The sequence below is a fragment of the Lathyrus oleraceus genome, chromosome 4 (genome assembly GCF_024323335.1).
Source record: "Lathyrus oleraceus cultivar Zhongwan6 chromosome 4, CAAS_Psat_ZW6_1.0, whole genome shotgun sequence".
In the NCBI taxonomy this organism is placed as follows: Eukaryota; Viridiplantae; Streptophyta; class Magnoliopsida; order Fabales; family Fabaceae; genus Lathyrus; species Lathyrus oleraceus.
The window spans coordinates 401,355,286-401,427,374 of record NC_066582.1 but is presented as its reverse complement, the minus strand read 5'-3'; the positions used below and the strand labels follow the sequence as shown (position 1 = coordinate 401,427,374).

General features: G+C 37.9%; 1 protein-coding gene across 2 annotated transcripts; it reads left to right on the top strand.

The window, feature by feature from the left end:
• Nucleotides 1–28,260: 28,260 nt before the first annotated feature.
• On the top strand, nt 28,261–39,765 carry LOC127075672 (GPI mannosyltransferase 1). 2 transcript variants are annotated; one of them, XM_051017122.1, is made up of 5 exons: nt 28,261–28,709; nt 29,984–30,166; nt 36,580–36,629; nt 38,703–39,116; nt 39,208–39,765. In XM_051017122.1, the coding sequence occupies exons 1-5, from the start codon at nt 28,439–28,441 to the stop codon at nt 39,520–39,522; spliced, it is 1,233 nt and encodes a 410-aa protein (XP_050873079.1). In that variant the 5' UTR covers nt 28,261–28,438; the 3' UTR covers nt 39,523–39,765. The 2 variants fall into 2 exon arrangements, with proteins under 2 accessions (XP_050873079.1, XP_050873078.1); XM_051017121.1 differs by lacking the exon at nt 36,580–36,629 and having other exon boundaries at nt 28,262–28,709; nt 38,584–39,116.
• The last annotated feature ends 32,324 nt before the right edge of the window (nt 39,766–72,089 follow it).

Here is a 72,089-nt window from a genome sequence, read left to right as displayed (position 1 = left end):
ATAATAAAGTTGGAATTGGAACGATTGTTGGAATCGGTAAAGAGTCCCATTTATAAAAAGGGTTTTTCACGTGAAAGGAGAGAAGCGACTAAAAAGTGGAAAAAGGGCAAAAAGGAAGAGCAAGAGAAAAAGGATTGAAGAAGGGAAAAGCTTGAAGTTAAAGGATTTGCCGGATTAACTCAGGTAAGGGGGGTTTATCGTTGTTTAATGGGTATTATGGGTTAACATGTAATGGGTAGTAATAAGCCATTGAATTGACCCTAATCAGGATGATGAATGCTGCAAATTGTGATGAATAAGTTACGTTAAAACCGTGAATGAATCTATATTTGGGTGAGTCGTAATTTTATGGACGTGTATCTTTTTACGGAATCGAAATCGGAGGTCCGGAAGTCCTCCAACGGCGAAAAATGCGGGTGATTCTGCATTCTGTTCGTTGTTAGCGCAGGAACAGCTTTCTGTCTTGCGTTAACCGGTTAACCCAGGGCGTTAACCGGTTAACACTGTTATGATAATTAAAAAATAATAATTTCTGTCTTGTGTTAACCGGTTAACCCAGGGCGTTAACCGGTTAACACTATTAAAATTTGCCAGGAAGCGCATTCTGTTTTGCGTTAACCGATTAACCCAGGGCGTTAACCGGTTAACACTGTTTGAAAAGTGAAAAATTGATATTTAAATATTGTGTACGTTTTGGGAATGGAATTATGTGTATGGGCATGAGGCATACGTGTATGGGCAGAAGTTTGATTTTTCTGAGCTGTTGTTGTGCAGTTTTGGTCGTTTCAGCTGAGTGATGTAATTTAGCTGATGTATGATATAGTAGGGATCATTTCCCGTTGTTTTGAGCAGTATAGGTATTAGTAGAGTGTGCTAATACTGTGATTTATTATTTGGCATGACATGATATGATTCTGTGATAAATATGCTGATGATGTATGATGGTATGCATAATGCTGTGAATATATCTATTATGTATGCAATTGTGGATGGACTGTTTATGGCTTAGAGTGTGAGCATATGTCCATTGTGGATTGTTGTTGAAGTTTGCATGCTAGGTGTTTTAGCGTGCATAACATAGCCTTTATGGTGGTAGCTAATTCCCATGGTGAGGAATTAGTGAGGGAGTCACTAGGTCTCAAATGAGTGGGACTAGTGAGCTTGGTAGCCGTATCTGGGTTTGATCGGTGAGGTTGAACTATGTGTTCACGAATAGTCGGTACCGCATGCATGGAGTCTCATTTCATAATGTATGTATGGCGTATAATATGAATGGATGTATTCCAATATTATACGTGTGTTTTGTGTTTGTGTTGAGTATGATTATGAGTTGATGTTGCCGTTGCTGAATGTGTGATATGATTAGGGTGATGAATGTGTTAATTTACTTAGCATTACATGATATTTTATAATGCTTATTATATCGATTGAGGAACTCACCCTTACAACTATGTTTCAGGTAACGAGCAGTGATTGAGTAGAAGCCAGTGCTTGGAGTCTAGTGTAGTTCCTTAGTGGGTCATGCTCTGGTATATGTAACATCGGGACGGGATGTTTTACCTTGTTTTCATTTTTGGTTGTTGAACAATTTTACATGTAATGTGTTACATGGTTTGCATGTTGTTAGATTTCTATCCGCTGCGAATTGTGCAATGTTTTATTTTGATTAATAAATGAGCATGACAAGTTATTTTGGTGAATGGTGTGAAGTGTCAAGTGTGACACCCTGAAATTGCATATCTACTCTGATTCATATTTTGTTGTTTTAATTAATTATTGGGGTATTTTAGAAGGGTGTTACATTAGTGGTATCAGAGCATAGTCGGTCGAGTCGAGTCGTAATTATTTTGTTTCCCTGTATGTGATAGGTGTTGTGTAACCCTATCAGTACTTATTGTTTAGCTTGTTGGATTAACTCAGAATAGAGATGGTTGGAAGAGGTAGAGACGATGCTGCGATTGATGAGGCTCTGGGTATGCTAGCTGGAGTACTTGGAGGGAATCCGAATGTTGTGGGATTGGGAGCTGCTCGTCAACTGAGCGAGTTCCAGAAGAACAATCCTCCAATGTTCAAGGGAGCATACGATCCAGATGGTGCTCAGAAGTGGTTGAAGGAGATCGAGAGGATCTTCCGAGTGACTGAGTGTGCCGATAACCAGAAGGTCAGGTTCAGTACGCATATGATGTCAGAGGAAGTAGATGATTGGTGGGTTGCTGCCCGCACTGAGTTGGAAGCTGCTGGGAGTGCCGAGATCACTTGGGCGGTGTTCAGAGAGAGATTCCTGAGGAAGTACTTTCCAGAGGATGTCAGAGGAAAGAAAGAGATAGAGTTCTTAGAATTGAAGCAGGGCAACCGGTCTGTTACTGATTATGCTGCTAAGTTCACAGAGCTGTCGAAGTATTGCACTCCCTATGATGAGGCTACTGGGGAATTTTCAAAATGTGTGAAGTTTGAGAACGGGTTACGTCCCGAGATCAAGCAGGCTATTGGGTATCAGCGGATTAGAGTGTTTTCTGACTTGGTTGACTGTTGCAGGATTTTTGAACAGGATATCAAGGCCAGAGCGGAGAGCTATCAGCAGAGGGTTGATAGGAAAGGCAAGAATCATAATGATCGTGGGAAGCCGTATGCAGCTGGCAAAGGTTTCCAGAGACAGAGTGGGATGAAGAGACCTAGTGGGGGAGACTCCAGTGCCCCTGCTAAGTGTTACAGATGTGGTCAGGCTGGACATCGTATCCATGAGTGTACCAGTACTGAGAAGAAGTGTTTCAAGTGTGGCAAAGGTGGTCACTTGGCTGCAGAGTGCCGGTTGAAGACTATGACTTGTTTCAACTGTGGAGAGGTGGGTCATATCAGTCCACAGTGTCCTAAGCCGAAGAAAGAGAACCAGTCGGGAGGCAAGGTCTTTGCTTTATCGGGTTCTGAGACTTCTGCAGATGATCGTTTGATCCGAGGTACGTGTTATATTAATGGCTTTCCTCTTGTAGCTATTATTGACACAGGTGCGACTCATTCCTTTATATCTTTGGATTGTGTGAGAGAATTCTTTACTTGAATAAATTTTGAATGATAGCAAATTGTGTGATCATCACCCAAATGTTGGTTGTGCATTACATCACTTGATACACTTGTGTTTTTATTGTGTTTCTATCCCATTCTATTGTTGCATAACTTTACATAAAAGACCTACATTGACACATCTCTCAAAATAACACATAAAATCCATTTTATGTCAGTATGCATCAACACATAAGCCTTTGCATCGATACATACTGCATGTGGTATATCACAAAACTTCTTTTGTTCAGTATGCATCGATGCATACGAGTCATGCATCAATACATGAAAGGCAAAAGGCTCCATGTATCGATCCATACGATCCCTGCATCGATACATGATCAATTGAAACAGACTGTGTATCAATGCATACGCATTAGGCATCGATACATGACAAATTGAAACAGCCTATGTATCAATACATACGCATTAGGCATCGATACATGCTAGTGAAAAAGAAGCATGCATCAATACATACGAATTATGCATCGATACATGATTAATTCATTTCACCAAATACTCACTTATATTACAGTATGCATCGATGCATACTCTCATGTATCAATGCATAAAGCTGTTTTTGTTTTATAACAGTTCCTGTGGTTGCATATATAAGACAGGTTATGACAGCAGCAAAAGGGACGAATTCATTGAGGGAAAACAATTGAACACAAGATCAAAAGCAGTGTTGGAGCAATTGTTTGAGAGCAATTAGAAACCTGAAAGAGACTTCATCTTCTTCATCTTCTCAATCACTTTTCTTCAAGAACATTTACACATAACCATTCTTGTTCTTTGGATTAAAGAAGCATCGAGATAACGTTTAGTGGTACGATCAAGGATCTAGCTGTGGTTTGCAGTGGAACGATCGAGGATCTAGTTGAGTTGAAGATTGAAGGGGGTTTCTAGGAAAAACCTACTGGTTTGTCCTTCAAGAACTGGAGTGTTCTTGAGGGTTTGGGAGTCACGTTTGCAGAACATATTCAGCCGCAGCGTTGCGTTTGGAGATCGGGGGATTTCGCAAGCAGGTCGTGGAACCGGTGAATTGTTTGCAATTTCGTGCAGGAAAATCTTGATCGTGCTCAGATCAAGTGAAGGTTCATACAAGAAGAGGTTCTTAGAGTTTAGAATTCTGTCTTTGTATCATAACCTTGTATCAACGGATTCGGAAAAAATTGATAATCAAAGTTCTCAATTTCATTTGAAATTGAGAGGGAGACGTACCCACACGCGAGGACGACGTGGGGAACTTCCTTACCAAATCTCTGCGTATCGTATTCTTACCTTACTCCTCTTTACGTTTTAAAACTGTTTTCGCAATTTCAGTTAGTGTGTGGTGATTGTTCCTGTTGCAAGACAACAGTGGCAAGAAAACTTTCAATCAAACTCCATTGCTGTTTATCATCGATCACATACACACCAACTGTTTGACAAAACGGTTAGCTAGACTTTATTCATTGGAAATAGACTTTAATGATAAGTGCATTCAATTAGTTAAAATTCTGGTGTGAATTGTTTCTGTCATTCTCATTAAAATCCAGCAATTAAACTTGTGTGTCCGGCTTTCTAGTAGCGGTTCAGAATAGACGGAAGTCGATTCGGGACTGATTTTTCCGCCAACTTTGAAAACTCTGATAAAAATTCAAATCCGTTAAATTTCAAAGAGGTGATCTATTCACCCCCCCTCTCGATCACTAGCCACACCGTCTAACAAGTGGTATCAGAGCGCCGGTTCGCTGGTGCTCTGTGGCTGCCTGTAACAGTATGGATTCTGAACCAAAGGGGGCGTATAATAGAGCGCCTATTTTCAACGGTGAAAATTACGGCTACTGGAAAGACTGCATGCGAGTTCATATAAATTCTGTGAATAGGCTAGTATGGGCTGCCATTGAAAATGGTCCGTTTCAAATTACTATGACAAATGCGGCTGGCGCCATAGTTCCTAAACCAGAAGCTGATTGGAATGAGAAAGATGAAAAAAAGTGGTCGTGTGATTGGAAAGCTCGAAATATACTAATTTCAGCACTTGGTGTTGATGAGTATTATCGAGTATCCCATTGCACGACAGCTAAAGAAATGTGGGATGCCTTAGAAGTTGCCCATGAGGGTACGACTGAAGTAAAACAGTCCCGCATTAACACACTTAATCAAGAGTTTGAGCTCTTTCGCATGAAACAAGGAGAATCTATCTCCGACATGCAAAAGAGATTCACTCATCTAACTAACCGATTGAATGCTCTTGGAAAACCTATTTCCAATGAAATTGCTACTAATAAAATTCTCAGGTGTCTTAGCAGGGAGTGGCAACCTAAAGTAACAGCAATCAAGGAAGCCAACGATCTAACAAGACTTACGATTACAACTTTGTTTGGAAAGCTGGAAGAACATCAGCAAGCATTGGAAAGTCTTGAAAAATATGAGAATAAAAGTAAGAAGGAAAAGGAGAAGAAAAGAGACAAAGAGGGAGAGAAGAAGCCAATAGCTCTTGTGGCCTCTAGCTCTAAGTCCTCAAGAAAAGAGCAAAGTGACAATGATTCTAGTAGTGACAAAGATTCGGATGATGAGGAAATAAGACATTTTGTGAGGAGATATAATAGATTCATTCGAAAGAACGGAGTCAAGCATTCCGACAAAAATCTCATGAAGTTTCGAAGACAATCTACAGATTCAAAACAGGAAGAGAATAAGAAGAGTAGAGGAAGAGGATCTTGTTTTAATTGTAGTAAATCTGGACATTATAAAACAGATTGTCCTATGAAGTATAAGGATCAAGGAAAAGCTCCACCAAAAGGGTACAGCAAACAAAGAAGAGCTTACATTGCATGGGAAAGTGATAGTGATTCATCAAGCACACAAAGTTCAAGTGATAGTGATGAAACCGCAAATCTGTGCCTTACGGCTCACACCAAAAATCTGTCCTACCACAAGAAGAAAATCAATGATAAAAAGGTAAAACAAGCCTATTATAATAATTTCTCTTCTATGACTTTTGCTGAACTGAAAATAGCTTTTGAAAATCTGCATAACGAAGCTGTAGATGCTTTTAAAAGATTATCTTCCGATAAACAAATTTTTTCATTTCTGGAAGGTAAAGTATACAAAGCTGAAAATGCTTTAGAATCATTAAAAGCTAGTATTGCAGAAAATTCAAAATATATTGACATTGATGGATGTAGTAAAGTTAGGTATTGTGACGCTTGTCATATTTGGCAAAAAGAAGTAAACACTCTCAAGGTCAAATTAGAGAAAGCGTTACAACCTAAGGCTACTTATGCCGTTGACTCTAGGTTGTTTAAGAAGTCATTAAATCCTCCATATGCAAAATACTCTTTTATTCCAAAGGATTTAATGAACAAGAATAAACAAACGCATCATCATGGTTTATGTCATTATTGTTGTCGTGCTGGCCATACCATTGAGAAATGCAAGTTTAGGAGATTTCTTGTTCCTAAAGGTATTTATCAATGGAAGCCAAAAGGCAACCATGTTAGCACTTACCCACTCGGACCCAATGAAAATTGGGTACCAACTTCTCTCTTTTGATACTGTAGGATGAGTGCCTTGTGTAACACCTCAAAATTTGCCCTCCTCTCTTGGGACTAGCATAACATATTACATTGCATTTGTAGGTCATTAGACATTGCATATTGCATATCATGTGGATACATTGTGCAAGTCATCCCTCAAAAGTCTTGGTCAGAAGATAAAGGACTAATGTGCAAGCTAGGGTTTCATTGATTGAATGGACTGATCATTAACTATCTGAGGATGTGGTGATTCAAATTAGGGTTGCATGGTTCTCAAGGAGATTGGTCGTCATCTTGATTGAAATGATTCGTCATCATCATCATCATGGTTTGTCATCATCAAGTGCTGAAGCATATTCCTTGAGATTAGGGTTTTGACCACTAGTCAACCCTGATCAATTGCATTGGGCCAATCAGGGCATAGCAAGGAGATGGGGTCTACAATGGATATGGGGGTCATTTCATGATTGTATTGAGCTTATGGAGGCTAGGGTTTCATCCTTGAGCCATTTCATCAGAAGATTGGGGCTCAGATTGATCAGTGCATGGCCAGATTCATCTATCAGTTGAAAAGTCAACGGTGGTCAACTGTGCTTGATTTTATGGATTTGGAGGTGGGATTGAGTTGGATACACTTCATTCATGTTGGAACAAGTGTTATTTGACATGTCAAAGCTCAAGAATGAAGAAAATAAAGTCAGAACAAAAATTGCCAAAAATAGAAAGTGACTTGTAATGGAAGTTTCCAAAAAGGGAAAGTTTTTCACCACAAAATTACATGTCCAAGAAAGCTTAAAATGAAAATTTGTTCAACATGCAAGTTGTAGATCTTGCTCTCACCTTTCCAAAAAGTCCAAGAACTTGAAATTCCCATGTATGGTTGGCAAGTTATGGTCCATTCAATTTCAAAAATGACCCATAATCAAAGTGGCATAACTTCCACATGGAGTGTCCAAAATGAGTGATCTTTTTATGAGCAAACTCCATTTAACATGTACTTTCATGGTGCATAATTGGAATTTATCAAAAATGGTCAATGCAAAAGGTCAATTTTCAAGTGTACAGTTAAAGATCCAAGGGCAAAATGGTCCAAGTTGAGAAATAATGGGAATTTTGGTATGGGGATTTTTGCAACACCTCACATATGCCAAATAGAAGTGGTTTCAACTGTCATAAACTTTCAAAGTACAATATTTGACTAAGTCATTTTGGAATTGCACTTGAAATTGCATATTTTGGCATAGCATGTTGAAAATGAAAATTACAAAGCCAATTGCCATGAGACAAGTGCCAACACATCACAACTGGTATTTGGAGAGTGTGTGAGCTGTCATACAGCTGTCACAGAGCCCTATGTGAAATACCAATTTTGCCCTTGCCTTAAGAAAATTGCATTAAGCTAATCACTTTCATTTTTGGTTAATGGATGATTAAGAATGTGATTAAGTGGAAGTATAAGAGCTTAATCATAACTGAATGTTATTACAATCACATTCACCAAGATCTGTAACAGAATTTCACCAAAAACCTCTCAAATTCTCCAAAAAGCTTCATCACTTTTTCTCATCAATCTTCATCAATTCTCAATCATTTTGCGAAATTCCTTTTGCTTCGTGCTCTAATCATCTTCCTCTTGAACTATTTTAAAGAATTGGAGCAAGAAAGTGGCCAAATCGTGACTGTTCATCTTTAGCTCATCCATGGTGAATTGAAATTTCTCGCACTTGGATCAACGTTGGACCAAGTTAAGCATTGCATTCACTTTCCTATAGCTTCTCCTTCATCTGTTTTAAGGAATCACGCGCCAAAGCTCCAAGAACATCCACTGCTTCGTCCAAGGTACCAAAACTCGACCTCAATGTTTGTTTCAATTGTTACATGCGTTCTGTAGTGCCTTCCATGTAGATGCTCGTGATGTAGGTAGTTTTTGATTTAGTGAACTATAGGTCGAGATATGTTGATTTTAAGATTTGAATGCAAAACCTAAATCGCTCGATCCGTGAGCTACAGTTAGAATTAGGATGAATTGGTTACATATTTGGAATCCTCATGCTTAGACCTTTCCAGTGGATATACCTTTGTTAATTTCTGTGAAGATTCGATGTTCTTGAGTTTTATGAATTTTCTGGAAAATCTGGTTGAAGAACACGATGAACTCCATCGTTTAATCCATTGCCTTGGCTTTTCATTTGAAATTGGTGTCTCCCTCCAGCGCCAGCGAATCAGAGCGTTCCACCGTTTCTTTTCCAAACGCTGTCGTTTTGGCCAGTGGCATTAATATTACAAAAATGCCACTGGCGCCTATTTAATTATATATAATTGCATTTCTTTTTTCATTTTCATTTTCATTTGCTACATGATATTAGAAAATAGATATATCACTCATAATTCATCCAAATTTTGTGAGATTTTTTGTGCCATGCTCATGAGAATGTGTAGAATTTAATGGATATTTTTGGAATTTTTTTGCATGAGTAGAAAAATAAAATGCTTAGGGATTGTAGAATGTGTCACATTTTTGTACGCTTTGCCAAATTCATCATGAAATGCTCATACTTCCAAAGAAATGATTGAAAATTTGTGTGCTTATTCTGGACATGTTGGTGGTGATTTTCATGTAGAGTTTATGATTTTTGGATACTTGGTGATGGAGATATGATTTTTTGAAGTAAGGTGTGACAATTTGTGTCACACCAAGCTAAGTCAACTTTCTGATTTTATTTGCATGACCTAGGATTGTTGAATTGCTCCAATTTTTTGCATGAATGATCAGTGATGTGTCAAGATAACATGTGATTTTTGCTGGAATTTTTGATGGAGTTTTCAATTTGATTGATGATTTTCTTCACTGTATGCTCATTTGGTGACATTGTGTGATACATGTTGGCATATCTTCTGTGAAATTCTCATATGGTTTTGGATGAATGTGAAATTTGGTATACTGGTTATAGACACATTGTAGGACATCATGCTTTTGGTCCCATTCATTTCTTAATTGTTTTCACTGTTTTATGAATTTTTGAAGTGAATGCTTGTGTTGATGCTATGAATTGGCTTGAATAATTGTGTCTGGATTTCTTGATTTTCATTGACCTACTTTCTTTTGTCCAATTGGGCTGAAAATTGACATGCTACTTGTTGATTGTGTCCTGTTTAGGTGTGAATTATTTGAGGATTTTTGGAATTGTTTTGGTATGCCTTTGATTGAAGTCATTCTGTTTGGACTTTTGGTGTTGTATTTGACCTAGTTTGTGGTATATTGTGCATGAATTGATATTGGTGAATGATATGAGCATGAGACCAATTGCATTTGCTTTCTATTTGTTTGAATGTGATTTTGGATTGGTTTTGCTTGCTGTTTAGATTTTTTTTATCCCTTTGGACCCTAGGCTTGGCCTAGTGGTCTAGTTTCTCACATTTGGTGTGGATTTTCAGGATGAAATGCACAATGCTTAAGGAGATTGCTTCAAGGCAATTTGAATTGAGTTTGGTTGGTGTTTATGAACTAACATGACTTTGTTTTGTAGGGATTGATGCTTGAGCTTAGGCTTATAGCTTGCACTTGTGTGCATTGACTTGTGTTGCTTGTACAGATTAACTGATTAACTATTTGCTGTTTATTGTTGGTTTGTCTGAGTACTGATGATACTTGATTGATTTCAGGTACATTTAGTCGCTTACAGTTCTTTAAGAACTTGCTTGCTGTTGCTTGGTTTTTTAACCAGTGGAGGTAGAATCTCTATACTTCATGTAGTCTGGAAGACCTGGCCTGTTACCTGGCCAGGCAACTGTCTGAAGTCCTCCTTAAGAGGCGATGTTTGTGGTTATTTACATTTGTGCCAAGCAGGTGAAGACCTCTATGAGGCAATTGGTGGATCATAGGGATATGCAATCTATCCCCCACTATTCTGTGAGTCGTCCCTCTGCTCACACGGCTGTGTGTTGATGCATTGGGACACAAACCCAAGATCTTGTGCTGTTGCACGATCGAGTCAGAGTCTTGAGCGTAGAAGGGTCCCTCCATTCTGGACCCACGCTCCTTTGTCTGAAGCTCTCCCTGGTCAGGGATAGGAGCTGTGAAGTCTAATCTTCACTCACCTTTCATCTGCTTCACCTTAGCCCCGCAATGGCAAGGTTAAGAGCGAATACTACCCATGTACAGATGACTTGCTTCGGCAGTCAAACCCATTGTTTGAGCCCACTTGACTGGTTATAGTGTGTGCTTGGTGAATATTTGTTTGCTCTGTTTGCTTGTATGCTTGTATGCTTGCTTTCTTCCTGGATAGGATTAGCTTGCAGTTGTGCAAGTAGGTAGAAACCTCAACGTAGGGCAATGATGCATGACAACACTAGGCTCGAGTACAACTCCCTGGTAGTGTGTCTTCCCTTGGTTTCTGGCTAGATTTTCTTTCCCTTTCAGGGGAACTACATCGCCCTGATCCTCGTTCCAGACGAGGTATGTAGGCAGGAGACCGTGCGAGGTCTCTCCGGGCACTTTTTTTTTCTTTTTGTGTGTGTTTACTTGTTATCTGATCGTGTGTTTTGGTTCGGATGCCGACGTAAGTCCAGTGATTGGCGGTCGGGCTCCACGTTTGCCTTCTTGTGTATGTTTTGGTTCGGATGCTGATGTAAGTCCAGTGATTGGCATTCAGGCTCCATGTTTGCCTGTTTGGGTGCGTGTGTTGTTTGGCGTGCGTGAGCCGAACTACGGCAGCTCTGATTCTCGTTCCAGACGAGATACGTAGGCATAGGATGCGACGTCCTATCGAGCTCTCTTCCCCTTAACCCCACCTGTGTTGTCTTCGATGTGTGTGTGTGTGATGTTTTAGCAACCTTTTCTTTTCTTAGAACGTGGATCCCGTCGAGTACGATGGACGTGAGGGGTGCTAATACCTTCCCCTTGCGTAACCGACTCCCTTACCCATTCTCTTTGGTCGCGAGACCATGCTTTTTCCAGGTTTCTCTGAGCGTTTCCTTTCCCTATCTTGGGATAAATAACGCGCAGTGGCGGCTCTGTGTTGTGTTTTTATTTCAGCCCGCCGGTTGTTTTTCGCGGATGCGACACCTTGCTTCCGTAGATAGAAGATGGTTTCTTGACAGCGGCTGCTCAAGGCACATGACCGGTGACATATCGCTTTTCATAGACTTCAAAGCAAAGAAGAAGGGATATGTTACTTATGGAGACAATAACAAAGGAGCTATACTCGGTAAAGGTAGTGTAGGTAATCCCTCTACCACTACTATTTCTGATGTTCATTTAGTAGAGGGGCTTAAACACAACTTGTTAAGCATAAGTCAATTGTGTGACAAGGGTTATAAACTTTCTTTCACAAAAACTTGCTGCATAATTGAACATGCTGAACAGAACATTGTGTTTAAAGGAGTAAGAGTAAATAATATAATAAGCGTTTACTTACTGTTGAAGAATCTGTCCATGTATCTGTTGATGAGTCTTATCCGAAAAGTGTCGGAAAAGGTATTTCTTTTGATGATGCAGGTGTATCTACAGAAGACATACTCAAGGAAGCTGCTTCGGAAACTGATCAGTCCAGAACAGCTGCCCATGAGAAGGAGGAAGATACTAGTCATGAAGAAGATGAGGAAGAAAGGACAGCTGAAGTGAATGACCTTCCACCAGCTTGGAAATCTTCAAAAGACCATCCTATCGACAACATCTTGGGAGATATTTCAAAGGGAGTAATGACTCGTTCTAAGGGTTATGCAGGGTGAATTTGAGATGAGTCTCATGGGGGAGCTGAATCACTTCCTAGGAATGCAGATAAAGCAACTTGATGAGGGTGCAACAGTATGTCAAACAAAATACTGCAGAGAACTACTCAAGCGCTTTGGAATGAATGACTCAAAATCAATTAACACCCCTATGCCTACCAACGGAAATCTGGATAAGGATAAGCATGTTTCTTCTTATTTTTATTATGCCTCACCTTGGTTGATGAGATTTGTTTTAGATTACACTTATTCCTCACAAGGTTACACCAACAGAGGTAATATCACTCCTATCTATATCTCATTTAGAATTATATGATTGTGTATGTTAGAACAAAAGTTTTTTTTTAACATTAAAAATTCTGATTTGTGAATCATACTTGGGCATAATCATCATGACATACTTGAACATTAAATGCTTATAACCTTCTGTTTACTTCTGCTGTTATTGCCCTTATTTGTCATTCTTTGTGAGTGATTCTTTACTTTGTAAGCTTCATTCTGTGTGATTGTTAGCTTATTTATCAATTTTTTGCCATGACCTGCTTCACCATGCTACCGTGATAAACCTGTTTCTCTCTCTTTTTGATGTTGACAAAGGGGGAGAAAATGCAGATATGCACAAACTCAGGGGGAGTATCACACATCCTGCCAAGAATTTGCCATCATCAAAAAGGGGGAGTTTGTGAGAGAATTCTTTACTTGAATTAATTTTGAATGATAGCAAATTGTGTGATCATCACCCAAATGTTGGTTGTGCATTACATCACTTGATACACTTGTGTTTTTATTGTGTTTCTATCCCATTCTATTGTTGCATAACTTTACATAAAAGACCTACATTGACACATCTCTCAAAATAACACATAAAATCCATTTTATGTCAGTATGCATCAACACATAAGCCTTTGCATCGATACATACTGCATGTGGTATATCACAAAACTTCTTTTGTTCAGTATGCATCGATGCATACGAGTCATGCATCAATACATGAAAGGCAAAAGGCTCCATGTATCGATCCATACGATCCCTGCATCGATACATGATCAATTGAAACAGACTGTGTATCAATGCATACGCATTAGGCATCGATACATGACAAATTGAAACAACCTGTGTATCAATACATACGCATTAGGCATCGATACATGCTAGTGAAAAAGAAGCATGCATCAATACATACGAATTGTGCATCGATACATGATTAATTCATTTCACCAAATACTCACTTATATTACAGTATGCATCGATGCATACTCTCATGTATCAATGCATAAAGCTGTTTTTGTTTTATAACAGTTCCTGTGGTTGCATATATAAGACAGGTTATGACAGCAGCAAAAGGGACGAATTCATTGAGGGAAAACAATTGAACACAAGATCAAAAGCAGTGTTGGAGCAATTGTTTGAGAGCAATTAGAAACCTGAAAGAGACTTCATCTTCTTCATCTTCTCAATCACTTTTCTTCAAGAACATTTACACATAACCATTCTTGTTCTTTGGATTAAAGAAGCATCGAGATAACGTTTAGTGGTACGATCAAGGATCTAGCTGTGGTTTGCAGTGGAACGATCGAGGATCTAGCTGAGTTGAAGATTGAAGGGGGTTTCTAGGAAAAACCTACTGGTTTGTCCTTCAAGAACTGGAGTGTTCTTGAGGGTTTGGGAGTCACGTTTGCAGAACATATTCAGCCGCAGCGTTGCGTTTGGAGATCGGGGGATTTCGCAAGCAGGTCGTGGAACCGGTGAATTGTTTGCAATTTCGTGCAGGAAAATCTTGATCGTGCTCAGATCAAGTGAAGGTTCATACAAGAAGAGGTTCTTAGAGTTTAGAATTTTGTCTTTGTATCATAACCTTGTATCAACGGATTCGGCAAAAATTGATAATCAAAGTTCTCAATTTCATTTGAAATTGAGAGGGAGACGTACCCACACGCGAGGACGACGTGGGGAACTTCCTTACCAAATCTCTGCGTATCGTATTCTTACCTTACTCCTCTTTACGTTTTAAAACTGTTTTCGCAATTTCAGTTAGTGTGTGGTGATTGTTCCTGTTGCAAGACAGCAGTGGCAAGAAAACTTTCAATCAAACTCCATTGCTGTTTATCATCGATCACATACACACCAACTGTTTGACAAAACGGTTAGCTAGACTTTATTCATTGGAAATAGACTTTAATGATAAGTGCATTCAATTAGTTAAAATTCTGGTGTGAATTGTTTCTGTCATTCTCATTAAAATCCAGCAATTAAACTTGTGTGTCCGGCTTTCTAGTAGCGGTTCAGAATAGACGGAAGTCGATTCGGGACTGATTTTTCCGCCAACTTTGAAAACTCTGATAAAATTTCAAATCCGTTAAATTTCAAAGAGGTGATCTATTCACCCCCCCTCTCGATCACTAGCCACACCGTCTAACAGATTGTGCTGTGAAACTTAAATTAGAGATATCTGAGATGCATGGGAGTATGGTGATTGATACTCTTGCGAAGGGTTCAGTGACTACTACTTCAGTTTGTTTAAATTGCCCTTTGAGTATTTTTGGTAGAGACTTTGGGATGGACCTCGTGTGTCTTCCACTAGTGCAGATTGATGTTATCCTGGGTATGAACTGGTTGGTGTTTAACCGAGTTTATATCAACTGTTTTTATAAGACTGTAATCTTTCCTGAGATTGAGGAAGGAAAGAGTTTGTTTCTATCAGCAAGGCAGGTGAATGAGGCAGTAGCAGATGGGGCAGAGTTGTTTATGCTGTTAGCGACTTTGGAGGCAAGAGATAAACTGGTGATTTGCGATCTAGCCGTGGTGTGTGATTTTCCTGATGTGTTTCCTGAAGAAGTGAATGAATTACCGCCAGAGCGTGAAGTTGAGTTCTTGATTGATTTGGTACCTGGTACTAGGCCGATATCGATGGCTCCGTACCGTATGTCTGCTGTTGAGTTAACTGAATTGAAGAGTCAGCTGGAAGATCTGTTGGATAAGAAATTTATTCGTCCGAGTGTGTCACCGTGGGGCGCACCAGTGTTATTGGTTAAGAAGAAAGAAGGTACTATGAGGTTGTGTGTGGACTACAGGCAACTGAATAAAGTGACGATCAAGAATCGGTATCCTTTGCCGAGGATTGATGATTTGATGGATCAGTTGGTTGGTGCGAGTGTGTTCAGCAAAATAGATTTGAGATCAGGGTATCATCAGATACGTGTGAAAACTGAGGATATTCAGAAGACTGCTTTCAGAACAAGGTATGGACATTATGAGTATTCTGTAATGCCTTTTGGTGTGACTAATGCGCCTGGGGTATTTATGGAGTATATGAATAGGAATTTCCATCTGTACCTAGACAAGTTTGTTGTGGTGTTTATTGACGATATTTTGGTGTATTCGAAATCTGAAGAAGAGCATGCTGAACATTTGAGAGTGGTTTTAGGAGTTCTACGAGAAAAGAAGTTATTTGCTAAACTGTCCAAGTGTGAATTTTGGTTAGAAGAGGTTAGTTTTCTTGGTCATGTGGTTTCAAGAGGTGGTGTTGCTGTTGATCCTTCTAAGATAGAAGCGGTATCTAAGTGGGAAGCTCCGAAGTCAGTTTCTGAGATAAGGAGTTTTCTTGGACTTGCAGGTTATTATAGGAAATTCATTGAGGGATTTTCTAAGTTGGCGTTACCGTTGACGATGTTGACTAGAAAGGGGCAAGCGTTTGTTTGGGACTCAAAATGTGAAGAAGGTTTCCAAGAGTTAAAGAGAAGGTTAACTACTGCTCCTATTCTGATATTACCAAGTCCGTCGGAACCATTTGAGGTTTACTGTGATGCTTCATTGTTGGGTTTGGGTGGTGTTTTGATGCAGAATAAGCAGGTTGTAGCTTATGCTTCGAGACAACTGAAGGTTCATGAGAGGAACTATCCGACACACGATTTAGAGTTGGCAGCTGTGGTATTTGTTCTGAAGTTATGGAGGCATTACTTGTACGGGTCAAGATTTGAGGTTTTCAGTGACCATAAAAGTTTAAAGTATTTGTTTGATCAGAAAGAGCTGAATATGAGACAGAGGAGATGGTTAGAGTTTCTGAAGGATTATGACTTTGGTTTGAATTACCATCTGGGTAAAGCAAACGTAGTGGTTGATGCATTGAGTCAGAAATCATTGCATATGTCTATGTTAATGGTTAAGGAATTGGATTTAATTGAGCAGTTTAGAGACTTGAGTTTGGTGTGTGAGAGTACTCACAATAGTGTTAAATTGGGAATGTTGAAGTTAACGAGTGGTATTCTGGATGAGATTAGAGAGGGTCAGAAATCCGATGTGCTTTTGGTTGATAAGTTGACTCTAGTGAATCAAGGTCAAGGTGGTGAATTCAGAGTTGATGAGAATGGTGTTTTGAAATTTGGTAATCGGGTGTGTATTCCGGATGTTACCGAACTTAAGAAGAGTATTCTTGAGGAAGGACATCGTAGTGGCCTGAGTATTCATCCTGGGGCTACGAAGATGTACCATGATTTGAAAAAGTTATTTTGGTGGCCGGGAATGAAAAGAGAAATTGCGAGTTTTGTTTATTCTTGTTTGACTTGTCAGAAGTCAAAGATTGAGCATCAGAAGCCGTCTGGGCTAATGCAACCGTTGGCTATTCCAGAGTGGAAGTGGGATAGTATCAGTATGGATTTTGTTTCTGGTTTACCGAGGACAATTAAGAATTTTGAAGCTATTTGGGTGATTGTTGACAGATTGACAAAATCGGCTCATTTCATTCCGATCAGAATGGATTATCCGTTAGAGAGATTAGCTGAGTTGTATATTGAGAAAATTGTAAGTTTGCATGGTATTCCGTCGAGTATTGTTTCGGACAGAGATCCTAGATTTACATCGAAGTTCTGGGAAGGTTTGCAGAGGGCTTTGGGAACTAAGCTGAGATTGAGTTCTGCATATCATCCGCAGACTGATGGTCAGACTGAGAGGACGATTCAGTCACTGGAGGATCTTTTGAGGGCTTGTGTTTTGGAAAAGGGAGGTGCTTGGGATTGTTATTTACCTTTGATTGAGTTTACCTACAACAATAGTTTTCATTCGAGCATTGGTATGGCACCGTTTGAAGCTTTATATGGTAGGAGATGTCGGACACCTTTATGTTGGTATGAGTCCGGTGAGAGTGTTGTGGTTGGACCGGAGATTGTTCAACAAACTACGGAAAAGATTAAGATGATTCAGGAGAAGATGAGGATTGCTCATAGTCGTCAGAAGAGTTATCACGACAAGAGGAGGAAGTCACTTGAGTTTCAAGAGGGAGATCATGTGTTTCTTCGTGTTACTCCGATAACTGGGGTTGGTCGAGCTTTGAAGTCGAAGAAGTTGACACCTCGATTTATTGGTCCTTATCAGATTTTGGAGAGGATAGGGGAGTTAGCCTATCGTATCACTTTACCGCCGTCACTTGCGAATTTGCATGAGGTTTTTCATGTGTCTCAGTTGAGGAGGTACATTCCTGATCCGTCGCATGTGGTCCAAGTAGATGTTGTATAGGTGAGAGATAACCTGACTGTTGAAACATCACCTATGAGGATCGAGGATCGAGAGTTGAAACAGTTGCGGGGTAAAGAGATTGCTTTGGTAAAGGTAGCGTGGGGAGGACCAGCAGGTGGCAATGTGACTTGGGAACTTGAGAGTCAGATGAAGGAGTCTTATCCAGAGTTATTCGCTTGAGGTATGTTTTCGAGGACGAAAACTCTTTTAGTGGGGGAGAGTTGTAACACCCCGATAAAATATGATAATTATTTAATTTAAGTTTAATAGTATATTATGATGATAATATGAATGAGAGGGTATTATTTTTCAAAATAAAAGATAAACCCTTCATATATATTATTATTAGTATATTTATTAATTTAATTAAATAATTGGAATATTATTGGATTATTATTATTGGAATAATAAAGTTGGAATTGGAACGATTGTTGGAATCGGTAAAGAGTCCCATTTATAAAAAGGGTTTTTCACGTGAAAGGAGAGAAGCGACTAAAAAGTGGAAAAAGGGCAAAGAGGAAGAGCAAGAGAAAAAGGGTTGAAGAAGGGAAAAGCTTGAAGTTAAAGGATTTGCCGGATTAACTCAGGTAAGGGGGGTTTATCGTCGTTTAATGGGTATTATGGGTTAACATGTAATGGGTAGTAATAAGCCATTGAATTGACCCTAATCAGGATGATGAATGCTGCAAATTGTGATGAATAAGTTACGTTAAAACCGTGAATGAATCTATATTTGGGTGAGTCGTAATTTTATGGACGTGTATCTTTTTACGGAATCGAAATCGAAGGTCCGGAAGTCCTCCAACGGCGAAAAATGCGGGTGATTCTGCATTCTGTTCGTTGTTAGCGCAGGAACAACTTTCTGTCTTGCGTTAACCGGTTAACCCAGGGCGTTAACCGGTTAACACTGTTATGATAATTAAAAAAAATTAATTTCTGTCTTGCGTTAACCGGTTAACCCAGGGCGTTAACCGGTTAACACTGTTAAAATTTTCCAGGAAGCGCATTCTGTTTTGCGTTAACCGATTAACCCAGGGCGTTAACCGGTTAACACTGTTTGAAAAGTGAAAATTTGATATTTAAATATTGTGTACGTTTTGGGAATGGAATTATGTGTATGGGCATGAGGCATACGTGTATGGGCAGAAGTTTGATTTTTCTGAGCTGTTGTTGTGCAGTTTTGGTCGTTTCAGCTGAGTGATGTAATTTAGCTGATGTATGATATAGTAGGGATCATTTCCCGTTGTTTTGAGCAGTATAGGTATTATTAGAGTGTGCTAATACTTTGATTTATTATTTGGCATGACATGATATGATTCTGTGATAAATATGCTGATGATGTATGATGGTATGCATAATGCTGTGAATATATCTATTATGTATGCAATTGTGGATGGACTATTTATGGCTTAGAGTGTGAGCATATGTCCATTGTGGATTGTTGTTGATGTTTGCATGCTAGGTGTTTTAGCATGCATAGCATAGCCTTTATGGTGGTAGCTAATTCCCATGGTGAGGAATTAGTGAGGGAGTCACTAGGTCTCAAATGAGTGGGACTAGTGAGCTTGGTAGCCGTATCTGGGTTTGATCGGTGAGGTTGAACTATGTGTTCACGAATAGTCGGTACCGCATGCATGGAGTCTCATTTCATAATGTATGTATGGCGTATAATATGAATGGATGTATTCCAATATTATACGTGTGTTTTGTGTTTGTGTTGAGTGTGATTATGAGTTGATGTTGCCGTTGCTGAATGTGTGATATGATTAGGGTGATGAATGTGTTAATTTACTTAGCATTACATGATATTTTATAATGCTTATTATATCGATTGAGGAACTCACCCTTACAACTATGTTTCAGGTAACGAGCAGTGATTGAGTAGAAGCTAGTGCTTGGAGTCTAGTGTAGTTCCTTAGTGGGTCATGCTCTGGTATATGTAACATCGGGACGGGATGTTTTACCTTGTTTTCATTTTTGGTTGTTGAACAATTTTACATGTAATGTGTTACATGGTTTGCATGTTGTTAGATTTCTATCCGCTGCGAATTGTGCAATGTTTTATTTTGATTAATAAATGAGCATGACAAGTTATTTTGGTGAATGATGTGAAGTGTCAAGTGTGACACCCTGAAATTGCATATCTACTCTGATTCATATTTTGTTGTTTTAATTAATTATTGGGGTATTTTAGAAGGGTGTTACATATGTCTTTCACAAGCATACGACATCTTCAACTCTAAAGCTCTCTTATTCACCCAAGTGGTGTAAGCTTCCAAGGCTACATAATTGTGTGGACCAAGCTCGAATCTTCCTTTCCTATGCACATTATGCCAAACATGTATCATCTTCTGCTTCAAATGTTGGGGATCCTTACCCTCTTGATAGAAAAGACCTTCTAACTGAGTGTTATTAGGTTTGTCTCTCAAGGGTAACCCAAGTTGATGACGAGCCAAAGCAGGGTCGTAGTTGATTCCTCCTTATGTACCAATGAGAGGCACATTAGAGAATTCACCATAACAATCAATAATGTCCAATCTACTCATCATAGAATCATACCAAACAATATCATCATTAGTGAGAGACATAAGTCTTTGAGACCACCATAAACATTGTTTATTCTCCATAAAAGCAGGCGTTTGAGACAAGTGCGAAATAAACCACTTATACAGAAGAGGAACACAACACACAATAGTTCCACCACCTTTAGAATTCCTAAAATGCAAAGAGAAGTACATATCACCTAACAGAGTAGGCACATGATTCCCAATCAAGAAGATTCTAATGGCGTTAACATCAATAAAACCGTCAATGTAAGGGAACAAAGCCAAACCATAGATGAGCAACACAAAGATGACTTCAAAAGCATCCACACAACCGGATTGAGCAAATGCATTAGCTTTCCCAATGAAAAACTTAGAAGTCATCCCAAACATTCCTCCTTTCTTCATCCAATGAGCCTCAATCTCAGACTTCTTCAAATGAAGAGCTTTGGCTATAAGATAAGATCGGGGAATCTCCTCCAACCCACTAAAAGGTAGCTTGTCAGAAACAGGTATTCCCAAGAGATGGGCATACTCCTCTAACGTAGGCACAAGTTGATAATCGGGAAAAGTGAAGCAACGGTAGATAGGGTCATAAAACTGAACCAAAACACTCAGAAGTCCTTCAACCACATCAGTAGACAATACATGTAGAAGCTTCCCATGACGTTGCTTGAAGTCCAAGGGATCTAATAAAAAAGATGATAGCTTTCTTAGCTCTTTCAAATCAGGACATCTGAAATTGTACTTCTTAGTGTTCTTTCATCCACAATCCATGGTCTAAAAATATTTGCAAATAAAACCTCAGTTCCTTGAAGTTACTTTTCTTGTGATGAATGTTATGATGTGCATGAATGCATGAATGCAACAATCACAAATAAGGGATCACACACAAGGCAACCAAACAAAGGTCAAGGGATGAATCAAGTCATTGTCAATATCAATCATCCATTTTGGTGGATTATGGTTTTCACCTTATCAACACCCAAGTTCCATTGATATTGATAAGACTTGATTTGATCAACCAAAAATCAAGGGTTTGTTGTGAGTCACGAGCATGGAGTCAGGTTAAGAACCATCCCAAAGGAGTGTACTAAGGATAAAACCTGTAGATCATGTTCTAAAAAGTTCCCAGAGTCTTAATTCCATCCATCGGATATTATAGGTTAGGATGACTGACTCATCAACCCATAATATTCTCAAGAGAAACTCGTCTGAGTGTAGTATCGTGTAACAACTGTTATCAAGTCTACACTTGAATAGTCTCCTCACTACGTCCTAAATAGGCCAAGTTGGGTTAAATGTTTTATGATCCTCAGCTTCTCGGACCCTAAATCAGAGAAAGTAATGCCTAACCACAAATAACTTGTGTGACATCAATAACTCCAAAAGGGTCTCCACTAAGCAGATGGGTCTCAAGCCAACTTGTTAAGGACTACTGCACACAATTCGAACATGACTATACCATCCTCCTATCTTAATTGCACTAAAGTTCGGGTTAGAACTTATCTCACCACTCAAAGATCACCAATCACAACAAGCATATCATATCACATAAACAAATATACAATCATCGAATATACAAATATATACACATAAAAAAGTAGGCTAAACCCACTGAGGACTACTCCCCAGCAGAGTCGCCACTTAATGTATGTAGCGGTAAATTCATGACCATTAAGCTATGAATAAACTTAACATTAATAAAACCGGAGTCGCCACTGCGCTTTTATTGTTTCCAAAGGAAAAAGAAAAAGTACGAACAAAACCCAAAGATAAGAAGTTTTCAAATCAAAACTAATAAAATGCCAGAGATTACAGGTAAGGGGGTTGGTTACACATAGAGAAGGTGTTAGCATCCAAAGTGTCCTAGGTACTCCTAGGGAGCCCTTCTTTATGTGTGTATGTATTTTTGGTATAAAATGATGTTTGCAATAAATATAGTGTGTGTATGAGAAAAGAATTCATTAATTATATTTTTGTGTTTGACAAGACCTTTGGACTTGTGCCTACGTACCAACATAAAAATGAGGGATCAAAACCTTGCAGTTCATGGTATCAATTTCAAAGTGAGTTGATTGTTTTTAATAAAAAATTTAAATTTTAAAAAGGCACAAAGGGCCTAAAAGAGTTTGGACGAGTGTTAATTCTTTTTGTCTTTTGAAATTTTAAGTCAATATGGTTAAGTTCATTTACAAGTTTGATTGAAAAAAGAGTGTAAAAATGCAATGGCATAAGGCCAAGGTTTCTAATTTGCAATAAAGAGTCTAAGTTAGAAATCACAAGCAGAGAAGATTTTGAAAAGGGGGAGAGATTTGCAATTTAAGAAATGGCAGAAGATGAAGAGACTAATCCTAAGCATAAAATTTAAAAGTTAAGAGTTGAAAAGATCTGACCAATATGATGCAATCCAAAAGACAAGAATGTCATATAGAAATCCACTTTTCCTTTGGACTTTAGAATCAAGCAATATCAATAAACAAATATCAAGATTAAAAGCAAGGCATCAAATAAAGATAGCCACATCTAAGCTAGCAATTTCACAGTCTTCTTCTTGATCTTCCCATGTATCAGATAATATACTCCTTGAATGGCTCAGAATAAGGCATTAGACACAGTTTTAAAGCAACATTTGCATCAAGACCATGTAGCATATGAACTCAAGAGGATCTTAATATTTACATCAGATGAAAGCTCAATTCACAATAACTTGGTTTCAAAGATGTTGGCATTGGCCAAGTCCTTTTGCATAGGGAATGTTGCCTAATTCTAAGTCCAAGGCTCATATCAAATCCAACAGTCCACACAAACATTTTTAGGGGGTTTTGTTGTTTATTATGTATTTTAATGTCCTAAGACCACAAACACAAGCAAGGTACACAAACAAATATATACAATCACAATATATGGCTCAAGTGAGCAAAGTAAAAATGGCATAAACATAAACAAGTTAAATGATATGTAAAATGGCAAATGAAATGATAAATGACTTGAATCTAAAGTACATAAAGTAAATAACTTGAAATTAAGAGAAATAATAATAAACGTTAGTCAAATTGTTAGTTGTTTATATGTTAGTGAAATTTTGCTTTTCAATTGTTTAAGTCATTCTTTGGAGAACACTCAACCCTCTATTCACAAGCATGGATCCTTGAACCAAGACATCTTCCAAAGGAAGGAAAAAAGCCAAGTTTCCACACAATACCATGAAACAGGGGATACTTACAATCTCACTTACTAGAATGCTATGCCTTTTGGGTCAAAAGTTAGCACCATGTTAAGCAATCGTAATTGGACTTATGTAGAAGTCACAACTATCTGAGGCGGGGCAATATAAATTTTAGTGTTAATGCATGTTAGAGATATGGTATAATTAACCATACTCCTAAAACATACCACACACAAAAAGAAAATGACCAAATGATGAACCTAATCTCATCCATATTTGTATTGGTTCATCTAACATGAAGTTATTGATGAACCAATTAGCCTTAGGATATTGAGACTTCATTGGTCAATGAGAGAAATGAGATAGAATGAGATCGAAGATGAAGAGGGAAAGGAAATGAGACAAACACAAATTGGTCATGGGAGGAATTTTATCAAATTAAAATCATTCATTTATTTTGGAAGATGAAATGTACATTTCATCAATCCCCTAAATCCAATGATTTTAATCCAACAAAAGTCAAATCAACCTTGACCAAGGCCCAAACACATAGTCAAACTTCACAAGTCAATCAAAATGGCTCAACATAATTTCTAGACTATTAATCAATTAAAAATCAAATTAAAATGTATTTAAATTAAATTATGTTTGACCAAAAACCTAAAACTTATTCAAAACACCAAATAAATGACCAATAAATTTATCATAGGTCAAAGGACCTTGGACAAAAATTTTCACAATTTTTGAAAATTCAGAAGTATTTTTAAATAATTTAAAATATGCACAAAAACAATTAATTCATGAAAAATATCAAAATTAATCGAACAAAATATTTTAATTCAAAAAATGAATGAGGAAAATATTTGAATTTTTTTGGTGAAAGTCCCATATTTTTTGGATTAAAAATGAAATTAATATGAATTAGTTAAAAATAAGCAATTAAATTAAATATTTAGAAATTCAAAAAAAGGAGAGCCATCTGATCTCCCTCATTAATTGAGGTGGCATATCAGATGGATGGAAACGCGCGTTCCACATGCGCTTCAGTCAACTATGCCACACACGTGGTAACCAAAAGCAATGCACGAGATTAGAACAATTCAGTTGGATCTTATGGCTGTGATGCATGACAACACATCACCGGGGCTAGGGCTACGGTCTTCTTCTTCGGTGGACCTCACCGGATTGGTCCACCGTCAACCATCACTAAAATGAAAAATCAAGACATGAATTTAAAGAAAGAATGTTCAGGAGCTCGAATCTGGTCTCAATTTTGTCCAATTCCAAGTATATAAAAAGATACAGGAATTTGAATTTTGAGGATCATGAATTGAGTTGCTTCGATTTGACCTCAAAGCAACTCAATTTTCTTGTCTACATTGATAGGACTTCAGACAACCAAAAATCAACAAGAGTGGTGGAGAATTGAGGGAGAATCGAAGAGATGAAAATTCTTAAAAATCACCTTCAATGGAGCTTCAGATTGGCACGATCTTCCTTTCAATTATGCTTGGCCTTGCTTCAGATGCTTGATGGAAGTGAAATGGGTCAAGGAGAGGGATGGACTCTTGGAGTTTCAATCTCAAAATAGATGGAGAATTGAAACTCGATTTTCAAAGAAAATCCTCAAGTTTATCCTTCAATGGTGAGAGTTTATGGTTGCAGGTTCAAAGCTTGGGCATGAGGTCCTTAATTTTGAGCAATGAGGGTCTTATTTATAGGCCATGAGATTGATTTTCACACACTTCCAATTTTGGAAATTTTTGAAATTCTCCCTTGCATGGATGCATGGGCGTGCACTAGGCCCATGAGATGATGAGATATGATCCAACATTCAATGTGCATCATGCTGAAATCATGTTAGAAGTCCATGCAAATGTGTATGAAAAATGGAAGTTGAAATTATCCAAATGGTCCTTTAACTTACACCCATGCGCAAGTCCCTCATACTTTATCCAAATGAGATGATCTTGGACTTTTTGGAAAGGTGAGATCAATGGGAACAACTTTCATGTTTAATACTTTTTCATTTGAATCTTGGATAATGATGAATTTTTAGGTGGAAGTTTGGGAAATCAAACATATTTGAAAATTTTCTAAGTCCCAAGTCAAATGTTCACTTCTTCCACCTTGAATAACTTCTTCTATGGGCTTCAAATGAGAAAAGTTCATTATCAAAGTTGTAGCTCTTTCAAACCTATTCAATTTGGTCACAAATTTGGCCTCATTTGGATTTGGCATGAAGGAGTTATGCATTTTAGAAGTTGAGGAAAATCACTTGTTCAATGGTATTGGCCCAAAATGACCTATAATGTTTCCTCTTGGCACATGCATTTTCAAGTTGAATTTTCACTTCCTCCAAACATCAAAGTTGAATTAGAAATCTTGAATTTGATCATGGAATTTTAATGGATTTCATTTCATAAAAATTGAGCAAGTTGTGATCTTGGGAAGTTGATCTCCAAACTAGGGTTCAGACAAAATGACATATAATTTATCACCATAAAAAATGTTTTTCCAAGTAAAACTAGATCTTGACTTCAACATGAAAGTTGTTTGGAATGTAATTTATAGTAACTTTAATCTTGGAATCATTTTAATATGATAAAAATTGTAGGAGATAGGGTCTAGGGAACCCCAGTTTTGATCAGTTGAGTTTCTCTGGTTAACCACCATGAACCAACTTGCTAGCTTGACAATCTCTTAACTTTTGGGACTCATGGAGGATCATATATGCATAAGATGATGTAATTTGAAGTATCCCTTAAAATATTTGATCAATTGTTGAAGAAACTTGTTGAAGAAGTCACACAAGATACCCAGATGAATTAGGGTTTCTAAGGCAAACCAACTCCAAACTCTTGATGATTTCTTGATCAAAATAACATGTGAAGAACATGGGGATCCATATATAATACTTAGATTCAATGTGAACCATTTCTTGATTGAGATTCTTGAATTGAGGGTCTCAAACCCTAGATATAAGCATGATAGAGCATAAGTGATCATACACACTACCTACAAAAGCAACAAAACTATACATTGACATATTTTTGGTGTTTTGGTTAGTAAATAATGAAGTATGATACAATCAAATATGCTCAGTGATCTCTCCCAATGCAAACCCAATGAATGAGGGGTAAGGAGGATGCCAAGTTGTGATCTCAATGCTAATGTATATGATGAGATAGCATGAGGGGTCTTAGGGTCAAAATTGGGGTCTTACAGTATGATTAGACTTAAAATATTCAATGATTGTGAGCTCATTCTATGCAATGCATGTCATGTTCCCAAGCTTAAGCAAATTTTTTTGTCCATAAACATATTTTATGATCTAGCCTATTGTACTATAATTGAATGCAGGGTATTAAAAATTTTACGCGGTGCATTGATCATGATTAAAGGGTCTAAAACACGTGGGTTAATATTTTAGATGATTCCACATAAGAAACTTGTCTAAAAATTTTAGCTAGTCATCACTTTCATGACAAAAACCAAGCTATGACATTCAAGATTGGGGTATGTAAATGAAAGAGGCTTGATTGAGCTAGCAAAATAAGGTTTGCTATAAAGTAAAAAATTGAATAAAATAGAATCTTGTGATAGGAAAATAACATAGTGTGGAGTTTGAGAGTGGTGTACATAAGTCTAATATACCATTTGAGTATGCTCACTCAAGTATTTGTGGTCCAACAAGGGTTAAAACTTATGTGAGTGATTTCTATCTCCTCATTATTATTGATGGTTTTTCTAGAAGAGTATGGGTCTACATAAGAAAAAGTCACATTTGAAAAGTTCAATGAATTACATATTCTTATAGGAAATCAGGTGGAAATTAAATTAAATGTGTCGAGAACTGACAATATCATGAAGTTTGTTTTAGAGCAGTTTAATGAGGTTTGTAGGAAATAAGGTATAAGAGACATAAATCCGTTATTCACACACCTCAAAGAAACATCTTAGTTAAACTCATGGATATAACCATTTTGAAGAGAGCAATATGCCTGTTTTTCAAGGAACATATGGAGGCTTAGAGTGGGAAATAAATAGACTACTCAAGTTTGAAGACTTTTAAAACTTTGACATTTGCACATATTAAACAAAACAAGTTTAATGTCAGGGTTATGAAGGTTATCTTGAATGTGTAAAGGGTTATTAGCTGTAGAAGTGAAATGAAAATACATGGAAGTGATAATAATCACAAACTATAATGGAGAATACTCAATTTGAGAATGAGGTTTCTATTAGTGATACTTAAGATGAAGATGAAGTTAAGACTAATGATTCAAGTACTAAAGTGGGGAAACGAATAGTGGTTCCACATTATTAGTTGGCTTGTAATATAGTTATTAAGAAGATTTTACCACCTCAAAAGTAAAAAATAGTCAAAAATGATTAAAAGCATTCAATGATGAAACACATTCCCGGATAAAGAACTATTCCTTAGAATTTGTGAGACTCTATTAGTAAATATCATTTTTTAGTAAGGTTTTTATAATAATAGATTTTTGAGACAAAGATAAATTTCAATTATATAATTTTTATTTTATTTTAATATTCAAAAAATTATTATTTTTTAAATAAAATTATTTGTCACCTTATAATGAATCGAATTTGAGTTAAATTTTTTTTACGAACTCAAATAAAATTTTGAACTAAATCAATTTTTATCGAATCGAGACAAATTAAGACAAATTCTAGTCGACCCGATTCATTTTAAACCTTATTCTTGACTATGAGTACCTTATTGCATCAATCTCTTTCTTTCTCTTCCACCATATCAACATCTAAACCTTCACTGATCACTACTCCTTGATCAGTCGCATCCAAAACTTCCCATTTCGATAGAAGATGATGGAGTATCTCTATTAAAATCCAAACACTCGCCACCTTCAATCCAATCAATGACACGGTTAGATATTCGTTCCCTTCTCACATTCTCTGCAATTTTCCGCGTAATCTTAATCCTTTACGGAGAATGGCAAGATTCTCACATGGAAGTTAGATACACCGATGTTGATTACATCGTTTTTTCTGATGCCGCTTCTCTAGTCGCTTCTGGTTATTCTCCTTACAACAGAACCACCTACCGTTATTCTCCTTTACTCGCTTTTCTTCTTCTTCCTAATTCCTTTCTTCATCGCTCTTGGGGAAAGTTTCTCTTCTCTTCTGCAGGTATCTATAATGTTCTCAGATCTTGTTTCTATGCACATTTCAATTTATGTTTAGTTTTACCTATTTGAAGATATTTGATTTTAGGGTTTGAATTGAGGAATGAATTTGAGCTTATCTACCTACATAATCACTAGTCAGTGTGTTTGGGAGCTTATGTGTGAGAATAGCTTATGACATGTCTATGCAATGTTTTCAACTTGTTTCAATAGGTTCTATCAAGTTTATGAAGATAGTTTACATTTTGTAGTATAAAAATAGCTTAACTATATAAGTACTTTTGTGATAACTGAAGTGCCACCGGTTTGTACAAAGGCATTCCAACTTCCAAGTGTTGGTTTGCAAGAGCATGTGTGGAGGTAGGTTAAATGTTTTTTTTTTTTTTTTGGAAGTGATTATGTGTATTTTTTTTTACATAGAATTTTGATTCTCCTAGGTGAGGTATGTACTTTAGAGAGAAAAACGGTGTGGACAATAGCCAGGGATTGGGAGTTAGGAGGGTGATAGAGAGGCTACATGTTAGAGAGAAAGAAAGGGATTTGGAGAAGATAGAAATGCCGAAGATCGGTTGGAGAGGATTCGGATTTGAGTCCATTTAACAGTTAATTTGTTTGGGGATCATTGATGTCCTCTATTTTACCGGGTTCTCGTTAGATGCTATCGAGTCATAAATAACCATACTTTACGAAAGTGTACTCTGCATTTTAGTTGAGGCAAATCCGTGTATAATTTTGGTACCGATCAATTTGGTCTTATGTAGTTCTTTTTTGTATTAGAATGTTCTTTCTATCAAAACCTAAATAATGAAAAAGGAAAAAAAACAAAATATTGCTCCATCTTCTAGTAGAAGTTACAAAATTCAGAAGTGTTGCAGGTGAGAGTTGGAGTATTAAGAAATTTCTGTTATTGGGTGATTTTAGGGTTCATTTTGTCCCTCTGCAATGTGTTTTTTTCTCTCTTTTTTATCTAAGATCCAATGTATCTCAATGCTTTCAAGTTCAACCAAGGACTAATCACTTGTCTCTGTGTGTGTCACTGTTGTTGACCGAACACTTTTTGACACCGCCACAAGTCAAACCTTAGAGCGCCATGTCGTCCCCAGCGTGTCCTAGGGTTGGCCTTACAATCAGTGGCCAAGACTCTTGGCCCTAAGTGCTTGGTTCTAATACATTTAAATTAACGTGTTCGTGTTGTTAGACCATGAATATTATATGTCTTCGCTGAATGAAATTCTATTGATCACACCTAAGCAAATGTCTGTTGTTTCTTAAATGCAGATATACTTGTGGGATATTTCATCTATTACATTCTAAAGCTGCAGAAGGTTCCAGAAAACCTCTGCAACTACTCTGTCATGGCATGGCTTTTTAATCCATTTACGTTCACCATTGGGACACGCGGGAACTGTGAACCCATTGTTTCTGCCATGATATTGTGGATTATTGTCTGTCTTATGAAAGGTATGGTTCTGCCATTTGTATTAGAATAAATTGATGCCGTTGTTAACTTATAATAGTAATGTTGAAATTGACAAAACACATAAATCACAAATTAGAGTTTTCTACCTTAAGAACAGAGAATTTATTTGCATAATCTGGAAAATACGCACACTGGCGCACATTTACGCTACTCTCTCTTCTTATTCACTCTGCACTATGCTAATGTACGCTTCTAAATGCTAACCATAGCACGCAATAATAATCTTCATCACTACACTTCTCTGTTTCACTTCTCTCCTAAACTATGCATGCGTTTCTTCTCATTTTGGTACTCTGCCCACCGTTCTTATCCTACGCCGATCGCAGCGCAGTAGCCGTTACAGAGTTCCAAGCCTTGACATCGTTTAAGCTCAACCTCCATGATCCTCTCGTAGCTCTTGACGTTTGGGATACATCCTCGCCGGAAGTGCCGTGTGACTGGCGCGGCGTTGCCTGCAATAATGACCAAGTTACTGAGCTGTGTTTGCCTCGTCTTCAACTCGGTGGTAGACTCAATGAACGTCTTTCTGAGTTGCGTATGTTAAGGAAGATAAGCCTTCGTTTGAATTTCTTCAACGGAAGTATTCTCTCGACGCTCATGAAATGTAAGCTTCTAAGGTTCTTGTTCTTGCAGGACAATGCGTTTTCTGGTAAGCTTCCGCCGGAGATTGGAAACCTCACCAGTCTTCAGATTCTCAACGTTGCACAGAATCATCTCTCTGGACCTGTTCCGAGCGAGCTTCCTCTTAGTCTCAAGTACCTTGACCTTTTGTCGAACACTTTCTCCGGCGAGGTTCCGGGGACTGTGCTAATCTGTCTCATCTTCAGCTTATCAACCTCTCGTACAATGTTATGAACTAACAGAACAATAAGCAATATAACAGTAAAAAGGTTATGAGAAAGAGGAGAAAAGGAAGCTTTATAGATGGTAAATGGAAATAGTACAGAGAATAGAAAGTATCAATCCCAACATGGGCCAAGAGCTACGCTCCTATAGGATTTTAGAGTATCCTATTCATTCTCCCTAGATCTAACTGCCAAATCCAGAGATGATTATTCTCTCCCACTTACTGTTCCTTATATTCCGTAAACGCCCTGCTCCCCTTTTTCATGCCACCTCATGATTGCTAACTAACTCAGCCTCAAATCCCCGTTTTACCCCTTCTAGAATATACTTTCCAAACTCTGGGACCACTAGAGGCATGATGAATTAATTGTCCTGGTAACGGTAAATTATTATTATTATTATTGTTTCTATCAATACTCCCCTCTTCAGCTGCAACCTTGTCCTCAAGGTTGAATTGAGGAAATTGACTTTTGAGCATGATATAATCCTCCCAAGTAGCTTCCTCTGCGGTCTTCCCCTTCCAATGGATAAGTAGTTGTTTCACCTCTTCTCCCTGCTTCTGTACCCTCCTCACAGCCAGCACAGTTTCAGGTTCAAACTCCTCTTCCTGCTCGTTCGCCATAAGGTCTGGCAGCTCTTCATTCTCATGGTATTGGCCCACCGCTTTTTTTAATAATGATACATGAAACACGGGATGAACTCGGGAACTAGTTGGTAATCTCAATTTGTAGGCGACAGCTCCGATTCTCTCCGTAATAGGGTAAGGTCCATAGTATCTAGCAGCAAGTTTAGCATTAATTCTGGTAACCACAGAATTTTGCCTATGTGCTCTCAACTTTACAAAGACCCATTCTCCTACTTCAGAACTCCTATCACTTCTCTTCTTATCAGCCTGAGCCTTCATTCTATCTTGTGCTCTGAGCAAATGGCTTCTCAACTGTCTGATTGCCTCATCCCTTTCTACTAAATCTCTCTGTACTGCCTCAACCCTTGTCTCCCCTTGAACCCATCTACTCATCACAGGAGGAGGTCTACCATAGACTAGTTCAAAAGGGGTGTACTTGGTCGTAGTGTGAAATGACGTATTGAACCAGTATTCAGCCCAGTGTAGCCATAACATCCAAGTCTTGGGCTGATCAGAGATGAAGCATCTAAGGTACGTCTCTAAACACCGGTTAACTACCTCTGTTTGGCCATCGGACTCCGGGTGGTAGGACGAGCTCATCTTGAGTTGAGTTCCCTGGGCCTTAAACAATTCTCTCCAAAAATTACTCATGAAAATGGGATCTCTATCACTCACTATAGACATGGGTATCCCATGCAACTTGACTACTTCCTTACTAAAAATCTCAGCCAAACTTCTAGCAGTATATGGATGTTTAAGAGGGATAAAGTGACAATATTTAGACAACCTGTCCACTACTACAAAGATGGCTTCATACCCCTTGGATTTCGGCAAGCCGGTGATGAAATCCATAGAAATGTCTTCCCAAATGCGTTCAGGGATAGGCAGGGGCTGCAGCAAGCCCCCTGGTGAAGATGCTAAATATTTTTGCCTTTGACAAACATCACAACTTCTTACAAATTCCTGCACTGCTCCCTTCATTCCCACCCAGTATACATTTGCCGCCAGCCTCCTATATGTCTTGTAGAAACCCGAGTGCCCTCCTTGTGGAGTACTATGGAACTCTTTCAATAGTGTAGGAATCATGGCCGAATGTCTTGAAAGGACTAGTCTCCCATCATACATTAAAACTCCCTGTTTGTAGACATATCCAGGTCTGGAAATTGGATCGTGTGATATTTCAGCTATTATTTTCTGTAATTCCTCATCATTCTGCACCTCCTCCTTCATTAATTGTGTCTGATCCCACTGCAGAAAAGAGGTAATACTCCTCAACTCCATTCCTTCGTGCATTCTGGACAAAGCATCTGCTCCTCTATTCAATTTGCCTTGCTTATAAACAACCTCAAAGTCATAACCAAGTAGTTTTGCAGCCCAGTTTTGCTGCTCGGCAGTGGATATTCTCTGCTGCAATAGTTGCTTCAAGCTTTTTTGGTCAGTGGAAACAATAAATTTCCTGCCAATGAGATAGGGTCTCCAATGTTGTATCGCCAAGCCCAATGCCATAAGCTCTTTCTCATATGCAGACTTGGACAGATTTCGTACTCCCAACGCCTTACTAAAGTAAGCTATCGGTCGTTTGTCTTGCAATAGAATTGCCCCTATACCACTACCAGAGGCATCACACTCAATTACAAATGGCTTACTAAAATCAGGTAGAGCCAAGACAGGTGCAGTAGTGAGTTTCACTTTCAATTCTTCAAAAGCTCTTTGAGATTCATCTCCCCACTTAAACCCTTCTTTTTTTGTTAACTCCGTTAACGGTTTAGCTATCCTGCCATATTGTTTGATAAATTTTCTGTAGTATCCAGTCAGCCCTAAGAAACCTCTCACTCCCTTCACATTCTTAGGTGTAGGCCATTGGGTCACACTGACTACCTTATTAGGATCCACAGCTACTCCCTCTTGGGATATGACATGCCCCAAATATTCAATGGATTTCTGAGCAAACAGGCACTTTTTCTTGTTGGCTACTAATCCATTGTCCTCTAAAACTTGCAACACAGTTTGTAAATGTTGCAAATGGGACTCCCAATCAGCATTGTATACTAAGATATCATCGAAGAAGACCAACACGTATTTTCTAAGCATGGGTTTAAACACTTCATTCATGAGGCTTTGGAATGTGGAGGGTGCATTCATAAGGCCAAATGGCATTACGAGGAATTCATAGTGTCCCTCATGAGTACGAAAGGCTGTCTTGTATACATCGTCTTCTTTGACCCTTACTTGATGATAACCCGATTTTAAATCTAATTTAGAAAAAAATCTAGCACCATGCAGCTCGTCTAACAACTCTTCTATAACAGGTATTGGGAATTTGTCAGGGATGGTTACTTTGTTTAGGGCTCTGTAATCTATGCACATTCGCCACGAACTGTCCTTCTTCTTCACCAATATTACCGGACTAGAGAAAGAGCTTGTGCTGTTCCTGATTATTCCTGTAGCCAGCATCTCTTTGATTTGTTTCTCAATCTCATCTTTGTGATGATGAGGATATCTATAGGGCCTTACATTCACCGGACTTGTTCCTTCGACTAGCTTAATGGCATGTTCCTTGTCTCTGATTGGAGGTAGCCCCTTAGGCTCTTCGAACACCGAAAAAAAATTGTGTAATAACTGATCCAACCTTTCCTTCTGTAGTTGAGACAAATGGCCCTCTTGTGCTGCACTTTCCTCTTTCTCTTTACTCCCTAACTTCCTCTCTCTCCCTCGCTTAGGCTTCTCCAAAATACTCTGCAGAGCCACCATGGATTCTTTGGTGCTCCCTAAGCCCTGTAATGTCACCCACTCTTTATTACTCCAAAAACTCATGAGTTGTTTCTTCCAATTCATAATCATATCTCCAAGCGTGTTCAACCACTCTATTCCCAACACAACATCAATTCCCCCTAACTCAAACAGATGCATATCCGCTTGAATTCCGAATCCTCCAATCTTCAATTCCACCCCTCTGCAAACTCCTTGAGTCATGGTTTGGAACCCATCACCCAACTTGATTCGCATTTGTGAATTCTTCTCCATGGGCCAATCCATCTTGCTTACCAACTTCTGAGAAATGAAGTTATGCGTCGCCCCGCTGTCTACCAACACAAGCACCGGAACTCCTTTGACCTCGCCTTGGAAACGTATAACTTGGGGAGTATGATTAGCCATCTGATCCAAATGCATCAGACTCATCTCTCCCATCTCATTGTCTTCCGCCTCATTCACTTCGATCGCCAGAACTTGGCCTTCTAGCTCCTCCGTATCACTGTCGTCAACAAGAAGGATCCGAAGGTGTTTATCGGGGCATTGATGTGTAGGAGAGAACGGCCCCTTACATTTGAAGCAAAGCCCCTTCTGTTTTCTATCCATCAATTCCTGATATGATAAGTGTTGAAACCCACGATCACGAGGCCCATTCCTTCTCTTATCTCCATGGGCCGCTCTTTCATCTCTAAGCCCAATAGGATTGCTTTTAGAACCCCCATTCACTCCACCTTCTCTATTCTTCACTAAAACCCAATCTGAATTTCCTCGACCCGCTCCATGAGTTCCGGGTCGGTGTGACCCGCTTCCAAATCTGGGCCCTCTATTACTGGACGATCCATTTTCTCCATAGATCTCCTTCTCTACTGCACGCGTCACCTGTAACAACCTCGCGCGACTCATTTCCCCCATGGCTACGAAGCTGCGAACTCGTCCTCTAATCTCCGCCTTCAACCCATGAAGAAAATACCCCAAAAATTGCTTGTCAGTCAATTTCGGAATCTGAGCCATGAGATATTCAACTTCGGTGATATATTCTTCCACCGTCCCATTCTGTTTAAGCCCTGTTAATTGTTCATATACGTCACCGTCGCCGTGATCACCATATCTGGCCAACAGTGATTCCTTCAACTTCTCCCACGACAAATCTTCATCTTCTCCGACCAGAGAATTGAAGAAATGAATCGTAGCTCCCTCCATACATAACTGAGCTAGACTCACTTTCAACTCCGGTAGCGTCCCCTGAACACGGAAATACACTTCAGCGCGTGAAATCCACCCAGCGGGATCTTCGCCGGTGAAGGACGGAAGCTCTACTTTTTTGACGGATTGACGAAACTCTGTCAATGCATCACGACTGAGGTTGTGAAACCCAGATCCGGAGGATCTCCCCTTCCCATTCGCACTACCTTCTTCTTCCAGTATCGTCTTCCCTAGACACCGTTCAAACATGGCCATGAGACTCTCATGGCTAGTCTTCACCGCATTCTGAACGTCTATCAATGTCGACTTCACCTCCGACATCTCTCCTTCTAACGCCGCTACCTTCGCATCCATCCTAACCTTCTTCGGGGGCATTCACTGGTTCCGGGAGTGATAATCCGGTAGGTCGGACCAGTTTGTTATGAACTAACAGAACAATAAGCAATATAACAGTAAAAAGGTTATGAGAAAGAGGAGAAAAGGAAGCTTTATAGATGGTAAATGGAAATAGTACAGAGAATAGAAAGTATCAATCCCAACATGGGTCAAGAGCTACGCTCCTATAGGATCTATTCATTCTCCCTAGATCTAACTGCCAAATCCAGAGATGATTATTCTCTCCCACTTACTGTTCCTTATATTCCGTAAACGCCCTGCTCCCCTTTTTCATGCCACCTCATGATTGCTAACTAACTCAGCCTCAAATCCCTGTTTTACCCCTTCTAGAATATACTTTCCAAACTTTCCAAACTCTGGGACCACTAGAGGCATGATGAATTAATTGTCCTGGTAACGGTAAATTATTATTATTATTATTGTTTCTATCATACAATGAGTTCTCCGGTGAGATTCCGGTGACGTTTGGGGAGCTTCCGATACTGCAATATCTCTGGCTTGACCCTAACATCCTTGGAGGAACCTTACCTTCTGCACTTGCTAATTGCTCTTCGCTCATCCATTTGAGCGCAGAAGGAAATGTACTCGGCGGCGTGCTTCTGTCGGCGCTTCCGAATCTTCAGGTGATTTCTCTTTCTCAGCACAATCTTACTGGTTCCATTCCTGCTTCCATTTTCTGCAATGTTTCGTTGCACGCACCGTCTCTGCGGATAGTTCAACTTGGATTTAATGGTATCACGGGTTTCGTTGGGCTCGAGACCAACATGTGTTTTAGTCTTCTTCAGGTTTTGGATATTCAACATAATAGCAAAAGAGGCACGTTTCCTTTGTGGTTAACCAATATAACCAGGATGTCAGTGCTTGACCTTTCCAGCAATGCACTTTCCAGTGACGTTCTGCCATATATAGGAAATCTTGCTGCTTTGACAGAGATGAAGATGGCTAATAATTCATTTACTGATGTCATTCCGGTGGAAATCAAGAAATGTGGGTCCCTCAGTGTTGTTGATTTTAAGGCAGTGACTTTGCCGGAGAAGTTCCTTCTTTTTTTTGTTGATTATCATCATTGCAACAGGAGCTTGCATATTAGTCCTTTTTTTGCTGTTTTTACATCATCAGCTTATGGAGATGGCGCAAGAAGCACAAAGAAAGGGTTTCTGGAGAGAAGAAAAGATGCCCTGCAAGAGCAAGTGGAGGTCGTGGTAGCAGTGAAAATGGTGGCCAAAACTGGTGATGTTCAACACCAAAATTACACTTGCGGAAACAATTGAAGCAACGAGACAGTCTGACGAAGGAAATGTACTAAGCAGAACAAGATATGGATTAGTATTCAAGGCCTGTTACAATGATGGAATGGTCCTTTCCATTTGCAGGCTCCCTGATGGATCATTGGATGAGAACATGTACCGAAAAGAAGCCGAATCGCTAGGCAAAATAAAGCACAGAAATATAACTGTTCTCAGAGGTTATTATGCAGGATCACCAGATATGTGACTCTTGGCCTATGAATACATGCCCAACGGAAATCTTGCAACTCTCCTCCAAGAGGCTTCTCACCAAGATGGCCATGTTCTAAATTGGCCAATGCGACACCTCGTTTCACTAGGAATCTAGGAATTGCCCGTGGATTAGCCTTCATTCACCAATCCTCAATGGTCCATGGCGACGTGAAACCTCAAAACGTTCTATTTGACGCAGATTTCGAAGCCCATTTATCAGATTTCGAGTTAGAAAGACTAACAGTAGCAACTCAAGGAGAAGCAGCCTCCAGTTCATCTTCAGTTGGCACTTTAGGTTACGTTTTGCCAGAAGCAATCTTAATCAGCGAAGTCACGAAAGAGTCTGATGTTTACAGCTTTGGCATTGTGTTGTTGGAACTCCTAACAGGAAAGAGACCAGTAATGTTCACCTAGGATGAAGACATAGTGAAGTGGGTGAAAAAACAACTTCAGAGGGGTCAAATAACAGAGCTATTAGAACCTGGTTTACTTGAGTTGGACCCAGAATCATCCGAGTGGGAAGAGTTTTTACTAGGTGTGAAAGTTGGATTGCTTTGCACAGCACCAGACCCTCTTGATCGATCAACGATGTCCGGCATTGTTTTCATGCTTGAAGGTTGTCGTGTTGGTCCTGATATTCCATCCTCTGCGGATCCTACCTCTCAACATTCTCCCGCATAACCCAAAACTCCAACTTTCCTGGTCTAATTGTCATTTTTTAAAATGTTTATCAAAATCCCACTTTTTAATTGTCATTCTGTAAAAGATCCAAAATAATTTTTCAGTGTTTTTTACCAAGCATTCGCGACTGAAAACAGAAATATTTTTTAAATAGGGGGTAAAGCAGAATGCCTTTTACCTCTCTTTCAAATTTGTTTTCTATTATTAATATCAATTTGCGAATAAGATTACGTTTGGGTCTTTCATTTGATTCTTAGTCTTGCTGTTGATTGACATGTCAAAGGAAACATTTTTCTTAAAAGATGTAAAATATTAGATATTTGCATATATCTTGTTGCTTTGATGGTATTCTCTTTTTTTCTGTCCCATTTTCCTTCTTATTCCCCCTGGTTTGCAGGTAATGTGTTACAGTCAGCAATTTGGTATGGACTTGTTGTCCATTTCAGGATTTATCCTATAATTTATTCTATTCCTATAATCCTGGTTCTTGATCCGAACTTCTTCCCATCTGGTCAGAAACCCGTCCTAAGGAATTGGAGTGCTGTTCAGAAAGAGAGACTCGAAGACCTGAATGGCTGCTTTACCCTACTTAATTTATTGAAAAGCATATTCACTTGGAACAGGGTGATATTTGGACTGGTTTCAGGATCAGTTTTTCTCTTTTGTACTGGTCTGTTCTTCTGCTTATATGGTTGGGATTTTCTACATGAGGCACTACTGTACCATCTTACTCGTACCGATCCAAGGCATAACTTCTCAATCTATTTCTATCACATATATCTTCATTATGGACACAATATCTCGGTGGTGGAAAAGCTTGTCTCCTTTTTGCCACAGTTTTTGGTTCAGCTGGTTCTTATTTTCAGCTTTGCACAGGATTTGCCATTTTGCCTATTTGTGCAGACTGTATCATTTGTTGCCTTCAATAAGGTTTGTTAAGTAAAATTGAATAATCTACACATTTCCTCATATTTTAGCGGAAATCCTTTGGACTACGCATCTGATTTCTGGTTTCTTGCAGGTGATTACTGCACAGTACTTTGTTTGGTTCTTTAGCTTGTTGCCTCTAATACTCCCTTGGAGTAAAATGAAGCTAAAATGGGGTGGATTGTCTTGCATTCTTCTGTGGATCGGAGCTCAGACCCACTGGTTAATGTGGGGCTACCTTCTCGAGTTCAAGGGTAAAAATGTCTTCTTACAGCTTTGGGTGGCAGGCTTAATGTTTCTTGCAGCCAACATATTCATCCTGGTCATGATTATTCGTCAACATAAATATTCATCTGTTTTCAAAGCTTTAGAGTATACCCACTCCAAACATACAGCTAAGCTCGAGTGAGTAACTGTGACTATTGCAGACAAGTTTCTATTTTCACCCTAACCATTGTTCCACATCGCCCTTGTCGCGCTTCAGTTTTGGAGGGTTAATTATGCAAGGTCACTGCTACAGCAACCGATGATTATGTTAAAACTTGTGCTGTTTTCTGAAAGTGAACAATAGGTGAATCAATATATTATTGTTTTGTAACACTTTATACTTTTTTTTGTAGTGCATAATCTTTAAGCAACGAATTTATTTTTATCTGCACATGAAAATAGTAAATAAGGCATTCACAAAATAGAACCAGTAGAAGATTCTACAACTGCCTGACACCCAGAAGCCAAACATTCTCTAAATTGACCATTCTTGAGAATTGAATCAAGGAATTGAATCAAGTAACCTGCACATTTCCTGTGCGTGCGTGGATGACACTGATCCACGCCCATGTTGTGCTGCATGCATCTCGGTTTCTTCATTCTTTGCTTCCGAAATCATACTCCCAACTGTTTGTCTTTGCATTCCAACCAGCTTCTCTATATATGCTATACGTAAGAACATGAGTTTCTACATGCATTCAGTATATCACCCCACACATTTGCATCCCCAGTTGCAAGTCCACTCATCTTCTCCTCCATAGACATCTCAGCTTCCTCCACCATGCCATATCAGTCCACTAATGTTCTCCTCCATAGACATCTCAGCTTCCTCTGCCATGCCATATCTAGACAAAAGGTCCACAACACACATTTAATTATTAGATAACGAACTAACAAGGCTATTATGTCGTGTTATCCATAACTAGCATTAGACAACTAACTAACGAGGCTAGCTCCAATATGATAAAACTGGAACAACAGTGTCATGGGCGATGAGTCCTAATCACTTGCATTCATTAAAAAAAAATTGACAATTTATGATGTGACTTGGAGGATGATGTTTATTATTTTGAACAACAACCGATAGATATTAAGTTAGTGTTGGATGCTAGTTTGATCGAAGTTCCTACTTCCGTTTGATTTATGTGTAGACTTCTTTTTAGGCATATAGGCCTTTTCATTATTAAAAAAGATTTGAGGTCAAATCACATTTTCAATGAGTGAATATGAACTGAATTTATAAATAGTATGTAATTGGTATTTTAAGTTATTCATAAATTATGCACCATTTGAAGTCATGCCATCAACAGTGTTAAAGACCATATGCACCATTTGAAGTTGTTTTTGAAGTACTTTCTCTTTGAAAAAAAATAGTCCAATTCCATGTATTTTGTGTGAGCATGACAGATAGTGTTGTGGGCTAGAGCAATGGAGCTCATATTGTCACTGTCGATTCAAGGTGTTCTGAACTTGATTCATAACTCGAGAAGATGTTGCACCTTGAGAAGTTTTGAGGTGGCTAAGGCTAAACTGCAATACTCTATATTTGTGGTAGATTTAAAAAGGAAATCTCTTTTTCCATTCTTAGGGTGTGATTCACACATTTGAAAATCTAAATTTTTTTTTAGGTATTTTCGGAGATGCATCTTCGGATGTATCTAAAATTACCTCATCTTTCGTAACTCAAGTAGCCACCCTATTTATTTATTTTTACCAAAAATAGATTTGGAGATGCATCTGCAAATATTTTTATGGTGAATTCGGATATGCATCTCTGAAAACTTACCTGCATGCATCTTGGACATAAACGTTGTCTTAAATTTGTATTTTTTTAAAATCCAAAGTCATTTTAATTCAACTAACAATGTCATAATTTGATTCAAACATTAACAAACACTAACATCATAAAATAAAGTAATGCATTAATTAAAAAGACAGCCTAAAATAATACAAATATTATTCTTGAAGTATGAAAAAAAATAAAAAAAAATCTCAAAATACAAATAAAAGCATAACCTACCGCGTATGCCTAATCCCCTGACTCCTCCTACGCCGCCGGTAACCCAAGGCATTATTTGCCTCAATAAGAATGGAACATGCTAGGGTAACCACATCATCGTCGCCTATCTCAAACAACCCAGGCTCCATGCCCTCATACGTAATCCACATGATATTTTGACAGATCGGCAACACATCAATGACATGATCATCTCTGGCCCGCTCATTTTCCAGGATCTCCTCATGAGCAGGCCTAGGTGGACGTCTAGGAGCGTATGATATCATGACAGAGTGTGACACACTATAGAACCAAGTCATGTAACCGTCCACATAAGACCACTAACTTGTGGCCGACATACTCCAATACTCCTCTAATACCAGTTGATTATCGTAATCTGCTAGTATGTCATCAAGATGTCTTTGGACGAAGCTGTTAGGAGCAAACACGAAGGAGGATCTTAGAATGATCTGCACATATCCAAACTGACACATGCATCGCTCCGATAGATACTAACACATCATATTCATCCCACATGCCAGCCATCCAGAATAAAATGAAATGGGGTCGAAGATCATAGTGCCTCAGTGAGGAGTGTATGTTGTCCAATCGATGTCATCATGTTGAGCCTGGTCAATATACACACAAAATGGTCGCACAACATCATTTCCTCTACATGGACAATAGAGGCAAGCACGTGGCCAATCCTCAGTATACTCTAGCACACGATCAAACCCGTGTATCCGGTGAACATAGGGTGGGATCCATTCCTGAAAATGAATAAGAAAAAAATATTAGTAACAAGTGAAAAATAAAATAAGTGATTTTAAAATTATTAGTTGCGCATGAGCCTATCATTTGCTTTGTCGTCCACATAGATCATTCACTCAGGTTGGAGTACATGTATAGCAAACAGGCGTCCCTAGTTCCACTCTTGAATGGACGACAAGTCGATGAAGTACTTAAGGTATGCCACATCAACGTAGGTTGCACTTTTCCCACAAACATGAACGTGTCAACCAAGAATAGGAGGTAACACCTCAAAGCACACTCCCAGTGATAGGTAACATATAGATCATCGTCGTCGACATCATTAGCCAACTCCAAATTGTCTTCATATAGCTTCTGCAAGTATGAAATTTTTGCATGAGCACCTCTGGCGCTCTCACAATGCATCAGGGCATCCATTGTGACAACTCCCAAATAAGTGACCATCATCTCATGGGCTTCATCAAGTTTTATTCTAGAATGATCAAGTAACTTTCCCCTGATGGGAAGGTAGAGAAGGCAAGCAACATCATCTAGTGTAATCGCGTTTGCAAAATTGGCATGAAAACCAGTCTTTCCTTAACAACCCAAAATGCAACCAAATAATAGTGCATGTCTCTAGTAGATACCTATTTCGAATGTGACTACTACCTAATTTATATAAAACTAAATATTTTACCTAATTCATTAATAAAAAAAGTTAAATAAGAAACTTACTCAAAAAATATTGATAAGGATGAAAAAATGTTAAATGTAGTATGGAGTGAGTTGGGATTGGTATTATTGAAGTAGAGGCACTGATGTTCCTTGAAAAATTGTCTGGAAAAAAGTTGCTCACGAGCTTCAATGAGGGTTTGTAAAAGTATAGAAAATGAAGAAGGAAAAGAGGGTTTGTCTGCGCGTTATATATAAATTAAACGCGTTCGAAGGTGCATCTCCGAGAAAACACTTGAATTTGAAAATAAAGGTTAATCCGAAGATGTATTTGCGGACAACCCCTAAAATACATACAGAGATGCATCTCCGAAAATAGGGGGCATTTTTTACTTTTCACAAAGGGTTTGAGAGAACCAATAGAAGTGGGAAAAACAATTCCTTTTAGAAATACCTAGTTATTTTTTAGCCTACCAATTTACCAAGTTAGGCCATAGAAGCACATAAGCCAATGAAGTACACCTTTTCTCATGTGGGATATAGCCCCGATTAGCATCTCAGTAGGCTTGCAAAATGACAGGAAAAAGGCGGTACATGTTTGACAAGAAGATCAAGTTGGATGGGATGTGTCGTAAATTGAAAGACCTAGTTGACAAAGAAGCATATGTCAATATTGAAGAGCTCCCACAATGGACCTGTACTGAATGAGATCAAAGAAAGTGTGTACCTTTCTTTAGAGAGCCTGAGACCAACTACCATTGGTGAGGGTATAGGTTTAGCTTCACGCATATTAGTCTTTTCTAGTAAGTCTCTAGTATATTTTCCTTGATAAATAAGTAGGCACAAATTTGGTTGAACCTTCACCTCAATGTCTAGTTCAGATCACCTAACTCTTTTAGAGAAAAACTAGAATTCAGACTGGTAACTATGGTTGTGAGGAGTTGAGAGTTGTTTCTAGTGAGGATGATATCATACACATAAACCAACATATAGACGAGTGTAGAGTATTTTGAGTTGATGAAGATATAGAGATCATGTTTACTAGCAAGAAAACCAAGTTGGAGCAGTGTACCTTTGAGTTTGTCATGTAATCCAAAAAATTATCGATCAATTATATGAAATTAGAACAATAACACTTACCTATTGAATACATGATTTGAGAATAAGGGTTGCATTTCTTGTCACTTTGATTCCGAATTCTAAAAGGATGAGTGATTGGATCTTCCTCTGTATCTCACACTCTCGTTCACAACTCTCAATAGGGAAAGCTGTGGAGCTGCCAGTTCTTTTTATGATTCTGTGATTACGTGGGGGCCATAGCCATAAAATATATAACCCTAGTTCCTACCTATTATGGGTCAAGGGTTGAGGCCCCACTTTTGTCCACACCAATCAGGTTTAAGATACCCATGCTTTAATTAAAAAGACCACTTAACCAATAAAGGAACCTACTTATGCACCCATATCAAAATCATGATTAACCCGTTTTCACAAACCAAAATAACAATTGATTTCAACCTACAAAATATTAAATAAATCTAACATTATCTCATTTGGGAAAAATCAATTGTGTGATTTTAATTTTAAAAAATATATATATTTGAAAACGACTCTTAGATTAATGACTAATTTCTTAAAATGTGGCCGCAATTTAAGAAAATGCATGATTCTAGGTGCAGTATCAGAATACAACCCCATCCAACAAAAGCCAAGCAATATCAAATCATGGAAATTACTATATCCTTCATTGACATATAACCTTCTATGGTTACAATTACTACGGACTCTGTCAACTAGTCATCAATATAGAGTGTGGTAAGAGAATAACACGCCAATGTGATCCAGTAGCCAGACTATTATTTTCTTTGTCAATCCTTAACAATTTCTCTCAAATGTCTTAAAGCCAAAGAAGTTGCATGATTTTACAAACCATAATGCCTCGGCTCCAATATGGCGTCAACCACCGACATTGTGGTCCTGACAACGTCGAGCTTAAAATCATGTCACAACTTCAATATGACATCAACCACCGGTATAATGGTCCCAAAGATGTCGAGCTCAAAATTATAACCATGCCTCAAACTCCAAACTAGTGTCGAACACATGAACTATGTTCCCAGTGACACAGAGTCCAAATTGACCTATGAATAAACAATAAATAATAATAATAATAATAATAATAATAATAATAATAATAATAATAATAATAATAATAATAATAATATTCATTGCAATATCAAATGCTCAAAATAATAAATACTTGACAACCCAACACTTAAGTGTCCAAATACAACGTGATAAGAAAATGACATAAAGAATAAACTCTCACTAACCAAGTACATCGAAAGAACTCACAATGTCCATGTTCTCAACATGGTTTTTGAACATAATGAGCCTAAGTCCCTTGGTTAAGGATTAACAAGCATGAAATAAGTACCAATGTACTCAATGATAATGTCATTTTTCTTTATAAGATCTCTAACTATTAAATACTTAAATTCCAAATGCTTATAATCGCTAGAAGTTTTATTATTCCTAGAGTAGAACACAACTACATTGTTATCACACTAAAGTTTCAGTGGCCTGGCAACGGAATCAACAATACCAGTTACTAAATTTCTCAACCAAACAACATGAGTGGCAGCAACATAACAAGCAATAAACTTTGTCCACATAGAAGAAGTGGCGGCCAAAGTTTGATTATTACTCTTCCAAGATATCACATCTTCAACCAACATAAAAATGTAACCAGAACTAGATTTCCTATCATCAACACAACCAGCAAGATCAGAGTCAGTATATCTAACTATTTTTAAGTTGTTAACTCTCCTAAAAATAAGCATATATTCTTTAGTTCTATGTAAATATCTCATCACTTTTGTAGCAACAATCCAATGATCATTCCCAAGATTAGATTGATACCCTCCCAGAACGTCAACTATGAAAGCAATGTCAAGCATATTGCATACTTGAGCATACATCAAGTTGCTCAATACGGATGTCAAAAGGTTTTCCCTTCATTTCTATCTGCTCAATCTCATTTTTAGGACATTGACCTTTACTTGATTTGTCTCCTTTAGTAACTGGAACATCCCCTGACTTACAATTTTGCATATTGAACCTCTCTAAGACTCTATTGATATAATCCCTCTAGGATAAGCCAAGTACGCCATGTGATTTGTCTCTATGTATTTCAATTCCCACAATAAAGGACACTTTATTGAGATCTTTCATATTAAAAAATTTGGTTAGAATAAGTTTGGTCCCATGAAGTAGACCAAGATCACTACTGGCAAGAAAAATATCATTAACATACAACACAAGAAAGATGAATTTTCTCCCACTGGCCTTAAGAAAGATTTACTGATAAACTTTATTTTCTTCAAAACCAAATGAAGTCGCCACCTCATCAAATTTCAAGTACCATTCTTGGGAAGCCTGTTTCAAAACATAAATAGATTTTCTCAATTTACAAACCAAATGCTCATTACCACTTGTCACAAGACCCTCAGGCTGCTGCGTGCACACCTCCTCATTAAGATCACCATTAAGATCACCATTAAGAAAAGAAGTCTTAACATTCATATGATGTAATTCCAAGTCAAAATGAGCTACAAGAACCACAACGATTCTAAAAGAGTCTTTAGTGGAAACGGGAGAACAAGTTTCATTAAAATCAATCTCGTCCTTTTGTATGAAGCCCTTAGCCACAAGTCTTGCCTTAAACCTATCAATTTTACCTTTTGAGTCCTTCTTTGTTTTTAATATCCACTTGCAACCAATCGCCTTATAGTTTCTTGGTAACTCCAATAGTTCCCAAACATCATTATTTACCATGTATTTCATTTCATCATGCATTGCAATAAATGTTGCAACAAATCCCATGCCAGCGCATGCAGAGTCGAGTGAAGCTCGAAGATAAAGCTTCTCACCAACCTGAACAAGCAGAGTAGTTCCTGATGAAGCCAGCTCGATAGTGAATTAGGAGATGAAGTCCCGTTTCGTTGAATGAAGGCAATCATTATGCCATTTTTACCATTTCATATTTTTGTAATTTGTTCTTGTCTATTTAAGTACTGTATGCTTTAAACATTGTTATATGTATCTGGTTTTATTAATGGGATGATTATGCATGCTTTGAATCAATCTTTCATATTCACTCATCTATCACATTTGCAAATCACAAACACATGCTTTTCCATTTCACCTTCTTTATCACACTATTGTTAGTAAATGTTGGAAGGAGGATGACGAAAACAAAATACTCATAATTACTAATCGTATGCTTTCGGATAAAATCCTACTTGAAATTCTGGTATCAGATATAAGATGTCGAAGATAATGTTACGACACTGATATCTGGTTATAAACAATGGATAAAAACAGAATGATAAAGCGAATAACACAAGCAATTGTTAACCCAGTTCGGTGCAACTCACCTACGTCTGGGGGCTACCAAGCCAGGAAGGAAATTCACTATAATAGAATTAGTTCAAAGACTATCCGTACACTTCACCAAGTTACAGTCTTTCTCACCTAATCTCTACCCGTGCAATTTCTACCTAAGCACTCTTAGATATGAGAACCCACTCACTTCCCTTACAATCACACACCCGTGATCTTAAACAACAATCCCTTGTGAAAAGAAAATACTTTTCAATTACAATATTCTTGATTTTACTTCACAGTTTCAATCAAGAAGACACACTCTTGATCTTGCTTAAAAGCTTTGATCAAGAAGACAAATCAGTCTAATTCAATCATCAATGGATGACTTGAATGACCTACAGACACAAACCCTAGCTCTCTCTCTAAATTTCGCTCAGTCTTGGTTGTGTGTTCAATCAGGTTTTTTGAGTCCCTTTTTATAGAAACATTGGACATCTTGAAAACCCTAAATATATTTTCCAATCAAATCTTTTCATATCAGCTGTAAAGATCTCCTTGGAAAATAAACAAATCTGGTTGATATCCCTGATAGAATGTGCCAGCTAGCCATATCTTCAATCAACCAATGATTGCCACCAATTATGCAATCACAAAACACCAGACATTCATACTGAATGTTCTGTGTACAAGATGTCATGACATCGAGTCTGACATCTGGAAAAATCCTGCATAATCCAGTTACCTTTTATAGCAGGTACAACCATATCAGTTACCATGACAATGAGTATGTCAACTGAAACAATCCTGCAGCATATGTTCTTCAACTCCAGCAGGTACATCCAATATCAGAAGCCTTGTCAATGTATGTGGCATTCTGAAACAATCTTGCTTGCATATGTTCTTCAACTCCAGCAGGTACATAGGATATCTCATGTTAAGATATCACACATGACATCTTGTGAACACTCTTTGTTTTACCAAAATTGCTGCCAACTCTTAGAATCAACAAACTCCCCCTTTGGCAAATTTTGGCTAAAACATATATTTGTCCTTTTTGTTCACAAGGTAAACTATCAGCAGTTAAACCACATAACAGTAGTTTAATCAGCAGCAAAAGCAAAACAATTACTAGCTATGGCTACTAGTGATACACACATGCACATGGGTACTTCTCCTCCCCCTAAATCTGTGCAACAATCAAAATTACTAGTTATGGATGCTGAAATTCTGGTGTAGTCAGTATTCAGATGTTCTACTTCAAGTCATGACATCTGATCTAACATTGTACCTAATACAGCAAGACAGTTATTACACTCTGTACTAATGTGCACCCTTTCACAGTGTCACATCCTCTCCTTCTATGTCATCCTAGAATGGAGGAACACTTAGTTATGTGCACCATAACATTCACTACTGTTGTTTTCCTACACAGTTATCAGCACGATGTCTAAATCCTGTTTTGGACATCATCTGTTACTTTGTTCCAGTTTGTTGGTCATGTACTTGTATTTCCTAGATTAAAGGTTGTAACAAGTTAAACTAATCTCCACTTATTAAGGAGCTAACAAATAGATTATTTGTTAGGTTCATTAATTGTAGCTTAGTTGTTAGTTTCCTAGATTTTAGATCAGCTGGTGGATTCCTGAAGAATAGCCTGAGAAAAATCCTGAAACAGAAAACTAACCATCCAACAATTTAGCATATGCAGTCGTGAGTGAATGTCACAACATTCCGTTTGACATCCAAGTCCAGAACCCTATGCTAAGTCTGTTTGGTTCCTGAAAACAGACTGTGCTAAATTTGCTGTACTGTAAAAGACCAACCAGTCTCTACTTCAGTATCAGCTTACTGGAAGAACTGTCAAGACATCCAGTTTGACAGTTTCACAATGATCTTTTGGCCAGGTCTGTTGTGCTCTTGAACTCCAGACTTCACTACATACTGAACTGAATTCATCAGCTTATTAAACAGTATGTGCTGTTGTTGATGAATGTCAAAACATTCTGATTGACATTCCAACAGAAGGCTATGTATCAGGTCTGCTATTATCTTGATGAACAGACTGGAATACATGCTTAGTTATGGCAGACATGATTATATCATACAGAAGGAAAACAAACACAGGAAATTGTTAACCCAGTTCAGTCCAACATGACCTACATCTGGGGGCTACCAAGCCAGGAAGAAGATCCACTATTAGTAGTATCAATTCAGAGTTAAACTCCCCCGTTTACAACTCATCACTTAATCCCTACCCAATGCAATCTATACCTAGGAACTCCTAGATAGAAACCTCCAGTTTCCATTCCTATCACTACAAATACAATGTAATGTGCAAACACCTTGAACTTGCTTCACAGCTTCATTCAAGAACATAATCACTCTTGCCTACAGGCTTTGAGTGACAAACACTCTCAGGTTTACCACTGAGAAACACATGGTAACCTTCCCACAGATTGGGAGGTTTACCTTACACACACCCCTAAAAATTCATTCTAAGAGGCTTACAAAAACTAGATTACAATCAGCTATTTATAACCTAATCACCCAACTGGATTTGGGCCTTCAGAAAACTGCAGCAGACTTGTTCTTTGCTGTTGCAACTTCAGCAGAAAAATTCTGCTACAAACAAGGTCTTCAAGTTCCTAAACTCTCTCCATATATATCTCCATGTTTAGAGCCTATATATATTCTGATTTAGTCTTCAAGACCTCCACATGGGAGTTAGGATATTCACCAGATATCCTTGCTGATCCCATGACATATACTGAATTAATTAATCCAGTTTCCTACACATGTGCGATGTCACAGACCTGATGTCGTGACATCGTACATGACATGTTGGTCCAGATGTTGACTTTCTTCAACCCAACATATTAAAACAACAGAGATGATTACATTATTTGTTTTCTAAAATTACTGCCAATCCTAAGGAATCAACAGATGCAACTAGTAAGACACACAAATGCACAATGCACCAGGGTACTTCTTCTCCCCCTAAATCTGTGGATAACCATAACAGCTACTGAACTCCAGTACCTGTACCAGCCAAAATGTCATACTGACATCTGCTTCAACATCAGCACCTGTGCACCATATCAGACATCCTGTTTGACATCTGTAAACAGACAACCATACTGTTGTAGCACCTGTGCACTTCTCAATAATAGCTGTCCTCCAGTCCAGCCACATACAACTTCCATAACAACACTTCACTTCTCCCCCTTTTTAGTCAAAATTGACCAAAGGTGACCAATGAGACAAAATAAATGTCTCTTAGCCTAGCAGAGAATGTTAGATCAGATGTTATAACATTAAGCATGTTAAAACAGAATATTCAGGAAGTACACACCATCATTATACACAGCAGAAAGCTGAGATAATGAACAAATTCAAGGAACTCACTAAGAGCCCTAAATATTACATAACAGACATCATGAGGACTGCCACAAAAAACAAAAAAATAGAAAGAACATCAGCTTTCCAAACAGCAGCCCAGCTTCCACCACACCTCCCAGTCTTTAATACAGGCAGAAACCATTAATCAGAAGAAGAAGTATCTCCTTCACCTTCATCTTCATCTTCAGCTACTCCTTCAGAGTCTTCTGAGCTTTCAGAACTGGATTGGGGTCTTGTATTTGATTCCTTTCCAGCCTTTTCTCTGTCTTCCCTTTCCAGGCTACAGATGAGAACTTCTAAAGCTTCCTTTCTGGCCTTGGCCACCCTTATACCATTCTCCAATTCTTTGCAGGTCTCTTTTAGTTGGTCAATCAGACTTCCTTTGGATGCAGACTCCCTTCTGGCAGATGTCATGACATCATTGACATGACTTCCCTCAAACAGTTTGTAATGAATGGACAGAGGGGATTTTCTCCTGCTTGGGATGTCACTTGTGCTCAGAATCCCTGGTTGTTGGCTCAGGATAATGCCACAGATAAGGGAGGGAAAGACAATGGGTAACTTTACAGCATTTGTAGAAGCATGTCTAATGGTTCGTTCAAATATGAACTTGCCAAAATCATAGTTAACCCTTGTTCCAACTGCATGAATGATTCTTCCAAGATTGATGGAGATAGTAGAGGCATGATTAGTAGGAATCCAATTAGCTGAGCCAATCTTGTGCAAGATGGCATATTTAACACTGAGCTTTCCAGCTAATAAGTGATTTCTACTAGGCCATTCCTTAACTTGGCCAGCTGTGATAGCCCTACAGACCTCATTGTCTGTGGTTTCTAGATCTACTCCTCCATTCGTTCCTCTCCCTAGGAACTTGTTGATAACACTTGGGGAGAATTTTACACATTTGCCTCTTACAAATACCTTGCAAAACTCCCTGTTGTTCTTATCATGAATATCCTCAGGGATATTAACAATAAACTCTTTAACCAGCCCCTCATAGCATTGGGGTAGAGTTACCACAGTCTTCATGAGCCCAACATTTTTGATCAGCTCAATTATCTCCTTTACCTCTACAGCTTCTTGACCAAGTTCTCTTTCAATGGCAACTCTTCTCTGAACGACATATTTCCACTTTGCTGCTCCATCTTCCAAATGGAAGGAGATATTGTCTAGATGGACAGTAGCAGCCTTGCCAGGAGATTTCTGAACAGCCTGCCTTTTTGCAGGGGAGATGTCTGGGACATCGTCTTTAACATCCTCCTCAGAATCAGAGTTGTGTCTTTCTTTTCTTTTTCCAACCTCAACCTTGCTCCAGGGTTTTGAGGGTCCTACTCCTGCAGTCTTTTTCACTCTAGCAGCTTTCATCTTAGCCATACTCTTCCCTTTCTTAGTTCTTAGTTTCTCATCTATGCTAGGTTTAACCAGATGAACCAAAGGATCATCTTCTCCTTCAGTGCTTTCTTCCTCCAGATCAATAATATTTTCTTGAGGCACATTTTGTTTCTTGCTAGGTAGGGTTTTACCTAGAGAGCAAAGCCCTTCAGCGGCCACCTCTTTTTCTGATCTAGATGAATCATCATCTTTATCAGCATGGGGTTCTCTTTCAGGAGAGGGATCCCTTCTGGACAGAGGGGTAGAGACTCCTTCAACTTTATGTCCTTCACTCAGTATTCTAGTAACAAGTCTCCTTATAGCGTGATCAGTATAATGCATGTCTTTAGGAAGAGAGGAGTTACCAGAGGTATTACCTTGTTTATCTCCAGCATTGGAGGAGGTACCTGTGGTGTCGCCCGGTATCATGCACAGAGGGGTGACGTCCATAACGTCTTCATCTACAAACTCCATGGATGAAGTCTTTGCATGTTTGGAGGATTTGGGACCAGATGACGATGGATGTTGAGACATGTTGTAGGATTTTAGAGGAAGGTTTCTTTGCCCTAGCTGAGCTTTTCTTAGAAGTTGAATGGGAATGGCAATTGCTGAGTTTAGGTAGCGTGTGCCAAGGGAATAAATACTGTTTTCAAAGCTTGGGAATGATTTATCATTAATGTGGCTTTTTCTTTTAAAATGACAGACATTATTTTTATTTCTTTTATTTTTTCTTTTTAATTGCCATAATTCCTCAAGAGTCCAAATCCCTAATTTCCCTTCCTCATATTCAATTTTATCCAAATTCCGTGCAAGCTTGTCTGCTAGTTCTAGTTCAACCTCTTGACTTCTGAATTTGTCTTCCACAAATTTCCTAATGGAGTGACCATAGCTAGAAAAGTATTTTGTCCATCTGTGTTGAATCTGATTTTTGGACCTGGCTTCAGCATTCAGGAAGTCATAATACAATGTTATGACATCATGTGTAACATTGTTTGTAAATAGTAATAGGTTCATCCAACCCAGTTGAGCCCAACTGTTATCATCTTCTATACCTTTTACAGGTGTCACCCAAATCTTCTCCATATTGTCCTTGCCCTTTTTGCACAGAGTCCTTTGTGGCTTAGTCCCAACAGTTCCATTCTCCCTGAGACTGGTCAAATGTCCCTCTGTTTGGTCTACCTTCTCAGGTTTTTGAGCCATCATAACCTTTTCTTCTCTGGACTTCTGGTGTGACATTTCCCCCAGCCTTGTTTTTCATCACTCTTGAGGGCATCGGTACTCACCCAATACTCTAAGGGACAATCCAATTGAGAGCTCCATATGTAGCAATTGTCTTTGGTCCTGATTCCTCTCATAATTACTTCACTATTTATGTCAAGGATAAGACATTCAGTTTTGGTGAAGTTAACATTCAGACCTTGATCACACAATTGGCTAATGCTTATGAGGTTTGCAGTTAGTCCTTTGACTAGTAGAACCTTGTCAAGTCTAGGTACTCCAAGGCAATCAAGTTTCCCTGTTCCCTTGATTTCACCTTTTGCTCCATCTCCAAAGGTTACATGACGTATAGTATGTTGATGCAGATCAGTTAGCAGGTCTTGGTTCCCAGTCATGTGTCTGGAGCATCCACTGTCAAAGTATCATTCTTCTTTGGCTGAGATTCTGAGGGGACTGTGAGCTATCAGACTTGTGACCTTAGTCTTGGGGACCCATTGCTTTTTGATGATAGGCATGTGATGTTTGGGTCTGAATTTATGGTGATCCTGATGATGATCAGACTTAGGATAGCCATACAGTTTATAGCAGAATGGCTTTAGATGACCAAATTTCTCACAGTAATGGCATCTCCATTTTTGGTGTTTTCCTTTCAACTGTTTTCTCCTTTGATGCTGTGACATATTATGTGACATCACAGGTTTTTGAATGCGCCTAAATTTGGCTTGAGGTTTGACACCTGTGTTACTGCTCTTGGGTTTTGAGCTATTATACCCAATGCCAGATTTGTCTCCTGTTATTTGTCCACTTTGAAGAATCTTGTCCAAGGAGTCAGACCCATTGCTTAACATTCTTACATACTTGGTCATCTCTTCTAATTTAGAATTTTGAAACATGACTTGAGTCTTCAATTTTGAGATGATTATTGCATGGTCTGCCTTCTCACTTTCCAGCTATGCTATCTTCTGATTTTCAGCTTGTGGATTTTTGTCTAGCTTGGCATTCAGAGCCACTGCTTCTGTTTGTAACTTGGAGATGGTTTCCAAGTATTCTATCTTTTTGTTCTCAAGTTGAGTAATTTCCTTCTTCTGGATATCAACCTGTTTGCACAACTCTACACTTTTGTGACACAATTTTTTGTAGGTAGATGCCAATTCTTTAAAGGTTACTTCATCATCACTTGACTCTTCATCAGATTCCCATCTTCCTGTCAAAGCAGTCACAAGATTTGCAGCCTCTTCAGTATCACTCTCATCAGACCATGTGGAAGCAAGACTCATCTTCTGTTTCTTAAGGTAGGTCCCACATTCAGACCTGATGTGTCCATACCCATCACATTTATAGCACTTAACCTTTTTTCCTTCTTTGGGCTTCTCATCTGCTCTTGCTTTTCTTCCAGCATTGTTGGATTTACTGATGTCAGACGAGATGTTCTTGACATTTGCCTTGGATCTGACATCCATTTTCTTTAACAATCTGTTAAACTGTCTTCCCAGCATAGCAACTTCATTGGCCCACTCTTTATCCACATCTTGATTGTTTTCCTCTTCTGTGTTGGAAACAAAGGCAATGCTCTTGATTTTCTTTTCAGTTCCCTCAATCAATCCCATCTCAAAGGTTTGGAGGGAGCCAATTAGCTCATCTACCCTCATGTTGGAGATGTCTTGAGACTCCTCTATGGCAGTTACCTTCATTGCAAATCTCTTAGGGAATGACCTAAGTATTTTTCTTACCAACTTTTCATTTGTCATCTTCTCTCCCAGGGCTCCTGAAGCATTCGCTATCTCAAGGATACTCATGTGGAATTCATGAATGGTTTCATCTTCTTTCATCCTTAAGTTTTCAAACTTGGAGGTGAGCAGCTGAAGTCTAGACATCTTTACCCTAGAGGTGCCTTCATGAGTGGTCTTGAGAATGTCCCAAGCATCTTTGGCCACTTCCCAGTTATTTACCAGCCTGAAAATATTCTTGTCTACACCATTGAATATTGCATTCAAGGATTTAGAGTTTCCAAGAGCAAGATCATCCTCCTACTTGGACCATTGTTCTTCAGGCTTCTTCTCAGTAGTGACTTCTCCTTCTTTAGTGACTACAGGGTGCACCCATCCTGTCAAGACAGCTTTCCAAGCCTTGTTATCAAGGGATTTTAAAAACGCTACCATTCTAGGTTTCCAATAGTCATAGTTAGAACCATCTAGGATTGGTGGCCTATGAACAAATCCTCCATCTCTTTCCATTGTACCAGAAAGTATTGCCCCTAGATCTCACCCAGAACCAGAGCAGGATGCCTGCTCTGATACCAATTGAAATTCTGGTATTAGATATAAGATGTCGAAGATAATGTTACGACACTGATATCTGGTTATAAACAATGGATAAAAACAGAATGATAAAGCGAATAACACAAGCAATTGTTAACCCAGTTCGGTGCAACTCACCTACATCTGGGGGCTACCAAGCCAGGAAGGAAATTCACTATAATAGAATTAGTTCAAAGACTATCCGTACACTTCACCAAGTTACAGTCTTTCTCACCTAATCTCTACCCGTGCAATTTCTACCTAAGCACTCTTAGATATGAGAACCCACTCACTTCCCTTACAATCACACACCCGTGATCTTAAACAACAATCTCTTGTGAAAAGAAAATACTTTTCAATTACAATATTCTTGATTTTACTTCACAGTTTCAATCAAGAAGACACACTCTTGATCTTGCTTCAAAGCTTTGATCAAGAAGACAAATTAGTCTAATTCAATCATCAATGGATGACTTGAATGACCTACAGACACAAACCCTAGCTCTCTCTCTAAATTTCGCTCAGTCTTGGTTGTGTGTTCAATCAGGTTTTCTGAGTCCCTTTTTATAGAAACATTGGACATCTTGAAAACCCTAAATATATTTTCCAATCAAATCTTTTCATATCAGCTGTAAAGATTTCCTTGGAAAATAAACAAATCTGGTTGATATCCCTGATAGAATGCGCCAGCTAGCCATATCTTCAATCAACCAATGATTGCCACCAATTGTGCAATCACAAAACACCAGACATTCATACTGAATGTTCTGTGTACAAGATGTCATGACATCGGGTCTGACATCTGGAAAAATCCTGCATAATCCAGTTTCCTTTTATAGCAGGTACAGCCATATCAATTACCATGACAATGAGTATGTCAACTGAAACAATCCAGCAGCATATGTTCTTCAACTCCAACAGGTACATCCAATATCAGAAGCCTTGTCAATGTATGTGGCATTCTGAAACAATCCTGCTTGCATATGTTCTTCAACTCCAGCAGGTACATAGGATATCTCATGTTAAGACATCACACATGACATCTTGTGAACACTCTTTGTTTTACCAAAATTGTTGCCAACTCTTAGAATCAACACTACTGATGATGTACATGCATTGTTTCAAATCCCCAAACACTGGAGAGATAAGGAGTTAATCCCTATTCAACCACTTCGAGCCTAGAAGTAGGAGTTTCTTTCGGATCTACAAACCCTTACGCTTAACCTGGGGCAGGGTAGTGTTCAGTTGGTCTAACTACACTTTCGAATTACAAGATGAAATATCCCATACAAGGATCAATCACATGATATTCTTCGCACACATCTTGAAGTGTCGAAGAAACCATACAAATCCAAAATCTATGTCGGTTGTTCTTCAAATCAATGACTTGGCAGTCATAATTTCCAAAAAAAAGTCAAAGAAAGAGCCTTCTAAGTCCAACACCCTTAAAGGAGACTTAGGCAAAAACAGGGGAAATCCCGATGGATTAAAGCTTCAAACAAAGCGGTCCATGCAAAAGTTAGGGATCAAAACAAAAATAGAAAGAGACAATGAAAGTCTCCAACAAAACAAAACAAGATTCAGTGACCACCATACCAAAATCAAAGGGTGACCGACATCCAAAAAACGAAATAAGGTGGCTGCCATTCCAAGAGACCTTGAATCACCATATTTATCCTTACACCTGCAAAAGACGAATGTATGTGAATTAACTGAACATAGGATTAGAGATCATCATGAAGAAGAGGTGGGTTAAAATAAACTTTGAGCCTTATATCCTTTTGTTTCAATAACCATGAACCAAGCCACGTTACAACCTTCAAAAGACCTAATTGAAGTAGGGTTTATTCTGAAAGCATACTACAACAAGGTTGCGTAAGCTGACTCTTAGAGATTTGCTAATATTCTATTCTCACTACATCATTCACACACTAGCTGAACCAGCACCGCGTTTGGACACATGATCCACTCGCCACACACTACCATAACATTCCAAATGAACGATTATTTTTCAAAACTTGCATAACTATTTCATTAAAATCACCATTTATTGAATGAACAATTCTTAACTGCAAGTCAGTGCTTGACATCAAGGAAATTCCAACAAAGGGCAATTCAAGAGGCACTTGATCATTGGTGCTGACACGAATCAAGACCATCTCATAAATCAGGGGCATGACATCATTTTGATTATATTGACATAAGAAGTAGTCAGTATAAGATAAATCTCCAAGCATCAGTTGATCAGGGAGGAAAAGAACTTCAGTATTCAACCCATATGGGGCAGGTCCCTCAAAGGCTAATCAGGGGGCAAGACAAGTTGCAAGGGGCAAATTCCCTTCATATCTTCAAGTCAGTCAAGCAGATTACGTCAGACACTAGTGATTGCTTGAATTCTCAACAAAGACGTCGAAAGTCCATGGTAATACAACATCATATGTTGATGAGAATCCTTAGGGCATGTCAAAGGCATAATCATCATATGTTGATCACGTCGCTATGCTCAGTTACAGGCTGGTCAAACATCTCAGGAGAAGAAATCGAGATTGTCTCAAAGACAAAGACATAATGTATCAAGCAAGAGATCAAACTTGGGGCACTAAGAGTATCCACACCTATTGCGTGTTCATCACATCATCAGCTACCGAGTGACGGGAAGTCAGATCCTTTCACCAATCATTAGTCCAATCCATATTGACAATTACCCAAAAAACCAAAGTCCACCTCGCTGGCATCTTCATAAAAACAAATACAACCAACATTGGTTTCCAGAAAACACATTGCCTTTGAAAAGGGGGGCCAATCCCAAACAAACCAATCATCCTTTGCATTCAAACATGCATCACATGCATCATATGCATCACCTCATTACATGACGCATACATGACATTTATGCATTTATAGCACGAATCAAAATCCAAGTTTTAGTCGTGGGCATCCAGGCCAACCCTCAATCGAGTCATTGTCACTTTTTCTAAGTGAATTCCTACCTTATCATCGGGCGTTCCCCATTGAGTTACATCCTTCAACCTTTTGTTGATAAGATGTTATCCTCATCTAAGTCAAGCATTGTTTCTTTAAACACTTACCTTGTTTCGCGTTGAGCGTCCCTCAATGAGTCGTTTCCAGTAACCTTTTGTTAATAGAAACTACATCTCCCCAGAGAATATTGTTCTGCAACCTTTTGTTGTCGATACCCTGAGCAAATCTTACCCAGTAATGTTCCAATACTACCCAGCAAGTCGGGTTTACTGAACTTTGTCAGTAGCCTTGTTTTTCCAGTATTTATCTCACTGTCATCCTTTTGGTGAAAGTCCATTGAGGAATAATATTAATCATCACCCTGTTTACGATAACCGTTACCCTTTTGGTAATGGTAAATCCTTGACATTTGTGATCTCACCGTCATCCTTTTGGTGTCGAGGATCCCTAAATTTTTTGTCTTGATCTTACCTTCATCCTTTTGGTGATGGTGATCAATTGCGTTGTGTACTTATTATCATCCTTTTGGTGATAACAAGTTTTTGTCTTGATCTTACCTTCATCCTTTTGGTGATGGTGATCAATTGCGTTGTGTGCTTATTATCATCCTTTTGGTGGTAACAAGTTTTGTTGTTTGACCTTACCTTCATCCTTTTGGTGATGGTGATTGTCGACTATTATCATCCTTTTGGTGGTAACGAGTTTTATTGTTTAATCCTACCTTCATCCTTTTGGCGACGGTAACCATTTGAGTTATGGGCTCATTATCATCCTTTTGGTGATAACGGGTTTCGTTTTGATCTCACCCTTATCCTTTTGGTGATGGCGATCATTAAGTTTGTTTCGGCTTATTATCATCCTTTTGGTGATAACAAGTTTCGAAGTTCTGTCCTTATTATCATCCTTTTGGTGATAACAACTTCTGTTTGTTTGATCTTATTGTCATCCTTTTGGTGTCAGTGATATTTAAGGTTGTTGACTTATTATCATCCTTTTGGTGATAACAAGTTTTGAAGTTTTTATCTTACCTTCATCCTTTTGGTGATCGTAATTGTTTGAGTTGTGTGCGTATTGTCATCCTTTTGGTAATAACAAGTTTTAAAGTTTTGTTCTTATCTTCATCCTTTATGATGGTTATCATTTAAGGTTATTGACTTATTATCATCCTTTTGGTGGTAATAAGTTCTGTTGTTGTTCTTACCTTCATCCTTTTGGTGATGGTGATCATTTAAATTGTTGTAACTTATTATCATCTTTTTGGTGATAACGAGTTATGTTGTTTGTAGTATCTTCATCCTTTTAGTGATGATGATTGCCGACTTATTATCATCCTTTTGGTGATAACAAGGTTTTGTTGATCTTACCTTCATCCTTTTGGTGATCTGGATCCTTTGAGTTGTGTGACTTATTATCATCCTTTTGGTGGTAACAAGTTTTGTTTTTAATTATACCTTCATCCTTTTGGTGATGGTGATTGTTTTGACTTATTATCATCCTTTTGGTGGTAGCAAGTTTTGTCTTGTAACTTACCTTCATCCTTTTGGTGATGGCGATCATTGAGTTTCGACTTATTATCATCCTTTTGGTGATAACAAGTTTTGTTGTTGATCTTACCTTCATCCTTTTGGCGATGGTGATTGTTTTGATTTATTATCATCCTTTTGGTGGTAACAAGTTTTGTCTTGTAACTTACCTTCATCCTTTTGGTGATGGTGATCATTGAGTTTCGACTTATTATCATCCTTTTGGTGATAACAAGTTTGTTGTGTGACTTTACCTTCATCCTTTTGATGACGGTGATCATTGGTGGTTATCGACTTATTATCATCCTTTTGGTGATAACAAGTTTTGTTGTTGGATCTTACCTTCATCCTTTTGGTGTTGGTGATCTTTGAAGTTGATGAGTTAACTATCATCCTTTTGGTGGTAGCCTTGATATTATATTCTCGGTAATGGAAAATTCTGTCAGAATAATTGTCATCCTTCGGTAATGGAAATCTTTTGATTGTGTCTAACTTTCATCCTTTTGGGTGATAGTGAGATTTGATGTTGATCTTACCATCATCCTTTTGGTGATGGCGATCTTTGTTGTAGCCACTATAACCATCATCCTTTTGGTGATGACTACCTTTGAAGTTCAGCTTATCCATCATCCTTTTGGTGATGACGATCATGGAAATCATGGTGAACTATTATCATCCTTTTGATGGTAGCAATTAATTCCACTGTCATCCTTTCGATGCCAGAAAACCTGTTCAGTTTTAGTCCCACCTTTGTCTTCACATCAATAACGACCTTTGCAAGATTTGAATGTCAACGCGAGGGTTGGTAGTGATTTGGCATTCTACCCCTAATACCTTGGTGCTATTAGAACTCATTGCATTTTCTTTCTACATATATCCATTGCATCCAAAAGGACAAAATTTGGGTCTATTCGTATTTAATTACCTTCCACCACGAATGTATGAAGACTGTCGTCATTCTTACTTTCTAGTTCAAGATAATTAAATAGGGGCAGCTGTCATACCCCGATTTTGTCCGAGCATATTTAAATTTTCATAGAATTAATTTCATTTTTATTTTGCATCATATGCATAACGTGACATACATTTCATCATGAATAAATACCTAAAAATTCAGTCAAGATAAATTTATTGAGAATACAGACAAATCGGTTAATTTGTTCCTTAAGAATATGCAAAATCAGCGGGTAAAAAGTTTCAAAATTAAAATCATAGACGCCAGTATTATTAATCTACGGTTCATACAGTTTAACCTGATGTGCTCGTTGTATTTTTCAGCGGCTGTTTCAGTTACATTTCGACCCGCCTGAGCCTTTTAACCGGTGCAAATTTATTTCAGAATTTGAGGAAACGTTGTATTTTTTCAATAAGTATATTTTGTGCTGATTATTTTAGTGTGTTCGATCTATTTTTTTTAGTCAATTTTATTCGATTTTTATTTTTAATCAGGTCATTTTATTTCTTTATTTAAAATATCAAATTAAACAATTAGAGTTTTTATTATTACTATTATCCAAGTTAAATTACTGTTTAAGATTTTTCAATAACTAATTTTTAATAATAGAAAATAAAATTGTTTGCAAATAAATGTATTTAATCAACATTGGATTCTTTCTTCTTTGGCAATTGGACAGCTCACTCATAACGCCTCTCTCCCTCTCTCAACGTCTTCACACTCACACATCACCTCACCTTTTCTCTCTCACAGACCTATCCCTACATTCGTCTCTCACTCCCTCACGCTACCTCACACTCACATTTTTCTTCATTCCCACTCCCACTCAATAACCTCACACGCGTCTCCCTATACTCTCAGCACTCACACCTCACGTTCTCTCTCCCACAGCATATACTCCCTCCGTTCCTTTATAAGTGTCACTTTCTTGCAAAAAAATTATTTCTTTTTAATTGTCACTTACAAAGTTCAAGGTAGTATTAATTGCAATTCTGTCAAAATTACCCCTAGGTAATGATTGCAGAGAGAGAAAAAGTAAAGTGAATGTAATAAATAATTAAGGGTATTATAGGTAAAAGAAGAATTATTGTTTGAAAAGTAACAATAATGATTAGCTTCCTTGGTATGTGTAAAAAGTCAAAAAATGACACTTAAAAAGGAACGGAGGGAGTATCCACCTACTACACTCATTCACAAGACGACACAAATCCCACTCACAATAACAACTCACCCAATACCCTCTCATCCCTCTCTCTAAAAAAAAGCTGAAAAAGAAAAAAGAGAAAGAAAAGTAAAAGAGGAGACTCTTCGTCTCCTTCAAAACCCAATCGCCGCCATCTCCACATCAAAGCCCCTCTCTTCCTCCGACGATCTGCCATCATCTCCACCAACCAAAACCCTCATCTCATCGCCATTGTTTCCTTCACCATAAACCTTCATCGCCTTTCCCTTTTACCGTAAAACCCTTCCAACTTCTTTCACAAACCCTCGTCGTTCCCTCACCGCAAACCCTCCGACGAGCACCCTCACCACCACCAACAACCCCTGTTCGACCACGAGCTCCACCCCCCGTTCGCGATTCGCGTCGGCAACCACACGACCGTCAAATCCTCCAACACACCAGATCTTCTCCTCCGTCTTCCCTCTCTCCGCGATCTACCCAACCACACGCCGTCGACGTTTGGAACGAGCACCAACCGTGTTATTGTGAAAATAACCCATCTAACAAACAAAGGCGTCGTTTCAGTAACACGAACTCATAACCACATTCAAGCATTTTCCGTTTCTGTTTAAATCCTACGTTGTGAAGAAGACGGCATCTGTTAGAGATTGGTTTATAGGCTTTAGCATTGGTGATTCGTTTCAATGCCATGCGCTATTGTTGTTTTGAATGTTGGGATGTTGATGCTACCATTACGACTCGGTTATACGTGAATCGCATTTTGACTACAGGAAGCATTGAAACTCTTGTTCGCGTGGCCGGAAAAGTGAGGCTTGTACGTTGATTCCCAGTAGCAGAATAACGAGGTAATTTGTCTTTGATAGATGGCAGAAGTCCCATGAAACACCACAATCCAGAGTAGTTTAATTTTTTTTGTTTCCTTTTTGTGTCTGTATGGCTGTTTTCTCATCTCAATCCCGTTTATGTTTTGGTTGTGATTAACAAAAAATTTCGAATTTATTTTTTGTATTTTTGTTGATTGTGCATCGTCTGCTTCAAGCCGTTTTCATCATATTGTCGTTGAGTGTGTGCTGATTTTGGTATTACGTTAAGCCTTGTAAAGTTTATTTGTTTGTATTGGCTGTAAGGAATAGTTGGTATGATTGTTCTTTGTGGAAAGAGCTAGTAGAATGTTTGGTGTGTTATGCTTCTTGATTATGTTGATGTTTGTGTTTATGGCTCACGATTAGGTGTTCACTCTGTATATATGTTTAAGCATAGCCATCACACTTTGTATGCCACAAGAGCAAGGCCCATAATATAGAAATGCAGGTTTGGGGCTTAAAGCCTTAAGTGAAATTCAAAGTTCAAAAATCTATTCCGAATTAAGATCATTTTTTGTTGTTGTTTAGTAAGCTTAAACTCAGCAGTTTTTATCCATTAATTAGCTTTGGTTAAGCAAGATTAAGTAATTCGATTATGATTGATAAAATGTACATATATTGATTTTAATAATTGATTGCTTGAATAGCTAATTCAGTTTTTTTAATTAATTAGATTGCTTAATTATCAATTAAATAACAAAACAACTTAAAATCAATATTTTCAATAAACCGAAATTTAATCCAATGTTGAATAATTTGTTTCAAAAACTCAACTAAATTCACATTGATTCGGATTTGAATTATTTTTGCACAATCTTTTCATAATTTAAAATTTGGATGAAAAAGAACATAGGAAGCGTCTGCTTCACTATTTCTCAATTACTCGAACAATTGGCGTACGCCATATTGCTCGAATCTTTGTCACCCAAGTAAAAACCTTAACCAAATACAAGTTCAAATCACTTCTTTCAAATTAATTATAAATTCTAAATCCTTTTAATTCCAAATTTCAGATAAGAAAAGGATAGGAGACGTTCGCCTCATTATCTTTCGATTATTCGAATAATTGGCGTACGCCATATTAATCGAATTCTCGTCATCAAATTAAACCGCAATCAAATAAATTCAAATCACCTTTTCATATCAAACCCAATTTCGCAAAATAAATAACTTAACTTTAATCGATTGAATGGGAGGCGTTCGCCTCACCATCCTTTGATTGTTTGAACAATTGGCGTATGCCACATTGCTCAAATCATCGACTTTTCAAAACCTACTAATTCAAATTCAAACTATTTTCGCAAATCAAATACAACATTTAAAAGCATTTCTTTTCATAAATTAAACCTCGGATGATAAAAGATGGGAGGCGTTCGCCTCACCATCTCTCGATTATTTGAATAATTGGCGTTCGCCATATTACACAAATCATCGACTTCCGATTAATACATTTTAAATTAAACTTAAGATGATAAAAGATGGGAGGCGTTCGCCTCACCATCTCTCGATTATTTGAATAATTGGCGCTCGCCACATTGCTCAAATTATCGACTTCCGACTAAAACACGCTAAATAAACTTGGATAAGGGAATAGGTGGCGCTCGCCTCATTATTCTTTGAATAAGCAAGTAGGAAGCGTACACCTCACTACCGTGCATATTCAACATCCACAAACAAACTTTCAAAATAATTCGAACGAAAAAAGGAGTAGAAGGCGGTCGCCTTATTATTCCTCGAAAGAATTGAACGATTGGTGTGCACCACATTGCTCAATCTTTCGTCGTTCTTAAAAAAAAAAAGACATCTCAAACAAATCAAACTAGCTTCTCGCCCCCGCGCGATCGAAACCAAACCAAAAACATCAAACACATCAATTCAACTTGTCACCCCCACGTGACCAAAACCCTTTCAAAAAGAACACTGTCAATCCTTTCTAATGCGCACAACAAACCAGTGCTTAAGCCTCCGCCGAGAGTAGACAAACCAACGTTTAGCCTTTAGAACGCTGACCTATACAGTCGTTCACAAAATAAAACACACCAAATATTCGTAGTAGCCCGAACTACGAATGCTCTGATTTTCTTATTGCACTATAAGGATACGTAGGCAGGAGATTGTTGTATCTTCGCGAGCACACTAATAAAAAACCTCCCCTTTTCCCTCCTAAGGTCTTCATCCATATCTATCATCAATTCTAATTACTCGAAGCAAGCAAATAACAGTCAACTAACGTTCAAATAGCAAAATCAGACTAAAAGGTTCCCGTTGAGTACAACGGACATGAGGGGTGCTAATACCTTCCCCTTGCGTAATTGACTCCCGAACCCGAATTTGGTTGCGACGACCATTATTCTTATTTCTAAAGGTTTTCTCGATATTTTCCTATTCCTTCATTGGAATAAATAAAGTTCGGTGGCGACTCTGTTCGAACTAACAATTTTTCCGCGTCCTATCGCGATGGATCACATTATCATTTTCGAGGTGCGACACCCACTTCAAACACCCTCGTACAGACATAACTCATCAAATTGACGTCATCCTCTATGATCCTCAAATGGACGTCATATGACGTCGGCAGGTGTCAGCTCGTCCAAAATAGGTCGTAAATCATTCACCTTCAGGACTCCTTGCCTATAGGACCATCTCATCGCTCGAGGAAGACCACAATTATCAGCTAATTTTCAATTCTCTCCTCTTTTTCCAACAGTTGGAAAGTACTCGTGAATCCAACACTGTTACAAAATAAAAACATAATAAACAAAATAAATTAACATACTTTATAAAATGAATCCAACACTTAATAAACAAAATTAAATTATATACATGTAGGAGAGTATGATATCCATCGAGTTGCTTGCAACTGAACATGGACACATCTCCAAGGTATATGTATAGGGTAACCAATGCAGCTGCTCCCTAACTATATCCCGAACATCTGTCTAAGTCCGTAAACAGTAAGACATGTCGTGCCTCGACAAGTGTAAAGGTCTTGTCGGCAAAATTTATGGAACCCACCAACATCAACAAATATGCTCTAGTCGCATATGCCCAACTAGAAGCAGCTCTATGTTGTACGAATAAATCGTATAACCACTCCAATTTATAAGAAGAACCCTTGCAGCTACGAACATGTGATTGTGCCTCACCATGTGACACTCCTAAGTAGTCAACAGCAAGTTCAACGACAACCTCTTTAGTGACATCCTGAGGACTCTAGAATACACCCCTGATGGGCAAGTGAAGCAGACATGAGACGTCATCCAAAGTAATGCTCATTTTACCAAACGGCATGTGAAATGAAGATGTCTCTAGATGTCATCTTTCCACAAATGCAGATACCAGATTTGTGTCTATCTTGTTCAAACTAGTTCTCTAAAGTGAAGATAACTCAGACCTAAAAACCCAACTCTCCACCTGTTGTGGAAGAGCTAGTGGAACTCTCAATGTCAGCTTAAGTCCGTGTCCATCAACCTTTAACTCTTTCTTCGGACCTCTTTTCTAAAAACAATTAAAACACATATTATAAAACACAATATAAAATATTCTAATATTATTCAATTTCAAATATACGTCATTTATCTACCTAACCAAACCATAAATGACGAGAAACATGACGCTCGTGTTTTACCAAAAGAGACGTATCGTACGGCCCTCCTGGATAGCCAATTGACTCTGCTTCAGATGAAGATGCGCCCCGTCCTAAACTGCAGTCTGGAATCCTACCGTCTGCACCTCGTCTTCGAACCACTATAAAAAATATTATAACAAAATAATTAAAAATATATATTATAAAAAAAAATTAAAATTAAAAATAAAAATAAAATGCGCACCAGAACACTTCTTAAAAGAGTTCCGGTGTGAAAAAAAACTAGGTTGAGTACCGGAACACTTCCCATATGACTTCCGGTTAAATGAATGCAAACCGGAAGTCTTTAAGAAAGAGTTCTGGTATATACTCTTCAAAACCGAAAGACTTTCTTAAAGAGTTCTGGATCAATGTCCCAAAACTGCAGCGAACCAGAAGTCTCCTGGAAAGTGTTCCGGTATATAGGTCTTGTGAACCGGAAGGCTTACTCTTAGTGTTCCGGTTTACAAGACCAAAATTGCTGATCCGGAAATCTTCAGGTGCAAATGAAAAAAATTCAATTTTTGGAAAATATACCCTATTTATACGAGGATATTTTAGTCCCAAAAAATTAATCGTAGGGGTATGGGTACAATTGTAGGGGTACGAGGTAAAACTTCCCAATTTAAGACCATACAATGCTTTGTGAAGTTTGCACACATAAGACTTGCTTTGGGACTCAAAATGAGTGGGTTCAGTCATATACACTTTAAAGTTGGACACCATTGAGAAATTAGTACTATATTATTACTCCTTCCGTTCTACAATGAGTGACTCATTTAGAATAATTTTTTTTTCTAAAATGAATGATCCATTTTAATTTCCAATGCATCTTTTTCAATTTTACCCTTAATTATTATTACTTTCATCATTCTCAATACATGATAAGGATATTTTAGTAAAAATATTATTTTCTCTCTTTTATTTATTCTTTTTTTAATCTATGTGAAATGATCATCGGAATCACTCATTATGGAATAGAGAGAGTATCATTGACTCCTTTACGTTTCCAGCCTTGAGAAATTGATAGCAGGAGGATAGTTTTGACTATGACTGGTGAAACTTTTTCAATATAATTATCATTGTACCTTTAACTACACGTCTAGCCTATTATTTAATAGATCAATTATGATTCTCTTTCATTTGGAACACCCATTTGTAATCGATAAGGACTCTACCATATGAGAAAGAAGTTTTTATCTTATACCTCATTATTTATTCTCGTATCTCTACCTTATATTTTTTTATCAAAATATTCTTTATAAATAATTTATTAAAAGTTATAAAATATTTAAAAATTTGACTGTGTGAACTCTTTTGCAAAGTTTTGTGGTACACAAAATAAAAGTTAAAAAATATTTAAAAAATTACTAACGAAATTCTTTTACAAAATCTTCTGGTACACAAAATAAAAGTTAATGTTAAAAAAGTGACTACCGAAAATCTTTTCAAATTTTTTCAATAAATAAAATAAAAGTTTAAAAACGGACAATCAAAACTCTTTTGCAAAGTCTTTCAGTACACAAAATAAAATTTTAAAGGCTTAAATATATTTTTAGTCCCCATATTATAATTTTTTTGGCTTAATTGCAATTTTCGTTCCCCTACTTTATTTGTTTTTTGTTTTGGTCCTCCATTTTAAAAACCACGATTTATTTTTTTTAAGTTTTGGATTGAACTTTGGTTCCTTTTTAGGATTAAAATCTATAAAAATAAATAAAAATGTGATTTTTAAAATAAGGAATAAAAGAAATTAGGAATATCACAAGTTGCAATTAAGCCTAATTTTTTTAAATTTTTAGTCCGCTTTAAAAAAAATCAGTTTCTTGTTGATGGAACCATCAGGGTTTTCATTCACTCTAAAAATCCACTTGCAACCAATGGGCTTTTTAGTAGCATATGGAGACACCAAAGTACCTGATACTCATCTTTCATAACATGAAACCAATGAGGACCAGCCAAGGCTTGACTTACAGAGGTAGCTTCCATGTGGGTGAGTAGAAGGGTAAGATTGAGTCCTGGTTGAATGATACCATTTTTAGCCCTAGTTTGCATAGAGTGGATATTGAGGGGATTGATGGTAGGCTCGGAGATATGAGTATGAGCAGGAAAGAGACTGTTAGAGGAGGGAGTTTCAGGTGAGGAAGAAGGTGTGATAGTGTTGGCTTTAGCTATATCACAGAAGGCACAAACATGTGAGATGGATGATATAAGTGAGGTGGGCAAGGATGTGTCATGTGAAGCAGAGTTGTTAGAGGGAAAAGGAAGATAAGGGCCAGGTCTAGAGCTAGACATGGGGGCAACAATTTGACTAGTAGCATTTGGAGAGGGAGCAAGGTTGATATGATGAAGAGGAAGAGGTGAGGAAATGTTTACGGGTGAATTTGGTAAACAAAACAGGTTTAATACTTAAAGGATCAAACTCAAAAGTATCCTAGAACATATTTGTCGCTTGAACTGGAGTTTTCCTAGAAAAGGAATTTATTTCCAAAGGAATCAGTGGGAGGAAAGTAGAGCTTGAAGAAATTCAAGAATCACAAAGCATCGATACACCTATGGAGGAATTAGAGTAGGAAACACAAGTAGTTGTGGAAGAGCAACCTGCAGTTGGAAAGTACTCGTGAATCCAGCACTGTTACAAAATAAAAACATAATAAACAAAATAAATTAAATTAACATACTTTATAAAATGAATCCACCGAGTTGCTTGCAACTGAACATGGACACATCTCCAAGGTATATGTATAGGGTAACCAATGCAGATGCTCCCTAACTATATCCCGAACATCTATCTAAGTCCGTAAACAGTAAGACATGTCGTGTCTCGACAAGTGTAAAGGTCTTGTCGGCAAAAATTATGGAATCCACCAACATCAACAAATATGCTCTAGTCGCATATGCCCAACTAGAAGCAGCTCTATGTTGTACGAATAAATCGTATAACCACTCCAATTTATAAGAAGAACCCCTGCAACTACGAACATGTGATTGTGCCTCACCATGTGACACTCCTAAGTAGTCAACAGCAAGTTCAACGACAACCTCTTCAGTGACATCCTGAGGACTCTAGAATACACCCCTGATGGGCAAGTGAAGCAGACATGAGACGTCATCCAAAGTAATGCTCATTTTACCAAACGGCATGTGAAATGAAGATGTCTCTAGATGTCATCTTTCCACAAATGCAGATACCAGATTTGTGTCTATCTTGTTCAAACTAGTTCTCTAAAGTGAAGATAACCCAGACCTAAAAACCCAACTCTCCACCTGTTGTGGAAGAGCTAGTGGAACTCTCAATGTCAGCTTAAGTCCGTGTCCATCAACCTTTAACTCTTTCTTCGGACCTCTTTTCTAAAAACAATTAAAACACATATTATAAAACACAATATAAAATATTCTAATATTATTCAATTTCAAATATACGTCATTTATTTACCTAACCAAACCATAAATGACGAGAAACATGACGCTCGTGTTTTACCAAAAGAGACGTATCGTACGGCCCTCCTGGATAGCCAATTGACTCTGCTTCAGATGAAGATGCGCCCCGTCCTAAACTGCGGTCTGGAATCCTACCGTCTACACCTCGTCTTCGAACCACTAGAAAAAAATATTATAACAAAATAATTAAAAAAATATATTATAAAAAAAATTTAAAAATAAAAATAAAATACGCACCGGAACACTTTTTAAAAGAGTTCCGATGTGAAAAAAAACTAGGTTGAGTACCGAAACACTTCCCATATGACTTCCGATTAAATGAATGCAAACCGGAAGTCTTTAAGAAAGAGTTCAGGTATATACTCTTCCAAACCGGAAGACTTTCTTAAAGAGTTCTGGTTCAATGTCCCAAAACTGCAACGAACCAGAAGTCTTCTGGAAAGTGTTCCGGTATATATGTCTTGTGAACCGAAAGACTTACTCTTAGTGTTCCGGTTTACAAGGCCAAAATTGTTGATCCGGAAGTCTTCAGGCACAAATGAAAAAAAATTCAATTTTTGGAAAATATACCCTATTTATACTAGGGTATATTGGTCCCAAAAAATTAATGGTAGGGGTATGGGTACAATTGTAGGGGTACGAGGTAAAACTTCCCAATTTAAGACCATAGAATGCTTTGTGAAGTTTGCACACATAAGACTTGCTTTGGGACTCAAAATGAGTGGGTTCAGTCATATACACTTTAAAGTTGGACACCATTGAGAAATTAGTACTATATTATTACTCCCTCCGTTCTACAATGAGCGGCTCATTTAGAATACTTTTTTTTTCTAAAATGAATGATCCATTTCAATTTCCAATGCATCTTTTTCAATTTTACCCTTAATTATTATTACTTTCATCATTCTCAATACATTATAAGGATATTTTAGTAAAATTATTATTTCTCTCTTTTATTTATTCTTTTTTTTAATCTATGTGAAATGGTCATCGGAATCACTCATTATGGAATAGAGAGAGTAACATTGACTCCTTTAAGTTTCCAGCCTTGAGAAATTGATAGCAGGAGGATAGTTTTGACTATGACTTGTGAAATTTTTTCAATATAATTATCATTGTACCTTTAGCTACACGTCTAGCCTATTATTTGATAGATCAATTATGATTCTCTTTCATTCGGAACACCCATTTGTAATCGATAAGGACTCTACCATATGAGAAAGAAATTTTTATCTTATACCTCATTATTTATTCTCGTATCTCTACATTATATTTTTTTTATCAAAATATACTTATATAAATAATTTATTAAAAGTTAAAAAATATTTAAAAAGTTGACTGTTTGAACTCTTTTGCAAAGTTTTGTGGTACACAAAATAAAAGTTAAAAAATATTTAAAAAATTACTAACGAAATTCTTTTACAAAATCTTCCGGTACACAAAATAAAAGTTAATGTTAAAAAAGTGACTATCGAAAATCTTTTCAAACTTTTTCAATAAATAAAATAAAAGTTTTAAAATTGACAACCAAAACTCTTTTGCAAAGTCTTTCGGTACACAAAATAAAATTTTAAAGGCTTAAATATATTTTTAGTCCCCATATTCTAATTTTTTGGCTTTATTGCAATTTTCGTTCCCCTATCTTATTTGTTTTTGTTTTGGTCCTCCATTTTAAAAATCATGATTTTGGTTTTTTTGTTTAAATTTTGGATTGAACTTTGATCCCTTTTTAGGATTAAAATCTATAAAAAAATAAAAATATGATTTTTAAAATAAGGAATAAAAAAAGTTAGGAATATCAAAGTTGCAATTAAGCCTAATTTTTTTAGGGTAATGTTAACTTGTGCCCTAGGAACACAAGATAAGACACTCACTTGTAGAAAGTTTGTATTGAAAAAATCAATTATAATTAAATGTTTCAAGATAAGACACTCACAAATTAGCATTAGCCATTCTTATTAAATGTTTCAGTAGTATAGATGGTCAAGTGTTAATGTTGCGCAAATACTTAGTATTAATTTGTTATATATTAGTCATTCGTTGTT

What these genes read in the sequence shown, in the direction of transcription:
- LOC127075672 (XM_051017121.1), top strand. Translation starts at nt 28,439, where the DNA reads ATGACACGGTTAGATATTCGTTCCCTTCTCACATTCTCTGCAATTTTC. An exon ending in GTTTCTCTTCTCTTCTGCAG is followed by an intron (nt 28,710 to 29,983) that starts GTATCTATAATG and finishes TCTTAAATGCAG; the next exon opens with ATATACTTGTGGGATATTTC. An exon ending in TATTGTCTGTCTTATGAAAG is followed by an intron (nt 30,167 to 38,583) that starts GTATGGTTCTGC and finishes CCTGGTTTGCAG; the next exon opens with GTAATGTGTTACAGTCAGCA.